General features: G+C 45.6%; 1 protein-coding gene across 1 annotated transcript; it reads left to right on the top strand.

Moving 5' to 3' along the window:
* The first annotated feature begins 4,324 nt into the window (after positions 1–4,324).
* On the top strand, positions 4,325–22,455 carry VPS18 (VPS18 core subunit of CORVET and HOPS complexes). The gene is made up of 5 exons (XM_075030729.1): positions 4,325–4,489; positions 9,717–9,858; positions 10,051–10,142; positions 10,875–12,745; positions 13,478–22,455. The coding sequence occupies exons 1-5, from the start codon at positions 4,399–4,401 to the stop codon at positions 14,204–14,206; spliced, it is 2,925 nt and encodes a 974-aa protein (XP_074886830.1). The 5' UTR covers positions 4,325–4,398; the 3' UTR covers positions 14,207–22,455.
* Positions 22,456–60,948: the final 38,493 nt, after the last annotated feature.

Genomic DNA, 60,948 nt, shown 5'->3' with positions numbered 1-60,948 from the left:
GTGAGAATACAGCTCCCACTATCCTGGCCTCTGAACTGCTTTATTGCTCCTTGGAAATAAAAGCAATGCCGTGGGGGATGCACAGAGATGTTCTGGTTCTTCTGTTCACTGCCACTCTAGTTAAATGCGGAAGCAAAGAATTACAACAACAATATTATACTACATTTTAAAATTACAGAATAATAAATTTAAATGAAATTACAATGCCACTACCTTCAAAAATATTTTCTTAAATGTTCCAAGGAAAGATAAGCACCTATATTGTACTCAGCCTCTTTCTCGGAGACAAATTCATCTCCTATCTAAGTGGCACAGGAACGAGTCCTACCTGTCAGATGGTCTATAGATAATTTAGAAGTATGTTGCCATCTGCTGGAGAAAGTAAATCTTTTAATAAATCAACTGATAAAAGTGAAAAAGCGGGCAAGGTTTAAGGCACTCAAAGCCCTTTCTCTAAACCTGAAACAGAAACAGCAAGCTTCAGACTAAGGATAGGTTGGGAGACAATGCTCTGAGCTGAATTTAATTATGTCGATCAATTAGACACTTTACGGAAAAAGAGGAGTTAACACTTAACTAGAAGGGGTGAGGGAATTAGCAAGAGGAAGGCGGTAAGGTTCATATCCCCCATGTAAAAAAGGGAAAGGCAGGCAGTTAACACCAAATGGTGAGGGGCTGGGTTGAAGAAGGATGGCTACAAAACAATAAACTGCTGTAAGACCACTGTCTCTGCCAAGTTACCAGTTCCAGTTCTCAAGTTTATCATTTATAGACCTTCCGTGAGGTTCAGAACTGAGGGATTAGCCACAGGGTGCTGGTGATGGCAAAAAGGTTTTCTCACTGTAAAAGCATGTTTCTGTCCTTTCTCTTTGGTGCTTGTATGCTCATTCTAGGACTGACAGGTTACGCCCGTAGAGTTTCCATGAGGGCACTTGGTGTGCTTACTGAAGGGCAGCATGCTCTGGAGCGCACGTGTAGCATCAACAGTCCTTGGTAGTTCACTTGTGAGGAAACTTCTTAAGGTGTCAGACGAGCTGCAGTAAGCAGGTCTGTGATTGCTGCTCTGGCATAATATGGCTCCACCCAGCATTTGCTGGTCTGCAGGAAGTCTGCTTCTGACAATGAGCTTGGAGAGCTTGGGAGGTTGGTTAACGGTTAGGAGGTGGGCTCTGGCAAACTCAATTGATCTCTTCCAGTGTAAATTATAATTGTTGTATGGCTTCCCATGTAGGTTCCAGTTCAGGTTCTCATGGGTAACTGTGATACCCATGGGTACACAGCCACGGCGCTTTCTTTTACTGTAGTAAATTTGTACATAGAATTCAAGTGGTCACTCAAAGACACTGTCTGTGTCACTGGGGAAGTGTCACTCTTGGGAGAAAGTCTCTTGATTGGGTGGGGGACACAGGTATCTGCAGCAGTCTCAGGGGTGTCTGAGAGCCTGCCTGTATATTACATCTTTGTTGGTATCTTATGGAGGTTGTTGGGTTTGGGGACATACACCTATTTGCCTATGGCTTTTATGAATGCAGTGTATTTTTTATGTTGATCACAGTGAAGGAATATTCTATATACAGTGAGGTGGAGTGACGATCAGTACCACGACTGTAGTGGAAATCTGTGAGGAAGTCCAGGGTTTAATTCAAATTATAATCATGTCACTAGGTTATCTCAGGGGCAGTTCAAGTCATTTAAATCTGAGCTGCCTTTGTTCTGCCCTTACCTCTTCCCACAGCCACGTCTTCCTGCCCTCTCTTCTGCACCCGCACTCGTGTTTAGATTGCAGATCACACAGTCGTCTGCTGTGGGGCAATGAACTGGCTCACTCTGCAATCATACATGCGCTAATACTGGCACAAAGGGTGGGCTGGACAGGGCAGCCAGGAATGACGGAGGCAGTGTTGTGGGAGCCCAGATTTAGAGAGGCTTAATCTGCTGGGAATACAGACCTTGGATATAGTATATGTTTGCCAATGCCATTATCTGTTCCTCAAGGCAGCTGAAGAGATTAGCATGTCATACAGCATCTAGATGTTGATAGCTGTGTCCATAGCTTGGAGAAAATGTTAACTGTTTAAGCCAAAATTACTACAAGTGTGACCACAGCCATACAAGAACAAGACCAAAATTTAGGTTTCCAATCCAAACGTAACACCAAAATCGCTCACTTAGTTCTCTCTCACAAGTCTCTTTTACAGACTTACACCAGTACTACACACGAAATGTCATCATCTGATTCTCCATGCATTCCTGGTGAATCAAAGAGAAGAGCTGATAAATCTTTTGCCTGCAACTCTTGCTCTCCCCTTCTTTTCAGAATACCAAATCTGTGAATGCAGCACTGGGATATAATTATTGCACATGTTTGTAAATTAAATAATCACAGCAGATGACGGTGCAGATGGACGGAGCAGGCTTGTGGGCCTGCATTAGCTTTAGGCTGATGTTTCATTTCCAAATAAGGTGAGAATCTGGCTTCCAACTTAACCGCACTAAAACCAGACGCAGGTTTCTCATGAGTATCAGCCCTAACTGGCAATAATATCTGCCAGAATGAGAAAGAAAATCTCTTTGATTTGATTGCTATGATTGGTGATGATTTTTGCAAAGGAAATTAACGCACTAAAATGTCCTGTACACTAAAGGACAGTGTTTGAAAAAGAACAAAAGGATTTGGACTAGCCACAGCTTATGTTAGACTGGAAATCGGAGCTTGAAATCATGAGAGTAATCAGCATTTGGAACAGGTATGAGCCAGAGCAGTCAGGGGAAAAAATACCCACGCTTTCAGACAGAGCTTGATAGGAATAGAGAAAGGACTATATGATGTGGTATCTACAAGAGTGGGAGAATGGATCTGATAGTCCAAGAAGTCCCTTCCTTCCTCATTACCCTAAACCTAATGTAATTTGTGTGTACCTTTTGAGCTGAAAGAGAACAGTTGCTGTTTACGATGATCAGGACGATTGGAGAGCAAAGGAATGTGGTTTTGTTGTTTTGGCTCAGAGCTGCCACATGAAGAGGGTAAACAGCAGAGGCTGGGGCTGGGTCTCAGCTCCTGCCAGCGCTTGCAGGCAGGTTGAGTCAGGAAGAGCCATCTTATGTTTTTAGCAAAGCAGGCAGAGGTGACCCGCAGAGGCGTGCCATAGGAGCCTCCAGGAACCCAGCTAGCGTGGGACCTGCATGTCTGGCTCAGTGCTGGTGAGAGGCCCTGAGGCTGAGTGATGCAGACCAGAGCCCTAATTTATGGGGGTGAGGTGTCCAGTAAAAGGGCAGAGAAAAAGGACATGTAACTTTGTTTGTGCAAGGCCAACCACACGCCGCTGCTACTGGTGGTGCCTCACTGCCACCTGAGGTGCAAGCTAAGTTTGGGAAGACCTCCTCTATCTTGTAATGGATCCCTCTGTGTTGCAAACTGTCCTGTACCCTGTGGGACAATATTTCTCTGCTCCTTTCAGAAAGTGTTGTGAAGATATAACATACAGTGTACGTATAGTGTAGTATATACCACATACCTGTACATCTGTATACATTTTATCTATGATGAAACCCAAAAGCGTTGTATAAGAGATTAGTCTTTTTGTTAATGCCGTTGTTTTAAGTTCTGCTAGTTTAAGCTAGTGGGTAGATTGTTGGCGTATCAGAACAAAAGAAAACCCCAGGTTTTAAGTACTATTTAGTGATACAGAAGCTGGGTCCAACACACGTCGTCCAGAAAGCTGGGATAAACCTGCAGAGCTGATCTAGCACAATTCAAGGACAGCCTTATGCTGGATCCCCATATGCTGTGCCACAACCATTATTTTAGCCATAAAGCCAAGATTTCACCACTCAGTGCTACAGAAGAGTCACAGCACAGCAGTTTTACAGGAGCATTTACGAACAGCCAATTCCTGGTTGCCATCATTAAAACCACTAGAAAATACTGTGTTTGCAGCACCACACAACTCAGTGGCCCCGGTAAAGCACACTGATGCGCTCATAAGGTGATTTATCATGCCCATGGCTGCACAGCACAGGATGGCAGTGAGGAGAAGCCGCGGGCACCACACGGATGCACAGGGCCTGTAAGCCTTGCTGTGTCTGCACGCACCCCAGGACCTGGAAGCAAGGACATAGGCCGATTCTGAAGACTAATCTTCAGAGTATTATTAGGGACATGAAGGTCCGGGCTGCGACTACAGGCATAACTAAGAGCCGCGCAGCCGAGAGCAGCCGCCCTCCCGCCGCCATTTTGAGAGGGGACAACCCCTTCCCTCACGGAGCCTCCCGCCCCGCGCGCCGGGGGAGAGGGGCGGGGCCCAGGCGCAGGCGCCGTGCGGCCACGTGACGCGGGTCAGCTGAGCGTTGGCGGAAGTGGCCGGCGGGGGCCTGGGGTGCCGGTGACCGTGGGCGGCCATGGCCTCCATTCTGGACGAGTACGAAGATTCCCTGTACCGCTCCGCCTCCGTGCAGCAGAGCCGCGCCAGCGTGGGCATCCCGCACTCCGGTAGGTGCGCGGCGGCGCCCACGCACCCCTCTGCCCGGGCCGGCCCCCGGGGGCAGCGCGGCGCTGTGGTTACAGCCAGGCCCTGAGCGTGGCGTGGCGTGGCGTGGCGTGGCGTGTCCGTCCCTCCCAGCCCCGTGTCCGCCCGGCTGGAGGCCTGCTCCCACCGTTAGCCCCTCGGCGGGGCCTCCCGCTGCGGGTTTTCCTGCTGAGAGGGGTAGGCGAGGTGTCAGCTCCTTAGCTGGGGGCGGGGTGGGGAGCAGGGCATGTCAGGCTGTGGAGAATGCTTCCACGAAAAAGTGTAGCGCTGTGTTCGTGGCATAACATTCAGCTGCGCTTTGGTTTTCTATTATTTGCTGTGTGAAATGTTTTGGCACGGGGGGATGCTTGGTTCGTGGTGAAGCTCAAGGGTGATGCAGGTCATCGTAGGAAAAGTGAGGTGCAGGTTGTCTGTGGGAGGGCTTCATAAGGCCATAGCCCCTGTGCTGTGAAGCAGTGTGTGGTGGAAACACGTGTGCATGAAGGGGCATGCCTTCGTAGTCACAAATTATAACTACACCTCGGCACCATTCAGTTCAGAGCTGTGGTAGTTGTCTGAGATCATCTCACCAGCTTGCTTCCTTGTCGTTTTTTTGTTTCCTCCTCTCTGAGGAACCCAGCTGTTACAGTATTCTGGCTGTGTGCTCAGCTGTACCTGCATGGGGTAGTTGCCTAACCCAGGGGCAGTTTACCAAAGACTTCATTTTTTAGAGTGGTTCCCTTAGGCTGACTACATGATGGCAAGGTTACTGCTGAAGAAGATTACCAAGAAAGCAATCTGTATCACAGTTAAACTTTTCTGTCAAGGTCTGTGACGCTTTGGTATACTGTACTCTTCAGGGAGGTGTACAATCAATGCAAAGTAATGGTGTGATGACCAGTCAGTTGTTTCTTTCATTTGAAAGAAAGCAAACAAATGGCAGATACATTCCATGATAAATGCAAGGTTTATTAGGTTCAATAACTGTTCCCTATTAGATGCCACTTCACAACATTGTATTGAGTGTGGCAGGGAAATGTAGGTTCTGAGAGGATCCTGTTCTTCCAAGTATTGTCAGGGTAATACCAGCTGCTATGCAGAGCTGGCATTTTTGAGTTGCAAGTTTGGAAATGCATGGACACATTCTTTCAAGTTTTTTCCTCAGATAGTGTTGCCCACCATTAACCTTTGGGGAAACCAGGTTCCGTGGTTTATATATGTGGTAAGAATTGATGAATTCTGTCATACTATGTTTATTATTGAGTATAAATACACAGACAGTGTGTATATACAGCCAGTATAAATACAGACAGAATTACTCTGAGTCTAGGTACTGAAGTAGGTATGTTCCCTGTGTTTGTTTTAACATGCACAGTTATTTTGTTGTGTAATGTTAGATAAAGAAGAAGTGTCCTGAATAGGTGTTGTGCAAAACAGTGTTGGGACAAGCTGTGTTACTGAAAATAAATTTTCAAGGACTCAGCTTTTCTTCTTGACTGCTGCAACACTGTCTCCAGTCATGGCTGTCTTACAGTTGAGAACTCTGTTTGCTGACAATTGATGTTGGCAAAAGAAGTTTGGGAAACTGCTTAATTGCAAAGGCACAGCCTAATCAGGATTTTAATTATTCTTATATCAGACCACACTGGTAATTTTGAACAAAACTTGGGCTGGTAGTTGTGGGAAATCTGAAGTTTAAGCAAATTGATTTTGGAAAAAAGATGCAAGTAAATAGTTAACTTCCTGAAAACAGTCCTTAAGGTTAGGTTGGAAATTTTGGAAGATATTAAAACTTAGTCCTCTGTTTCAGTTAGTTGTTCCCTATGCTTGTTAAACTGCAGGTACGGTTTCTCAAAGTTGTAGATAACCAAGCAGTGACTCTGTTGCCAACCTAAAGTACTGCTGCATTGTAAACTTCAAGTACTGCAGTTCCAGCGTGAAAAGACCTACTTTGACCCACTAGACTTGACTGATGTTGGTGAGCTTAGATCTTTGAACAGATTAAAAGCTCTAAGGAAAAATGCAGATTTGTCCAGAAATCTGGGTGGGAAATGCTGCAGTAGAATCTCGCCTGAAGGGAAGACAGACTTTGAGGTCACGTAGAAGATGGGACTGTTTGAAAGGAATGCTTGTTATAAAATAGACATCTCCTTTGTATAGAGAACTGTAAGTTAAAGACTTCATCCTTCTGTTAAGGACACTAGTTAAAATCCTCATGTTAGTGATGATGATCCTACAGTTGTTATAATTGTAATGGATACAGTCCTACAGAGTCTAGAATGCTGGAAGCCTGTCCAGTGGCTTGAACTATGACTGAATTAAAAAAAAACAAAACAAAAAAAACCCAACACAACCCCCCCTACCCCTGCATATAGTTGTGCTAGTTGTTCCCTCTCCTTACTGTGTTTGGGTTTCCTTGCTGTCTCAGCCAGCCTTGTTTTGCCTGGTGGCAATCTGAAAAAAATTCAAGATTGCCTGAATGAATGTAACTTGGTGGTCCATTGAATGTATGTGGGTTTTTCCCATCAGAGTTATCCTTCCTTTTAATATATATAAAAAAAATATGTATTTATATTTATTGGTTAGCTGTGATATCACATGAATCTGCAGCTTGGGAGCTTTGTCTGCATGTTTTGAACCACAGTTCATAACAGCAAATTTAAACTGTGGCATTGCAGCTCCCTAATCTGAAATGTAGAACATCTGTTTTGCTTAACTGAAAATAAAGGAATGTGCATTTGCATAAATGGGTAATGTTTAAGATGTGGATCAATGTGTAAGAAAAAAACATAATGTGCTGAGCAAAAGGCTGCCTACTCAGATTGTGGTTGCTTTGTCTATTCCTGCCTGTGCATCTTTCCTCTAAAACAAGAATCCTTTAAAGATCCTGCAGCTGGTCTAGTGGTGAGGCAGAGGCAAGGAGAAGGCATTGATGGAATAGGCAATTAAAGGATTTGTAGTGTTAGCAGGCTACTTTTCACTACTACACTGGCTTTTTCAACAGCAACAGGGCTGAAATTAGAGTTTTTCAGGATAATTGGAGGGAGGTTATAGGTATTGAGTGTGCTTCAAAGTGGTGCTGTTAGTCCCAGTCTAAAGAGCGTAGGCTTATGCTCTTTAGGATGGAAGCAGTCTGTTTCCTCTGAGATACAATCCCAGGTTTCTTTTTTCTTTAAGTTTACATTTTCCTAGTTAGCTACTTTGGCCATGAATGGCCTTAATTTGCTATAGCTCTTTGTGGTTTTAATCTTCCTGTCCAGGCTAACTGCTGCATGGATCTCCTTGTTTTAGAAATCCTTCACTCACACATGGAGCGAAGCAAATGGGTTAACCTAGCAATGTATCAATCTGTCTTGCTTTCTAGCTTGAGGTAGGGTGGTTAGACTGAGGTCCTCTGCTGTTTTATTTGTCAGAGGGTTATGCAAGGCTTTGTGCGTATGGGAAATTCAGTCACTGGGAAAATTTGTCTCATGGGATTGATATGGATCAAACTTTGTGATAAGATCTGTTTGTGGATGCACATACGTTCCAGGATTTTACTAATGAGTATCATCACTTGGTTTTGGTTTTATATGAACGCGTTCTTATTTTGAAGTTCACTGGCATATCTGAGCTCTTTTATAGTTTTTTGCTTCCTCACAGGAAGACCATAGAGTGCTGTCCTCATTTAGAAATAGAATGGCATGGTCTCTGCACGTCCAATGTTTTTGGGTGCAGAGGTCTACTCGTCTTCAGTGAAAACTAAATCTGTCATGCTGCTTCTCTGTGTTGCCATGTGGTGTTACAGGTTCACCTGTTTAAAAGTTTTAGTTTGTTGACTGCTTGCCTATGGCTGGGCTTTTGCGTTTGTCATAGTCAAAGGAATGAGTTTGAACTGCATCTTGTGCTTTGCCCATCTGCACTGGAGATCTTAAGAGGTTTTTTTAAGCAATAGATTTCTAGGTTTTATTTATTTATTAACATATTTCTCCAGAACTATGTCACTTCCCTCAGGTTAGATCTTACTTCTTCATTCTCTGCCTTTCCCACCTAGATCTCCTTTGTAAATAATCCCTCAACATGCCTTCCTATGGATGCCACGTTTCCCAAGCTGGTTGGGACTAAACCGACTAGCTGAGTACTTAATTAGTTGCATGAGCTAACTTGCTCTGGTTGTACACACTCCCCTTTTTCAGTTTATTGATTTGTCAGGTTTGCTTGGTTGGGCTTAAAATGCAACATGTGTCCCGTAAGGTGGCCTTGTCTTGTCAAACTTCAACCCTTAACTCTAACCTCAACCTAATTGGGCAGTTCTTAGAATTCAGGCAGGGTTTTTGAAAGGATCTGAGGATTAGGTTTCCGTCTTGGGATTTGCCATGAAGCAGTAAACCAGTCTGAAGGAGTTTTTGCTCAGGAGGCAATTTATGCCAAGTTTGGAGCATTGATGCAGCAATCACCAGGTCTTTGTTACTGTTTTGACTCTAGTAAGTAGTTCGCGTGCCTTCCAGCAACAACTGGAAAGTTGCAATTAGGATAGTGTTCTGGTTGGTAAAACAGGGTTATGGTAAAAGCATCATTGTGACGTCCAGCTGTGTTCCCTGCAGCAAATAATTCAACAGACATCTCTCGATGATGAAGTCTGCTGCGTGGATACAAAAAAGCCCAACATGACTTTAAAAATAGCTTTAGCTTGTGAATGATGGGTGTCAAGTGTGGTAGCTCATTCAACTCCAACATGGAATAAGAGAGAAATATATTTCAGTTAATGCCACAGTGGTCTCTTGGGTAGCTTGTATGGGAGCGTCAAACCAGAGCCCTCTTTGTGTCTTATGTAATACCAGCCATTCTTTCCTGCCTTGAAGAAATAAACTGTCAGACAAGGAAAACAAATTACTTTGTGATTCTACTCTCATTTTCAGCTTTTTATGGAGTTTATGTGACAGTTTTGTGGCTTCCCCTAGAATTCTACGTGCTCTCAAATTAATGCTTGTGACAAGTTTGCAGTTCTGTGACAAGACAGTAAAGCGTATTACTACTTTTCTTTCCTGTTATATATACAACCACTTGAGTGCTGCTTTCAGTGTTCATGCTCCATGGAGCACACTCCCTTTTCAGTAAAACTCAGAGCAGGCAATGATCCTTCTAGTCTTTTAGGTTAGATTTTGATATACTGTGGGGCTGTTGTGGGTGTTTGTCTTGTTTTGTTTTTAAGTGTTCATGTTCTTTCTCCAGGATATGTGAATGCACGACTGGAGAAGGAAACACCAATATTTAACAAGCAAAGGATTGATTTTGCTCCTCCAGAGAAAATTAACAGCTTAGTGGTCTCCTCTAACCAGCTCTGTATGAGCCTTGGCAAAGACACCCTTCTCAGGTAATGCTGCCAGAGACCTGAAGTTATTGCTTGTTTTCCCCGCCTTTTTTTTTTTTTTTTTTTCCTTAAGTTGTGAGAGAACTTACAATTACAAACTGGATAAGAAGCCATGAACCCAATATGGAAAACAGTAGGCAATTATGCCTGCGTGAACTTTTGTTGGAAGCGTGCTTTCTTGGTTTCTCTTTGCAGGATTGATCTTGGGAAGCCAGATGAACCTAATCAGGTAGAGCTGGGACGCAAAGATGAAGCCAAAGTCTACAAGATGTTTTTGGACCACACAGGTGAGGTGATGGGCTATGTATATTTACAGACAGTGGTTGGCAGCAGATGCAATTGCATGTGCATAACAAGCACTGGTGAAGGAGTTCTCTTTCTGTTCTGTAAATAAGGAGAACAGGTGGTTCTTCTGTGGGCAGGACTCCATTGCCCAGGGGCCCTGCCTACTGATTTGCCCCTGTGCTATTAGAAAAACACTGATTTGTTGTGTGTATATTGTTGCTTTTGAACTCTTTGAAATGAACGCATGCAATTAGGCTGTTCTGAGCAAGGCTGCTAAAACCAATAAAAGGAGATCTTTGCTGTCATGCTGTGCTGTATGTGTGTGTATAAGAATTTTTAAAAAGGACTGTAAAACATATGCAGCTCACTGTAGCCTTGACTGATTTTAACAAACAAAACAAAAATTTGGAAAGAGGTGCTCCTCTTTGTCACCAGCTGCCAGGGATAGGAGAGAACTTTGGGAACTGTTTATCCTTAGAACACTTACTGAAACAGAAGAATACCTTCTCGCTGAAGCATCTGGGACTAGTAATTTAAGTTTGCAACATAAGGACTGGCATTCTGATCCAGCATGGAAATCCCCCACGTTCCTATGAATGCCTGGGAAAGTCTTGGATTAAGTATGTTGATATTGGAGCTTATCAAATATGAGGATTAGAAGCCTCAGGAATTTGGCTTGCTTAGGCATGGTCTTAATTTGTTTTCTTCTTCCCATACCCCTCTCCTGTTGGCAGGCTCTCATCTCCTGATTGCTCTGAACACCGGTGAATGCCTTTACCTGAACAGAAGTGTTCAGAAAGTGCGAGCACTCTCCCGCTGGAAAGGCCACTTGATTGAAAGCGTGGGCTGGAACAAATTTCTTGGTTCAGAGACCAACACTGGGCCTATCTTGGTGGGGACAGCCCAGGGGCAGATCTATGAGGCTGAAATCTCTGTCAGCGAGGGAAGCCTTTTCAGCACTAACCCTGACCAGTACTTCCGACAGGTCTACACTCTGGAGGAGGAATCGGGACCTGCCCCGGTCTGCTGCTTGGAGATTGAACGTGGAATAGAAGGGAAATTTTTTATTATAGCCACTACTCGGAAGAGACTCTTCCAGTTTGTTGGTAAAGTGCCTGAAGGGACAGAGCAGCAAGGCTTCAGCTCCATATTTGCTATGCATGCTGACCATTTGCCCAGCTTCCGGGAGTTTCCAGCCAACTTTGGTTTCAGTGAGATAGCTTTTTACACCCCAAAACTGCGCTCCAACCCACGCTCCTTTGCCTGGATGATGGGAAATGGTGTTTTATATGGTACGTTGGATTATAGCCGTCCTGATTCAATTTTGAGTGATGAACGGGTCTGGGTTTATCCTTCTGATATTGACATAACTGTGAACAAGCCAATATCCATTGTACTTACCCAGTTCCACTTCTTGTTGCTGCTGCCTGATCGGGTGAAGGCTGTATGCACTCTGAATGGGCAGGTTGTTTTTCAAGATCTGTTCCTGGAGAAGTTTGGCTTACTGACACGCATGATCAAAGATCCCACAGTCCAGCAGATATGGATCCACACTGAGAAAGTAGTGTTCCGCTACCATGTCCAGCGAGAATCTAGAGATGTGTGGAAGATGTATATGAATATGAACAAATTTGATTTAGCCAAAGAGTATTGTAAAGACCGTCCAGAGTGCCTGGATATTGTGCTGGCAAAAGAGGCAGAGCACTGCTTCCAAAACAAGAGGTATCTAGACAGTGCCAAATGTTATGCGCTGACCCAGAACTACTTTGAGGAAATTGCCCTTAAGTTCATTGAAGCCAAGCAAGAAGAGGCCCTGATGGAGTTTCTGATTAAGAAGCTAAGTAACCTAAAGCCTTCTGAGAAGACACAGACCACTCTGCTGACCACATGGTTAACGGAGCTGTACCTGAACTGGCTAGGTATATTGGAAGGAGATCCCTCACAGCGAAATCTCTATTTGGATATCCGCGAGAAGTTTCGCACTTTCCTGAGCAGTCCTAAAAACAAAGACTGTCTATTTAATAACCGGGCATCTATTTATGAGCTGTTGGCCAGCCATGGGGACACAGAGCACATGGTCTACTTTGCAGTTATCATGCAGGACTACGAGCGTGTAGTAGCTCACCACTGCCAGCATGATGAGTATGATGAAGCTCTAAATGTGCTGTCCAGGCACAGAGATGAGAAGCTGTTCTACAAGTTCTCTCCAGTCCTCATCCAGCATATTCCCAAGAAGGTAGTTGATGCTTGGATTTCTATGGGTTCTAGACTGGATGCTAGGAACCTCATTCCAGCCCTTGTTAACTATAGCCAGAGTGCCAGCACCCAGCAGATCAATGAAGCCATTAGATATATGGAGTTCTGTGTCTATCAGTTGGAGGAAACCCAGCAAGCCATTCACAACTACCTGTTGTCTCTTTATGCTTTGTGTCGGCCCGACTCATTGCTATCATACCTGGAGCAAGCAGGAACCAACCCAAACAGGATCCACTATGACCTGAAGTATGCATTGCGCCTGTGTGCAGAGCATGGGCACCACCATGCATGTGTCCATATTTACAAAGTGATGGAATTATATGAGGAGGCTGTGGATCTTGCCTTACAGGTATGTGTGTGTCTGTGCATGCATGCTGTGATATATAGAAATGTAGCTTGTTCAGGTTATCTTGAACAACCGAGCATTGAGAGGAACTGGATAGACTCATCAGTATAGGAGTTGTGCAGCTAAGTCTAAGAAGAAAAACCTGTCTCTGTTAACATACTTCTGTGCTTTCACAATCATTCTAAGTAGACAGCTGTCTGTGACAAGCCATAACTGAGGGTAGGTGCATGGAAAGTACAAGGGGAAGTACTGTCTGTCTTAAGCTCAGTCTCTAACATAAAATACCTTTAACATATCTACATTTATGCAAGACTTGTATAGCTATAGTTCAGGATTCTAATTACTTCCTATTCCTAGCTGTGATAATTATCACAGAAGAATGCCTTTGTCAGCTTAGTCTGACCTTCAGGGAGATGTTGGATTTTTTTCTGTTGGCATTGCTGTGTCTTTGCTGAAATATGTGGCTAGCAGAGATAGTGTAACATGGATTTGCCCTTATTGTAGTGCTGGGCTTTGTTGTTCTCTGCTGAGTAGCAAGCAAATCTTCAGGGAGGAATACTGGTGGAGAGGAGAGATGTTTGACGTGTAAACAGGGAGCAGGCCAGTAGTGCAGCCCTAGGTAATGATAGCAATAGAAGTTTTCTATTAATGTAATGGACAGCAGGCTTTGAAGTTGAATGGTGGATAAACAGAGTGAGAAGCTTAACTCGGTTTCCTTGTCTGTCCAACTTCTAGGTGGATGTTGATCTTGCCAAGTCCTGTGCAGATCTCCCTGAAGATGATGAGGAACTCCGGAAGAAGCTCTGGTTGAAGATTGCTCGCCATGTTGTTCAGGAAGAGAAGGATGTCAAGAAAGCAATGGCCTGCCTCTCCAGCTGTGCCCTACTGAAGATTGAAGATGTCCTGCCATTCTTTCCAGACTTTGTCACTATTGACCATTTCAAGGAGGCAATCTGTAACTCCCTGGAGGACTACAACAAGCACATTGAGGAGCTGAAAAGGGAGATGGAGGAAGCCACACAGAGTGCCAAGAGAATCCGAGAGGACATTCAGGAAATGAGAAATAAGTATGGCTCTGTGGAGCCTCAGGAAAAATGTGCTGCTTGTGACTTTCCACTTCTAAACCGCCCTTTTTACCTTTTCCTGTGTGGTCACATGTTTCATTATGACTGTCTCCTCCAAGCTGTTTTCCCAAACCTTCCTGCCTATAAGCAGGCAAAACTCGAAGATCTTCAGAAGAAGCTGGCAGCTACCAGTCAGCCTTCCAAGAGCCACCATCGTCCCAAAGACGCAGATACCATTAGCTTGGGGAAAGGGCAGCAGAGCCGGGAACAGATCAAAGCTGACATTGATGATATTGTGGCAGCCGAATGTGTGTACTGTGGTGAGCTGATGATCCGGTCTATTGACAAGCCTTTTATTGATCCCCAAAAGTATGAAGAGGAGATGCAAAGCTGGCTGTAGTTTTCCAAATCTGTAACTGTCAATGCACCAAGGTGGTTTTGTTCACAACTTGTGAAGCTTCTGTGGTGGGAATATAACCTCCAGAAGCAGGAACACAGTGGCTTCTGTGGAACTCTAAGGAAAGAGTAGTGGGGTCTTGTTATCAGGATTACAGTGAACTAGTCTTGAAAAATGGGGAGATACAGCTATGGCTGTCTAAGAACTTGAACAATAGTTAGAGCTAACTTACTGGAATATATTTAGCAGATGTTTGCTGCTTGCAGTTCTTCTGAGGTTCTCAGTGTGAAGCTAATGGAGTGCCTTGTTATCCAGAAGGAATTGGGAACAGCCTATGATTTGTCTTCCCTGTTGTGTGGTATTTGTTTTGGTAAAGACAAGCTTAAAGGGAAAAATAGTGAAGAACACTAAGCAGTGTAGTCTTCATTCATCACTTTCAAAGCTAGAATTGCCTTCTGTTTCCTTTTTGCTGAGAGTCTATAACCACATTGATGAAAAGAACATGAAAGGACAAATGCTCTTGCATATATATTTTGTAAACATCACGCTACACAAATACATGTTTCTATACAATGTAATATAAGAATGTGTATAATTCTCAAGCAGGAGTGTCTCATAATACACTTAAGTCATTTGCCTGCAATTCAAGGTGTATAATTCTCTTTCCCACAAGCTTTATGGACAAGCCCATACATCTGAATTTTCTGTAGGTGCTGTTTTTGGCAATACTTCCCAGGCTGTTCGCCCCTTCCTCCCTCTCCCCATCCTATTTCTACTATGACTGTCTTTGCATAGTGGGTCTTGGTTTTGTCTTCACCCGAGACCAAAACTGATATATGCAGTAGTAAGGTTTCAACTGATACTCTGCAAGCAGGAATGCAGCCTGTTTGTATTGTCCTGCCGTGGTCCTCTTCAGGCTGCACTTGAGCACTAGACTAGAGATCTAGTCATAGGTTCCCTCAAGGGTAGACTACAGAAAGGTTCTGTTGGTGTGAAATTTGCTTTGCCATTTGAAGCCGGTACCTTGTGACCAGGTAGTCTTTTGCCTTCCTGACTGTATTTGATACTCACTGGAGGTGGCCGCAGGTCGATGCTCCCGTCTATTGCTCTGACTTGGAAAATTCTTCCCAGAAGGTGGCGATCACTGCACTGTGGGTGAGGGAACAAAAAGTGTTCTTTAGTGATTTAGCAAGGGTTCTGTGTTCTATTTTTGAAGAAACTAAAATTTTTATGAAGTTCTGCTGTTTGGGTCTGAATCACAAAGATAGTAATTGGCAGAAGAATGGAATGATCTAAATGAAAAATGGTGATTCTTGTAATTAAACAACAGAAAATACTGTCTTCTGAAAAACCTCTTCAGTTCTTCCACATGAATGTATGAGCTTGTCTTGAGTACCTCTCTCAGTCTGCTAGTCACTTACCCTCTTTGTAACATTGTAGAAATGGGTCTTCACATCACTGAAAGGGAATATAAATTGGTTTCCTCAAGGAGCTGACCTAAGAATTTTGATAACCATTCAGAGCTCCAGAAGAACATCCATGCTTTTGTTGGGACCTTCAGCCTGGAATGAATAAATTTTATCTGTGTAAAATGACACGAGTAATAAAAAACAGAGCTGACAGCAGGAAGACCTGAGGTTTTGAAATCCTCTTTTCATTGTTGGAGCTGTGGGATAGGCAGTCTTATTACCACCTGGTAGTGTTTGTTGCTGGCTTATCAGAAACCACTGTTTCAGTGGTTCCATTAAGTAGTGGTTCCGAAACCCCACATGCTGTAGTTTTCTTTGGCTCCGGATAGCCTTTTGCCTTGAATAAGTCAATGGGTCTGCCAGAAGAATTTGTGATGGAAACTAAATGTGATGTCTTTTGAAGTTCAGCATTAAACCTGTTATAACTGGCCACTCCTGAATCATCATCTTTTCTTGTAAGCAGTGTGATATTTAAGGTGGTATGTGTCATTATAAAGCAACAGTAGCCCGCCACCCAAACCAGTTTCTGGTCAAAGGCAAGTGGCTGGTTTTCTGCCCTTCAGCAGAAACATGAGTAGCAGCTCATTCTCACGCAGGGAGTAATTTCAAGTTACTTATTTTCTTTGCGATGTTCTTAATACTTGTTCCATCTCTTTACTTTTGGGTTTTTACAGGATGCTTCCTGGTATATTAGAATTATTATAGTCCTCCATTCTTTTCCTATTAGTGCTACAGAAGAGTCACATCGCTAAATGTTTCTGTTGTGCTCTGAAGATTAGCAATAGTATTTGCTTATAGATCATTCCAAGGAGATCTGCTAGTCCATAATATTGGAAGAAGCTTGTGTCTCTGTGAACTGAGGCATTGCAAGTAAATAAAAAACCTCAAGTCTTTGCGCGAGATGGAGTGGTAGGGGAGGGCACCTCAAGAACCTACTGATTCCAATCTTGGGTATTAATATGTCTCAGTTAACAAAACTAGAACTAGGTGTTTTGTTTTGTTCTGTTTTTTTAATGACTAGTATGCAACATTCTCTGAGGGCTGTAGGCTTGTGCGCCAGATACATATACCACAAATCTCATGCTTCCTCACCATTGTTAACTGAAAAATCTTTTAGGTCATTTGCTGTCAAGGCTGTGGGGAGTGTAAATGCCTGCAAAGACTCCAGCAGCAATTTAAATGGCTAGTGCCAGTAGTACAGGAAGCTACATAAAGATATCTTCTGAACTTTCCCATGCTTCAAAAGTTTCAATAACCCCTCACCTGTGCTTCTTGGCAATTTTGCAGTATCACTTGGTGAAAAAGGTAAGAGGGGTTTTTGCGGGGGTGGAGGGAAGTGAACTGCTTACTGTTCTCCCATAAATCTAATCTGCAAGATCTCTTCCTCTTTGCCTTCAGAATAGCACTTTTATCTTTTCTCCTTGTAATTTCAGCAAGCTACATTTTAGAAATCATGGTGCTTTGTATGTGTTTGGGTTTTTTAGCTGTGAATGAACTATGTACCAGCTGTTACAAATGATGTGGCCTTGGGCCTTGTCCTTGTCTGTGTGAATAACCTCTACCATTTACTTTAATGCAGCTAGAGAACAGCATAACCAAAAGAGTGGGTGGGAGTCCTATCCCTATGTAACCAGAACAAATATCTGCAGCCAGATTTATGCGGAAGAAATTTAGTTGGGCAGGCAAGGCCTAAAGCAAACTTTTGCCTACCACCTCACCTCTCCTAGACTTCAAGCAAGGGATTGGGGAAATGCTGCAAGCTGGGAGAGACAACAGTGAATGTGTGTCGTGGAAGAATTTGTAGAGAATTTCGGATGCGCTTGCTGTTGGTCTACGTAGTTGGAAGCAGCTGAAATGCTGAGAGCTGTGTGTTTTGTCTCCTTTCTAAAAATAAATGACTGGGCTGGAAATTTAGGAAGGCAAATTCCTAGCAAGCCACTAGATGTCATTGCTGTCCATTTGAATAATGAGGTTTGCTGCAGAGAAGCTAAAGGTGTTCTGTAGCAGAAGAAAGAATGGTACAAAACAGTGAGGAACTGAAGCAGGTTCCCAGTGCTTTGGGGGCGGGGGAAGGTGGAGACAAACCTGTAAGGTAGTTATTGGAGGCAAAGATGCTAAAAAAATTGTCTCTAACTAAAAGGCAATTTCAGTTAACAGATGACTGTTTTTCAGGTTTGTATATCAAAAGCTGGATTTGCTCTGTTAACAAATTAGTATCAGTCCTCTTTTGTTTAACTGCATTCTAGTGTAAGCTCCTACAGACCCACCTGATTTAGTAAACTGTAGAGACATCCTCCCTGGGCTTGGAGTTGCAATATCTGGTGGCTTTGGGTCTGGCCGTTTTTGCTCGCTTCCTCTTTACCCTGTCCTGGCAGCAGAGATGGTAGAAGTGAATGTGAGCCAGCTCCTTAGCTGCCTGGGTTCACATCTACTGTGTTTTGTTGAAAGCACCAAAACCGGGTTTGTAATACGATATTGGACACAGACTTGCATAAACGGAGAAGTTAACGTGTTTGCTTTTGCCTCTGAGTTGTGGGGTCATAATCCTAATAAAGGGGTAAGTGGGAGTAGGAACATCTTGTACTCCATCAAAATTACATGTAGTAGTTTGACTCAGACTGTAGTCATGTATTAGCGTGTAGTTCTTGGAATGGGTAGTTCCCATTCACTACTGCCCTGTCAGCGTATAGACTGTTTACAAGTGCAAACAACTTCTAGTGGGAATTCATGGTAAGTCTGTTGTTCCTTGCATCACTTCATCCAACAACCCTGTACTGAGCTGTGGGAAGACAGACTGAAAACGGGCCTCCTTCTTGCAACAAGTGTGCTGAGCTGAAATCGGAGGTTTGAAATATATAAGACTTACGGAATTTTTGATTTTTAAATTATTTTTATTCAGATAGATTAAGTCTTTTTCTCCAGAATAGGTGGAGTACGATGTGATTCACTGTGGTATGTGTAGTGTTTATGAGAGAATCTTATGACGTCCTCAGAGCAGAGAGAGGCTGTCCAGGATCTCCTTTTTGTACACGGAGGAAGGGATGCCCTAGAAAGGAGAGGGAGTGGTGGTTTCTATAAAGTAATTTGGCCAAACTTTATGTATCTGACTTCAGAGAAGCTTCCCCAGTGGAAGTGTGATACTGATAGATCTGTACTTTTCACACTGAGGTGCTGAAGAAGAAAAAGCTCATTTCCTTTAGAATAGGAATTTTGGTTAAATTGAGAGCTTGCAGCTTGAAAGTGGAACATTACAGGAGTGCCTTAAATTTGCAGTGGGTTGTGTATGGGTTCAGCTCCTAAACTATCTGCTGTCTCTGATCATGCCCAGTCCAGACTTTACAGCTTATGAGCTCTCTGGGATTTGAGCTTCATGCCGCTGTGATTTTGGAGAATCGTGATACTTCCCCCTCAACTCAGTGTTTGGGTTTTTTCACTCCCACATCTCATCGAAAGGCATCAGGCTACTTACCTGGGGTATGAGCTTTAAAGCAACCTGGCCTGCAGCTGCTTTCAGGTGGAAGGAGGGGAAAAAGATTAAACAAACTTGTTAGATCTACCTGTTGAAACTGGTCGAGGTGGAGAGAAAAAGGGGCTCAGGCATTTCCTCTCTGTAATGGCCAGAGGTATTGGAGGCAGCTTGTTTAAGTAAGATGGGTTGCTTAGGAACAAGGAAGCTACAGGAGCACTCTAAGGTTACAAGTACAGCTATAACTGATCCTACAGACTCTCTGTCATTGTGGGGCAGCTCAGCAGAGGACAGTTTCCAACTTGCAGCAAGTCAGTATTGGGTTCAGGTACGGGTAGTAGAAAATTGTTGGTCTTTTGCTAGAACCATGTTAATTAGCCAAATAGCTGTTGTCCAATTTTTCTCGTAGTAGCTATAAAGATAATATGTATAGCTGATCTAAATAAAATAATATGCCACGTGTAGCTGAACCATGTGTCACCATCCTTGATAACAGGGCCATAAACTTAGATCAGCTCATGCTGTTTGAAAGAACTGAGCAGAATGTTGCTGGCTGAGGAGGAAACAGTAGAGGCTTACTCTCCGAGATGTCCCAATTCTTTGTTTAATGCTTGCCAGTGTGACACAGCATGACTGTCTCAGAGCGACATCTGCATTTGTGTTACAGTGGTACATTCTGCTGAGCAGCCTTTTTGGGAGAAAAGCACTTCCTTATGTTCTGCAGTCTGTTTCAAACACTTGCCTGCTTGCCCAGTTAATGAGATTGGAATAACTAGGACCATGTCATCTTTCTGCTGTGTTCTTCTGAAGGGTTGCTTATGGTAATCCTCAGTATGTGCTTCAAAGACTTTTGCAGTGGCAGGGTTTCCAAAGCAAAAAATATTTTAGTACAGGAAGGAACATACAAAAACCCATTCCATAATAATCCAGAGGTTTTTTTCTTTCTGTTGAAAATTCTCAGTGAGAAGGTAAGTGTAAACTGTAAAGTAACATTTTTTTTTTTCTTTTGGCTCAGACTTCTCAAGGAACATATGAAGGACAGAAATGTCCTCTTCTGTGAGCTTGAGTGGGTGCAAATCAGTTAATGTGGACTTTTCTGTTTATAAGAAGGCTGTTGATTGAGAAATGTCTTGTGATCGTTGATCTACCTAATATTTGTACACACGGCCAGTTTTAGGAGACTCAGAAGTGGAACAATGTATAGCAGTATTCAGCAGTCAGCAAGCCTAGACTCTGGCAATAGTTTCTTTGCTGGTGTAGAATCAGAGTTTGCTCCCTGAAAGCTGTTTTTCTCTGCAGCGTGGTTACAGAAGCAGTAGGGATTTTTCAGAATAATCTTGAGTGGCCCTTGTATCCTTATGGAGAGGTACCTATAAAGTGGTAAATTTGTGGAATTGAGTGATTCAGTACTGTGTTTCAGCAGCTTTGAGTTACAGCTAGTTGCTTACTTGATGCTGTGGCACCTGAGCCAAAAGTAAAGGTGTGGATTATTTGCCCACCAGGCATCTCGTCCTGCCCCTAGTTATGCTCTGAAGAAAATCAACAACTTGGGAAGTTCAGGCTGAACTTAGGTTGAAATGAGGAAGTAGGAAGAATTTCTGCACACAACATAGGTATTACTGGCAGTCCTTCAGCACATCTGCATAATGCTAGGCCAGACCAAGCTTGCTGGATGCTTTCCAAAAGTCAGCTAAAATCTGTAGGTAGGGCCTTGGGCAGAAGTTCAAAGTGCTGTCTTCTTATCCCTTTCTTCAGAAGTCAGAACACTTCTGGAGCTGACTGCCTCCTTATGAGACCTTGAATCAACAGTGATGGTGGGGCCATTTCTTTGTGATGCCTGACATGTTGTGAACCTTTTTTTATGCATTATTCTGTCGCTGGTACCAGCTCAGCAGCCACCTCTGTCTCCCACTCACTTCTTTCACCTTCTCTGCTCACTGCTGTAGCAAAGAACTTTTTGATTCTGACATCGATACTGAATATAGGAAGGGTTAATAGGGGGTGAACAGTGAAACTCCCTGCCGCTAAGCTTGAAAACTAATGAAGAAAGGAAGAGAATTATGTGGAGAGGGTAACAAGAGGCTCACTAGCTTCCACGTTTCAGAAGGATGAAACATGGGAGACGGACCGAAGCTGTGCCAGGGTAGTATGATGAATGTAGCTTGCAGTCTTTATTCCAATACAGCAGAATTAGTACAGGCTGTGAAAATAGTTGCTTCTGTCCAATCTTTCTTTCCTGAAGGGTGTACTGCTTTTCCCTGAGTCACAGGCAGAAGCATCAAGAGAAGGTTGTAAGGGAAAGGGTGTCTCAGATTTTATCATTTGCAACAGACGCAGAGGATGACCTACAAACCTCCTATATTGGTGGAACAAGGAGGAGTTAGAGTAGGACAGAGCATACTTTGGACTCAAGAGGGTTACTGATGTATAAACAGCTCTTCCAGATGCTGCTGAGTGTCATACCTGGCTTTTAGGTGCTTTTATTTCCTAAACTACCTTGTCTGTATGTTGAAATACTCAGGATCCTGAAAATGCTCTTAGATGCTTACACAACTGAGACACTACTAAGGTGTCAGCAGGACAATTGTCATGTCTTTGAACTAATGCCATCTCTCACTTGCCCAATATAGTTGTTCAGAGCTGTCTAAGCAGGGAAGCAACAGGATGGCTGTTTTAACAAAGTTTGAGATTAAAATCTAAAGAGATTGCCCACAGGAGCATGGTCATGTTGAAGAACTGAGTCTGGATTTTTTGTATTTTTTTCACTGCTTTTCCAGTGCCACAAATGACATCTGAAGAGGATTTGGCTTTTCACTGTGCCCCCTTCTTTCTAATACCATTAGTAAGTATGGGAGGCTCAAGATGGCTGGAGAAAGTATTCCTTCCATTGACAAACAGCGACCTGATCTTGCACAGAAGAGACCGAGGTCTTCCCCCTTTCCAGATGGGGATCACACAATATCCCCATTTCAAAACAAAAAACAAAACCCCCAAAAGCAGTGTGGCAAATCTCTCTCTACCACCTCTATTTCTGTTCCCTCTCTGAAAGTTTTAAGTTCTCTAATTTAGGTCACAAACTATACAGAACCCTTGTTTTTTGGTAGCAGTCCAGGTTGGTAGCCTACAAAAAGTTATTGTGTCCAGATGCCTCCTGTCTTTGGGGATGTAAATGCAACTGAACCAGCATGTTGCAGGCTGCAGCTGTTAGATGGAGATTGCAATAATGTCCCTGAAATGCTGAATTAAAAAATAAATAAATAAATAAAAAATTAAAAAAATTGTTGGATTTTAATAAATGGGGGTCTTGCTCTCTGCCCTGATGTAATCCAATACGTATCGAAGTCACCCCTTTCCTTTAATAGCAGGAAGGAAATAAGATCTGTATCTCTTGGGAACATGCTTCTAAAACCAATTTTCAGTTGCATTCCTCCGTCTCCTTTTAGTCCCTTTGAATAGTAAAGATTCACGTTCTCGCTTTTTTAGTCACAACAGCCTGGATATTAGATCACTTGAGGATGTTGTTTTTCTGTCACAGTCTCATTAACATCTTAGCTTGGGTGTTGGTGCTCCTCTCCCCTGTTCAGGTGCTTAGTAAGGATTCTTATCGCCCCAAAACAGTTACTTTGGATCCCAGCCCAGCATGCGTGGGCATTGGCAGCATTTGGATATTTATAGGGATTTCTACTTCCTTCTTTTCTTTGGGCCACTTTCTTTCTTACTACAAGAATTCCTTGTTCCTTCCAAGCTCCAATGAATGCAACACTCCCAGGGTGGTATCTGGGTAGTAGATGTTATGTATGTACCTTCCCAGCCGCTGGGGCCAGTGCAAGCAGGTAGAACACAGCAGTGGCCTGCAAGGCACGGTAAAAAAAAAAAAAAAAAAAAAAAAAAAAAAAAAAAAAAAAAATGCACTGCCTCTTTCACCCCCTTCCACCTAGTTTTGGGAGATTACTTAGCCTTTTTGATTTATTGTGGTGTTAAACTCAGATATCTTGACATCTAGAGCACCATTATAATGTGACTACAGAGGGTCAAATGCTCTGAACATTTTTCTGGTTGAAATTGTCCTGAGTCTATGTAGTGTGGCAGAAGGGCAGACAGCAAGGATTGGATCTTTCAAACAGTACAATACTGGTTTTATTTTGATTCATTCTTTGAAAGGTGAGTCAATATAGTCTGATTCTTACAGAGGTCTTTACAATTACCACTTAAACTTCTGCCTCTTACTTTCTAGGTACCCATGGTGGAGCAGGACAGCAGCAGTGGTAGTCACTTGACAGCTCCATGTGTGCAGAGTAGCTCAAAGCATTTGCTGACCAACCAGCCAGCTGACGACGGGAATGTGGAGCGGCAAATTCCCTTTTGCTTTCCTTTAGTGGAGGTGCTGGCTGGGTTTCTCTGTTCCACCCAGCTGCTGTTTCCCTCAAAACTTGTAGGAATCTGGCAACTTTGAGACTCTGCCTCATTCTGAAATTCAGTTGTAATCTGTCAGTATGTCTCTGTTGGGAGCTCGGCACCAGTAAGTGTGATTTAAGAAGCTTTGTTTCTTTTGGAAGACAGAGGAATAATGCAAATATTATATCTGAGCTGCTGTAATCAAGACTTGGAAGGACTATGTGAAATGGAGCAGGACCCTGAATGCACAGCTGGAGAAGGAAAACCTGCAGGGGCCATATTTTGAGCATTTCTTATCAGAAGGCACTAAGAGACTAGATTAGGAGCCGTTACTTGAAAGAGTCCGTAGCATCCTCTATGTCTCATTAACAGATGGTTCTAAAAGGCAACTGTGGAAATGCAAACTCATGCGTGTTTGTGCTTACTCTGCTCTGTGCCTTTCCTGGCAGCACTCGCTGGCATAATCTGTTGGAAATTAACCTTTTCCTTGAGGTATCATTGCAGAGGCTGGTATAATTCATCCCATTGCCTGTGACAAACCTGTCTCTCGCCCCCTCCACACTCTTCCCAACAAGAAGGAATTCTGTCAGAAAGGTAGAGAAACGCTGGGTATAGGATCTCACACTTGTGACAGGCAAACTTTCTTCTCCTGCTGTAAGTTTTTCTGTGCTTTCATTGCCAGGATTGTCCGCACAATCCTCTACCCCAATTACCCATTGATTAGGGCTCCTCTGGTAATCTGCCAGATGCAGGTTTGTTACCAACAGATGGCAGAAAGCATTTGAGGTAATGAGAGAAAGGATAACGATTGCTGATCTGCATAATAATCAGCTTGTGAACAGGTTTCATGATTTTTTTTTCTCTTTCCACTGGCTCAAAGATTGCACTGTTGGACAACCAGGCACCTTCTCTTGGGTTAATGAAATAGTAATGGAAGAACCCATTTCTTCTAGCCACTGTTAAGATTTCTGGAGATGTATGTAGTCTCCACCACTGACAGATTAAAATTTTATCCAGAGAGTTAGAGATTGTACCCAGGGTGCTAGGAATGAACATTCAATCCTCTTGTGATCAAGACTTCTAACCAACCAATGTGGCCAGAAATACTTTCCCTTCTCTCTTTTCTGAGGCAACTTTCCTCAGCTCTACCACAAGGCAGGAAGATCCCTGACCCCCTTGGACCAGCATCACCTTTGCACTGTCCAATGCTTAGTCTGAAGCAATGACTTTCCACTTCCATGTGGTTTGGAGTTCTTCAACCCAATTCTGCTGCTTAGCATGTTGAGACAGCCACACCATTGCCACCTACAAGTCTACATCTAAACTATTCTGGAGTCCTTGCAAGAAGTTGTCTTCTCTGATGTACTCCAGAGCAGTGTTACTGGAGTAACATACCTCATAACTCACTGGTTTCCTCTGCTGTGCAAGACCTGTAGTATGGATTTTACTGTTTGAAATCTATACGCATTTAGACTGTTTCCATTAGTAACTGTCACTATGTGAAACAAGCCATGTAACACTCACCCAAAAATCATCTTGCTGCCATTCACTGTGAATTTTGGCAAAGGATTTGGGTCGAAGAACTCTCTCAAAAAGTAGCCTTACGCTTGTGCGGTAGGTGCTAATGCTGGGCTGTTTTCCATTTATTCCCCAGGTGGGCTGGCAGACATGGTAGACAAGTTTCCATCAAACCCCTTTACTTTGTGAAATCCTTTTCTTCTTTCAAGATCTAGGAGTTTTTTGAAATTTGGACTTGATTCCACAGAATAGCAAATGCAGATGATTTCACTGAGAATCCTTTCTTTTTACCCTGGGTGCTGATAATACAGCAGCCCCCTGCCAATTCTCTGGAAGGATGATGTTTATCACAATCTCATTTGTATCATGCGCAGCCATGCACTTGTCGCTAGTAATTTTAGCATCTGAACCTTACAAGGCAATCACTGTCTACTCCTGTCAGTGTGTTGCAGCTGTATAATCTGGAGGAAAGGGATGATTTTTATTTTTGAGCTTATACTCTAAGGCATGAGGCTTTGCTATTAAATCTTGATGCTCTACTACAGACATTGCTGTTGGTTACAGGATTTTCCTGTCCTTAGCCTGGTTTCTAAGGAAACGACGCCTGGGCATCTGAGCTCATGCACATTTGTTATATCCTTTCTTTTTTTTTTTTTTCTGTGTCTATGTTTTCCCTCTACAAGTTCTGAATCTATTTGCCAAGTGCAATTTTATTGGACACATATATTGTAAAGATACTGACTTCCTGTAAGTTCCCTGAAAATAGGTGATGGGGAGTGGCTCTTATTTGTCCATAGGCAACACCCATAGTGTATGCTCAAAGTTTGAGATACTAGAGAATCCATGTGAAAGAAAAAACGGAGAGGCTGTGGCCAGAGGAAAATCTTCATCTGATGCTGGGGCTTGTTAGACACCTGCGAGTCCAAATACTAATTCATGTAACAGCCATCTTCTCTAATTTGACTTCTGCAACTGTTTGTGAAAACTAGTCACTGTAGTTACTGTGGGGGCAAAATACCAAGTACCTTGTATTTTTCGGAGACTACCTACGACTGTCCTAATTTAGCACCACCGCAACATTACAGGCTATCCTTGTAGGTGCCTGGGAGACACTTATAACGTGTTCTGTTTATTTTCTGGGAAGAGAATGGCTGAACCATTTCCTGTGTTAGAGACCAATGTTTCTAAAGAGAGATGGGAGCTTTTAGCCATTCTGTTGAACAGGTGACCCCTCTGTTGAACAGGATTAAGTTGGGTCTTGCCCAGAAGCCTTGCAGGGAGGGAGAAGAGCCTGAGGCAGAGATTTCATGTGCTTCTGAGCTGGCATTCATTTCTTCTGGCTTGTGGATGACACCAGTGGGCAGTAATACCTGACAAGGTATGTGTAGAGGGAGGGAAGGGGTGGGAAAAGGGAGAAGGACTTTAATCTCTTGGTGATGGTGAGCTATTTAGTTTACTGTATCTCAGGCTGCTGAGAGTTTGGATATGTAAAGATAACATGTATTCCTAAGGCAGGATCTCTCTTGGTGGGAACAATAATCATGACAAATGGGAGTCAACTGCGAGACTGTGTGTATCCTGACAGCAGCATGCTGGGTGAAAAACAGACTTCTTGGAACTGATCAGAGTGTAAGTAAAAACAAGTGTGCGGGGGGGTTGTTTTTGTTTTTTACGTTTCTCCCAGAGAGCACTGTCTGTTAATACTTCTTCTTTCTTTGCTGTTACTCAGAGACCTGCCTGGTGTTAACTGATTTCAGGGTAATCGGCAGACTTCAAGGTGCAGTATTGCTGCAGGGTTAACGATTCTCTGCCATGGGAAATTGGGGCACACTGTGGCAGGACTGCTCCCTTGAGTCTGCGCGGGCCACTTGGGAGATGGTAACAGCACAGGCTGCTGGTAAAGGGCAGAGCTCTTTGTTGGGCAGCAGAGACTGGGGAGAGATGCTCCTGGTTCTCAAAGGGAACTTCTTTAGCTGGATTAGGGGTACGTGTGCGTGGGGAAGGGAAGCATTTCGGGAGAAGAACTGGGGTCTGGACTGTGTCCATCTGCCTCCACCCCATTAGTCTTTCCAAAAGACAGTTACATTTGTTAGCTGGTAGAGCTGAGTTACTTGACTGCTGGCAGAGGGTAATGCTGCTGAGCTTGGTTCCTCCTGAGGGAGGTTGAGCAGGACTGCTCCTGCCACTGAATTCCCAGTGACCACATGTAGATTGAGGCTGTCACACTAATTACAATGCTTCACAAGACGTACTGGAGCTTCTATATCAACTGTCTAAGTCAAGGAATGGAGAGTGAGGGTTTATTTAGTGGACAAATAGAAGTGCCTCTAGACTACAGAAACAAAAGCAGAGGGGCTTTAATGTTTTTAAGAGCATCCCTCTCTGTAAGTTTCCTTGAAAGTGTTCTCAAGGCTGCTGTGCAGTGTAATGTCACTCCAAGCCCATACAAGAGCAAAAATGCTGCTCTTTAGCAGGTGAAACAGATGCTCAGATGAATGAGGCTGCGTTGCTTAAGGCAGTGCGTTCAATGAAGCAGTATCCAGAACGTTTCCTGCTGGCAAAAGTGAGGCTAAGCTTAGAAGCCACTGAGCTGCTGTTAATAGCTTATCACAGTTATTTTCTCTCTGCTGTTACCCTGGCTTTGGTCCACCTGGTAGTACTGTGCACCTCCTGTAAATGATGTAACCTGTGCAGTCTTTTTTTAGACAGCAGAGAGGTGCAGGGTTTTATGTTCAAAAGCAGTTGATTTGTTATTGATTACAGTATACCTAAATGCTTTCTCTGGCCTTAGTCTCTTGCAACTGAACATAACCAAAAGGAGTGAGAGGGATTATAGAGAATAGGTAACTCACATTTCTACATGTCTCTGATCCTTATTTGCACGTGTTTATCCAGGGTGCTGCTGAATGCTGGTGTTTGCTGCTGCTGAAATCGTTGCTCAGCACTCTTCAGAAATAAATTGCAGGGGTTTTATTCTTTATCCAATATGCCTGCTTCCACTTTCTTCCCTCCTTCTATGGAAACCCTCAGCAGCGCCACTTTTAAGGCTTCAGAGAGTCAAACTACAGCAAAAGCATTGCCAGTGACTTCACAGAAAATAGTGGCTGGCACATGGCATCTCTAATTCCTTGTAGTGCTTAACTAGTCTGAGAATGCTGAGCTATTCATTAGCACACATAACAACAGTACTGTGTGGTACTTCAAAGAGGGAATTTAAACTCAACAGTCCTACTGAGATATTTTATTGCCTGCGGCTTGAGGCCCTTTCTTCACAGTGAAGATGTCTGGCTTCATAGGTGCGGATTGCTTTATTTAGAGATGTCACACTTTTAATTTATCTTTTAAAGGCACCCTTTCATAGCAGCCCCAGCTCTACAGTGAATCTGAGTGTGTTTTTTGTGTGATGTGGTGGGTAATTCTGAGAGGGGACTGGATACTTGTAGAGGCTGATCTTTCTCTTTAAAAAGAGCTAGGAAGCGTTGCAAACACAAATGGTGTAAGTTTTTTGGGTCCCTCACAAAGCGTTCCGTTCTGCTGTACATCCTGAGTCCTGGACAGGCCATGGTGAGGCAGGACACTTCATAAGCATCTCAGTGCTCAGCAGCTCTACGTAAGCGCTAAGAGCTGCAGAATAGGGATGATGCAGCTAGTGTATAGGCAGCAGATTAAGCTGAGATGGCTGAACTGATTAGGATCCCCAGTTTTTCTGTCCCTCTCCAAAGTTGTTGCCTTGCAGTGGCGTTGGCTGGGGAGGATCTGAGTAGATGAGGAAAATCAATGCTCAAACTCTTGGAGAACAACTTTTAATCTCTTCTTGAGCCAGCCTGAACAGCTCTGCTAATCAGGAGTCTGGTGGTGAGGAGCATCTTACCTCGATAGTTTACAGGAGATACCAAAAAAACACACCATGAAGTTAACTTTGATACATGATGGTGGTAGAGAAGCAGCTTTGGCTCTTTACCAGCTGATCCTGCAATGGGGATGGTGCTCCCCACTTGAGGGAGACATGGTGGATGGCTGCAGGAAGAGGAGGGGGATTGCTTCATAACTATCACAGTTTAATCTGCCAGCACATATAAGAAATGCCACAATTCTAGTTTTTGTTCAGCAGGGCTCTGTTTCCTGCTCTCAGTTACTGGGCTGACCAAAAGGAAAGGTTGGGAGTCTATTTTGAACTGAGTAGAGTATTGATGACTGCCACCCCCCCCCCCTTTTTTTTTTTTTTTAGTATGATAGAGTGAAGGACTCTTCATGCAGTCAACACCTTTTTCTCAAAACTGATGCAAACCAGAACCAAATAAAATAGCTCATGATAAGTTGCTATTTGCTTAATGCTTTTATTCTTTGAAGGTGTGAAAAACTTAGTACATATTCCTGGCTCTGATACTTGCCTACTCTGTGGCCTTGGAGTCGCGTAATGATATAATAAAATGGGAAGAATGATACCTGTGGCAGATGGCTGTGTGGCTATTTAAGGCTCTCAGAGGAAACAGGATTATAAGACAGGCTTATTTCTGAGTCGGAAAAGGCTTCATCGCCATGTGTATGAAGGGGACGGGGAGAGGAAGGCTCCCAAAGAAAGTGTGTTGAAGGTTTTCTGTCCTCTGCCTGGATTGCTGCCAGAGCTGGTGATGGAATGAGCACTGTGACAGATTAAAATTACACTAATCCAGATCATCCAGAAATGTAAGACCCCCAATCATGCCTGGGGAGGCCAGAAAATTAGACTGTTGCCATTCTAAAAAGAGAAAATACTCTTTCCTAATGTTCCACTGGGACTATCATATTGCAATCCAGTGACCTCACTGTGACCTCACTTAGTAAGGTCTTGGTGGTTTCTTGCTGCTCTTGCTTCATGTCTTCATTCCTCAGGAACCGAGGAGTACTTTAAAGGCTGCAATGTGGGGGCAACTCGCCTATTCAGTGTTTAATAGGTTAATGCTGCTGCTCCCTTAGATGTCTGGTGTGTTTGCACTTTGATCAAGATGTGCTCAAGTCTTTGAAAAATATTATTTATAAAAGCAGCACCTGCAGTGATTATCTAACTGCCCTAAGCTACAGGCTTGGGAGTTCAGGGTGGAGATATGTTGCTTGAGCATTATCAAACAATTACTATCGTACAATCTCAGCGGGGCCTGGACCTACACAGTGTGTCTGAGGAAGGCAGAGCATCCCCGGACAGCCTTGTTTCATCGTTTAAAATGTGCCGTGACTGAAATAATGCTGGTCTGTACTGGAATGCGACACCAGCTAGGCTTCCTTTCCATGACCACAACACAAGCTTGTGGTCAGTTTTTCCTCCTTCTCTCTTCATTTGATCTTATGCTTATCCTTTTCTTGGGGTATTTTTCTGTATTACAGTAGGGCATCATCTCGGCATATTCTGATACATCTCATGGCTGCCTTTTTTGGGTCTTTTAATCTGCCCAGTAGAACTGTTCTCTTTAGCACATGGAACAGTTTGAGCTTCAATCTGGGCTCATGCTACAGGTGAAATGCAATTGTAGTGAGTCAAAATACAGGAAGGGGGATTCTGCTCCGAGGATTGAGCATTCTGGGTCTGAACAACTTTGCACGTATACAAGAAATAGCACTGAGTGCTTCACTTGCAGTCGTGCCGGTTTCTTTGGCAGTCTGCTCCTGGTTTCCCTTGTTATTAAAAATAGCAAATGCACTTCCACCAAAAATCTGTGCACAGGTGGTTGACTTTCAGTTGTCTCTTAGGTACAAACAAGAGCAACATCACTGTGGGCATAGCTTATAGATTTTCCTTTTGCAAAAAGACAGCCTTCACAGAGAGGTAGGCTATGCATCTCTCTTGTTAGTTTTTATAAAATAGGAGTAAGAGCAAAAATTGTAGGAGAGCAATGAAAGAACGTGGTGTTCCTGCATGCGTGTTTAGATGTTGCAGCTATGAAAGGCATCTCCTGAGGCAGAAGGCCTCAAGGACTTCAAGCAATCTTGCCACTCGGAGAGTAGGCCTCCAAGGCCATGAGACCAAGAAATCTTGACACTTAAAAATGAGGTTCTTTTGCTTCTGTTTTGGGCCTCCAGCATTTGTTATGCTTTCTTTTATAGCAGAGAAGGACAGAAGCTAACTTTGAAAATACAAGTGTTTCATCGTGATCTGCTTTCAGAGTCTGGGCTTTAAAAAAAAAAAAAAAAAAAGTGAAAAGAAAGATGCGAGGGATGGTGGCTGTGACCGTTCATCTTGCTTTATCAAGCTCTTCTGTACAACGGCCACGTGAGGAGACGCAGCTCTGACCTACAAGTGGAGTCGTACTGCACAGCCACAGCTTCTCCTGCGGCGTGACTGCACGTGCAATACGCGGTGATGCCACGTGGCTCTCAAAGTCCCTCAGGCTTGACCGCGGAGGCCCTGTCCTCGTGACTTCATGCCTGTTTCTGCGTAAGCGATATCCCCTGCCTTCTGCAAGAAGAAAAGTTAATGCCATTCCTTGACTAAAGCGGTGCTGGCTTTTACCCCTAATGAGCCCCTGCCAAATGCTGTATCTGAAAAGAATCTTTATTGTGTGCAAATTTTCCTCTGCCGCTTACAAGCTGATTGATCCCCTGTGGGACAAGGGGAGAGTGCCAGGAAAGTGAAGAATTCGCTTCTGCCTTTTCAGGACTAATCCTGAAACGCAAGTGATCGCATGCTGGAAAGCGTTTCTGTACGTTTCTGAGAATTATGAATATAATCCAATACAGCTGTTGCGTTAGCATGTCCCTTCCTCTCCTCCGGCACCAGATCAGGCCCTTGGATTTTGAAGGCCTGTATAGGAAACCTCCACACCTGGTTGTACAAAATGTTTCTGCTTGCAATGGAACTTGGCAGGACCCAATACTCTGCATTAGTATTATTGCCTCTTGTGCTCCAGAGGGTCCTGTTAAAACTCTGGCCAAGTGAAGGGCGCTCAGTTTGGCTTCCCCTGAGCAGCAGCAAAGCAGCAAAGCAGCTTAGAAAACGGAGCTTCACTGTTGTTTTGTTGGCAGCACTGTAGCTCCTCGGTTTTTGTCTGGTGTCGGGACAGTGCTAGAATCGAGTGTTGTTCTGTCTGCTGTAGACTCTGTCCTGAATGAGATTGATTTGCAAAAAGCGATGAGGGTGGGGGAAGAGAGGGGAAAATATAATCTGTGTGCTATTGCGCCAGGATGTATTTGCCACAGTACTGTGGGAATTTCTTCTTCCTTTCCTAAAAGAGAGGAAAGGGGGGAAATATCCACCGTTTTCCTCTAATTTAGCCATGTTTTTTAAATTAAAAGAGAGATTTGGAAAGTCTTAACTGCTTTTGCAACCCCCACTATAACAATTCAAGCTGCTCCCAAAGCTTACAGGCTCCTCTACCTCTCCAGTGCTGTTTTTCCAGCGATGGAGAAATCTATAGTTCTGGCCCTGTGGCATTTTTTACAGGCAGTAGAGATGTTAATGCCAGAATCTTGGCGGCTTTCCAACCAGAGTAATTACATTCTGCCGACCTGAAATTCTTCCTGCTTCTACACAAGGTCACTTTAGGCACCGACAGAGCCGGGGCTGCAGCCCGGTGCCCTGCTTTGCCCTCCCCTCCATCCCCTTGGTCTATCCTCCAGTCACCTTCTCCTCAAAGGAACAGAGGGCTTCTTGCTCGCTCTAAGGTACCCAGTGCCCCGTAAAAATTGAGCTAAGGAAATGGGTCTGAGCAAATCCCCTGAACTGCTGTCATTAGGTTTTGAAGTGTGACCCGATATCCCGCTTCCTTTGATAAGTCAGGGGCTGGTATTTTTAACAGACAGTGGCTCTTTTCTTGTTCTCCCTTCGACCCCTTTTGGAGCCAGTGTGGCACAGCTAATTCATGGAGGAAATTACATTTATTACTTTTCCTAGCAAATGCGCCCTCTCTGCAATGCTGTTTCGTGCAGTGTAGGGCAGATGCAAGTCAGCCGGCCCATTTTCCTAATTTCATTTGGAAGGATCAAGAGACACCATGCTGGTCTTGCAGGCTGGGGGCTCAGTCTAGAAAGAAAAGGCGCAGCAGGCTCCCGCATTGATGGAATCTATGGCATCGCCCCAAATGTTGGTTGTCCAACAAAAAAAAAATCTCAAGGACAAAGTGTATCCTTCAATAAACAAAACAAACTGCCCCAACAAAACCAAACCAGCCTTTGCGACAGCCCTGGCTGAGAGGAAGGAATCTGGTGTTGGGGCAGTAACTCAGCCATTGTTTCAGCGTAGATCTGCTTGTGCTGCCTTTGCCTTCCCGTTCTGCAAGGCAGAGCTGACAAAACCCTTGACCAGGAAACTCTGATATTCAAGGCAAATCTTTTTGCATGCCATGTCTGCACGGTCTTCTCTGTGACTGTGCACGGACCTAAATCTCCAGCCACTAATCCCACAGGTCTTTGTGTATTAATTCTTTACAGTGCCTCTGTGCTTGCTTTCCTCTTATGCCTAGCCTCTCTTTGATGTCCCAGCTTGCAGGTTTTTAAAATGACAGAACCTAGGAAGGATTTGGAGGGGATGGGGGGAGGGGGGATAAAACGTGTAGGAGAGACATGCTGGCCAGCTTTGGGACTGTTTTTGTTGTAAGAACGCTTTTAGTCAAAATTGGAGACTTCTCCCCATCTACGCTCTCTGTTTTCCTTTTACCCTCCTTTATCTCTAATCTTTGTCTGTTTTTCTTAGGGAGGAGGTGCTAGAAAGAGGCATGGTAATCCTACCTGATATAATTATACAAAGGTGGTTTGGCCAGACATCAGGATGGTCTTTCAAGCTTTCTGAATTCAGCAGTGTTGTCAAAACAAAAGTTACAGGACTTGGACTCAAATTTGCCATTCTTGTTTGAAAGTGGTAAAAAGTGAACAATCATTCAGAACAAACATCCACAGCACCTCCACCCCAGACTGAATTTAACACTTGCATGGATTTAAAAAACTTATGTGAAGAGTCAGGAAAAGAAAGTGTAATTGCATTCCTACTTTAATCAGACCTAATTCTGTCCTCTGTGAAGGTTTAATCGTTGCAGTGGATGAGGCTAGACTTGATGCTGTCTCTTGAAACTCATAAGATAGAAGTGCTGGGACAAAGTCAGGTCTGCAGATAGCTGTGAAATCACATAGCATATAGCTAAATAGCATAGCTAAAGGTTAAAAAGACTGATCTAATAGGGAAAGCAGATGACCGCCTAATATTAAAGCTGTTTTTTAAAATGTATTAACCCAATTTTTAACCTTGCAGTCAGCTGCCTTTGGCTTAGAGCCAAAGCATCGCTATGCTACACGGAATTACAATAACCTATAAATAGACAAATTGAGAAAACAAAAGAAAAATAGAAATCAGCATATTTGACACCCCTGTTTGTGATCTCTTGCTATTGCGTTCGTATCATCAGTATGCAATGGAGTCCGCCGTGAGCCAAGGCAGAGACAAGTGGCTTGTCGTGTGCTCGGGGTGTGTGGTGCTGGGGCTTTCAGGTGTGCCCAGCTGTGGCACTGGGCTGTCGGTCGGAGGTGGGACGTGGATGGGCTTCAGCACCTCATGCTGTCTAGTCACTGCAATGTTTGGTCCTCCCAGCTCTTTCCCTGATGGCACCAGGCTTCAGCAGCGAATTTGCTTGATTAAAAAGCGCCAGTTTAGGAAGTGGCGGGGAGACTGCAAGACTGGCTAGGTAAAGAGAGGGCATGTTTGCTGGCAGGCAAGAAAGCAAGGCAAGGAAAAGGGTGAAGCCTGCAGATGGGAGAATTAGTGCCTGCTGTTTGTGGGGCAAGGGCAGAAGGAGCCGCCTGCCAGAAATCTGGTGCTGGCAGAGGGATACATACGCACACGCGCGCACACGGAAGGAAGCGTGTGTGTATTCATGGGTGCATATGGCTGAGTCCATGTGCTTAGACATGTGGCATGTTTATGCAGATTCTCTATATGTATAAACATACGAGGAAGAGGTCTGCCTTTTCAGGAGTGATTCACAGTTTGAGGTGAGCTAACACGTTGCTTCCATGCAGCTTGCTTTGTCAGGAAGAGTTGAGTTCCTTCTGCCCTGCAATCGCAACCCTCCGAGGAGTAAACAGCAGTTACCTCGGAAAAATGTTTGGTCTGACGTATCCGCGGATGGGAGCAGGGCGCAGAGCCTGCAGCCCTGCTCAGCGCGCGTCCGGGGAAGCCAGGCTCCTGAGAGATGCAACGCTAAAGCTGACGCTGTCGCTGCATCGACGCTGAATTTTAAGAGCAGCCTCAAGGCTGGGCCTGAGGCCAAATTCGCCGACTGTCCACACGCGGGACTGGGTTGAGGGCGAACCAGCGAGCGTATTCAGGGAAAAGCGCCTTGAATGAGCTCTGTGTATTTACTTGCCGCGCAGGCAGGTCCCTGCGTGCTGCGCCTGCCCCATCTGCTCTTGTGGCGATGGCACATGACTGACAGGCACACAAAATACCCCAGGCTCTGCCTCAGTCGTCACCTGCCACAGGGGCAGCTGGGACTACAGCTCCGCTGCAGCTCAAGGCTCGTCCAGCTTCAATCCCCTCCCCGGTTTGGTCCGCGCAGGTGCGCGTTTTTGCGGCCGTGTCGTGTCAGGAAATGCCTTTACCCCTTTCGTAGATCATTCATCCCTCCTAAGCCGGGTTCCTACTAACTACCCGCTACTGCTGGGACCTTTGAGGTTCTCAGGTGGAGGACCTGGGTGGGACGCAGCTTTGTGTCCGGTACCGTTGTACCGAGCTGCACCTAGACACACGTGCGATGCAGTACGTGAAGGGCAGTATGCACTGTGCATACGGAAAATCACTGTTCAGACATGGTATAAAGTTTTTCAGTGACCCAGTAGAAAAGTTTCTTGTATTGACCTAAGCATAGAAGCATAAATAAAAGATAATTTACCCATAAGATGCATGAACTGGAAAATTTTCATGTCAGCCAGCTCTTCACTGGCATAAGCTTGATGTACTGCATCAGCATATTGCGAAATGAGGTATTTTTTTCTCTAAAATTCAGTTTACTTTGAAAAAATAGACAACATACATCTGGCTACGATTACATTATTAAGAGAGCAACAAAATAGAGACTTGGATTTTTGTTTTAGTTGTTTAGTCTCAGATATGATCACTTGCTTAGGTTCCCCACTCTTTTTTTTTTTTTTTTTTTTAATCTTTGATGTTCTAAATGCCATAGAAGCAGGCAAAACCTGCAAAGCTATCGGACAGTGTTCATATTAAAATGGCATGATGCAGTGTTACACTGGACAAGGATCTGTCCAGAAACAGTTTACTATACTATGATTTATGGCCCCACTTCAACACAAGCACTTGAAGTACTTTGGGGAATTGGGGCTGAGTTTAGTTTCAAGTACTTGTCCTACAGGTGTCTCCAGTCTTTTCTTATTGATGGATTTGCCATGAGAAAAGGGAAACCTTGGAGGCAAACATAGAACATAGGCAATGAGGGCAGGTTAAAAACCACAGACCTGAGCAACACAGAGCTTAAAAGAACTACGTCAGCAGTTAAGCACCTGTAAAGCAGATGCAGGTGGGGGTGGCATAAGAGTATCTGAAATATCCCTTTCCAGCCCTGGGATGCACCTTCATCCTTTTCTCATGCCTAAACTGAAGCTTTGTCACTTGTCAAGGATCCAAGGAATTCCTCTGCGCTGCAGACAGTTATCTTGAACGTGCACCAGGGCAGCTGCAAAACCTTCCTCTTGCTGCTGCACAGAGTGCTCATTTAAAAACACCACCACCACTGGAGTTTCAAGCTGCTTTCTGGGTTGTGAGCAAAACTTGAGACTGCAAACTCTGCTTGCTTGTCAACAGGGAGAATGCAGCAGCAGTTTCCTGGCTCTGAAGGGGTGCTAGCTGAGCTGGGCAGCCCTGAGCTGTCTTAGCATGTGTCTTGGGTGGTTGCTGGCTCGTGATATCCCATTCCTAAAGAGTGACCCAACAGCCAACTGATGCTAGTGAAGGGCTTGTCCGCTAGTGAATGTAGGATTCGGTACTGCCTGATGCATGGAGTGCAGAAGGATCATCCTCCAGCTTTTTCGTCTTATTTATGCACATTGTAAAGCCTGTCCTCCCCAGAATCTGAGAAGGCAATGGCCCCATCTTTCTCTGAGGACAAAAGCTACAAAGGGTCACAGGGTGGGTGATCAGCACCAGGGTGTTCCTGTGATGTTAGAAAGGCTGAAGGAATTCTGTCTGTCCTTGTTTTGGGGAGAACTCGCTTCTTTGCCTGAGCCTTGGTTAGAAATTAATGCCACTGTTTTTGGTTTGAATAGGTTCAGCTATAATAGGACTTGGCCATATTTGTTGTTCTGGGCACAGATTTTCTGAAGGACTGCAAATGAGGGGGTGCAACAGAAAGAATTACAGACGTTAGGATACGTCTCCTTTAACACTATGTGAAGTCCCTAGTGTCATTTGAAAATCTAGAATTAAGGTCTTTCTGTTTCCTGTGCCAAGCCTTGGTTAAATTTGCCAGCAAGGCCCTCTGCTTTCTGTATCATTATAGTGCAAAGGACTAAAGATGTTAAAGCAGCATCTGGGTGATACAGCAGACTTGGAGGAATTTCTACAGAATTGCAATTTGGAAGTGCTGTAGAAATTGTAAGGAATATTGCCACCCACCAGGCAGCGCATGGAGTCCAGTTGCTGTTTCTGGCACCTGGCAAATCAAGACACATGCTCTTTGGACAAGCCAGGTCCTTCTCCAAACTTTTCTCAGGCTGCCTGCAGCCTCCAGCAAGCAACTCTACAGACTCAGTGCATTTTGTGGCAGGCCTGCTTCCCAGCAAAGAACAGATTAGGTGATCAGAGCTTAGGAGGTGCACCAAATAGTGCCACTGTGGGTTGGGCAGGTTCTTCCCTTGAATACATAGGCATTAAAAACCAATTTGTGGTAAGAAGGAAAAAAAAAAGAACAGGAAAAATCTTAAACTGTTACAAAACAACTACCAGAAAAACATCTTGCCTGTATTTAAACAGGGAGAAGAGGCCAGACACTAGGCTGGCAGAGGAAGATATCAAACATGCAGGAAGCAGTGGGAGGCTTAGCAAACTTACATGGCCAGTGGGTTGGAGACAACAGCGAGCTGAGGGAGTGCTTCCAGCCTCCCTGGGGAAAGGGGCTTTCACAGAGCAGTGCAGCCTTCCCTGTGAATGGCACCGTGGGCCGAATTTAAGGAGAGAGGGGGCAGAATGGACCATTGCTGGCATCGTTCGTTCTTGCCTTTGAGTACATCAGAGGAAAACCGTCCGAATCAGTCCCCTTCTCACTGATCACCCTCAAGGCAGGGCTGCAATGAGATGTTTTGGCACCCAAGGTATGTGTCACATGCATCCTCCCATCAATGCTCCCTCCTCTTTCACTAGGCTCCTTCCAGCTGCTGCCACTTACTTCTAGTCCCCCTACGCAAACCTCTTCTGGGACCAGCAGGTATGCCAAGAGCAGCTGATGGGTTTGAGCATATATGCTCCACCCGGCAGTCCTTGCTTGAACTGGCCCCCAGTGGAGGGTGGGATGCAGAGCTGAGAACTTCCACATCACTGAAAAATGAGACACTTCCATTCTGTGTAATTCATCTTATGTCAAACCAGAGGAATGAAGGGAAATTTTAATACATATGCCAAACACAGAAAATCCACAAGTCTTTGCATGACACCCTCCCTCCCACCACAACACACACACAAACTATTTCCAGATTGCAAATATAGCTGTTTAACCGTGTTCGTTATTTGTTTGGGCTAAGTAAAGAATTAGGTGTCTGAACAGGGAGTTTGGCAGAAGCTGAGTTCAGATTATGAACGCAGAAATTCCCGCTCTCCTTTCCCACTTAGCTGAAATCCACCCTTTTTTTCTTTCCCTTAAAAAAACCACACCATGCCCAGAAAAAGCTTTGTTTTGATTGTGCTGAACAACTTAGTACCTGCCTTGCTCAGAGCTCACCTAACCCAGTCCCAGGTGTGTATTTGCTGGAGAAGAGACACAGGATGCTGGGGAGTAGTTTTGATGACTCCTGTTAAAAAAGTTTTGCTGTGTGGGAAAGAACCCGATACCCGTTGAGCCAGCAGATGAGTGCAAGAGGGAACCTGTCTCCGTGTCCCCTCGGGAGCCCAGACCCCCTTCTCTCTGAGCTGCCTTCCTTGGTGGGAAGGGAACCCTGGACTCCCTTCTGCGTGCTGGGCATCAGGGAGTTAGATGTGGCTGTGCTGCACCGAGTCCCTTAGCCTCCTTCAGACAGGGTTAAAACCCATTACACCTGGTGCTGAGTATACCCTGGTAGCACCTCAGCTCTGTTCTCAATAGTATACAGGTAATAATAAAGTCCGAATAGTCCCTCGTCCGTCTTTTCCTAACCTCCTGATGCACAGGACCCCTCACCTTTCTTTTGGCTTTGTCAGCTTCCTCGCTCTGTCTCCCTAATAAAACCCTTCTTCCCTTTGCAGCGCTTTGTGATGAGAGTTGCTCAGCTCTCCTGAACTCTTTCCTTGGAGTCTTGCAAGAGTATTGGCAGTGTTTGTAGGGACTTTCTCATTTTGTGATGTATCTTGCTGGAGCCACCAGGCCTCCCTCTGATCCCATAGTAGTCTAACCCTGAATATTTCATCTCATCTTCAACCAGGCATCCAACTCCATCAGATGAATTTGTACTTTATAAATGTCAGTTTCTGGTATTTGCCCATCGTGGAGCTGAGCAGGACCAGCTCAGACACTGGCCATGTCTGGAGCAGGCTGAATCTGTCCCAGAGCGCTGTGCCATAAGGAGAGCCCAGGTACAGCTCTGCACACCTTTTCACTTCCCCTGGGGGAATCTGCCTTATCTCGTCCCTTGTGGCTTAGCTGTGTCCCGAGTCATTTTGCTAGAGCCTTGTTTTATGCTTATCTGGTCTATAATGTGCTTTTGTGGCACAGCAGCGTCGCTGTGTGCACACCCGGTGGGTTTGGGGCTGCCACTGTGTTTGAGAGCACAGACCCAAGCAATTCAAAGCAACGGGAGATCATCAAGACCACTTTGGCTAAAGTAATTCAGACTGCCAGAGCCAGGTTGCACAGATCGGTACTGCTGGATTTCATGGGAACCACTGTGTTCAAAAATTGAAAAAAACTGAGGAGAAAAATATATGCGATGATACTAAGGCCAGAAGGATGTAGCTCAATCCAAGGTGAAACCTGGAGGAAGGAAATACAGTACTGATGGAATACAAGAAGTAATTTTAAATTCTTGCAAACAAAGATACCTTTTGTGACCATGGCCCTTCCTTCTGCTATATCAGCACTTTAGCGGTAACAGCTTGGGAGTCTGAAATCAGTTTCTAAACCCTTGACCTCTTAGTGTGAAAAAGCAGCAGCAGGAGGAGGTGGATTTGCTGGGGATAAAGCTCTTATCCACAAACTGTTTATCATTTAATATCAATCTAGGGACAAAGATAGCCATAAATCCATGGGAAGCACCTATATTCTGTGTCTATTCTAACACCAAATGGGATGTGTGCCAGGCAAGTGGACTGTGGGGTGTCTGGGCTCTTACTCTGTGAAGAGAAGTTTGCCATAAAATTGGGTTAATTACAATTAGACAAAAATTAGATTATTCAAGCAGGTAGTATTACATTTGTGTTTATCTGGATCAATATGGCTCCTTCTTAAATCTAAAATATTGCATCAATTGTTTGAAGTTAGTTTTTATTCCCCAAATTGGTACAAAAAAGGTGAAGAAAGCATAAAGTGAAATTAAATGTTTTGATAGATGTGATTTTTCCTGCCTTTTTTCCTACTTTCCCCCTTCTGTCTGTCTGAGATGTCCTATTTGCAAATACAGCTAGAATAGACTTTCTTTCTGAGTTTGAAAAGATAGAGACAGGACGGAGAACTGGCAAGTTCAACAGCATTAAGAGATGACTTTTCTATCCAGTGCTGAATAATGACTTGCTTAACAGTGTTCACCCTCACCCATGTGGCATCCTAAAATGTGTCCCAAGGTAGGCATCTGGTGCATTTTTCTTTATGGGCTGCCCACAGAAACTGTTCTGGGGGTTGCAAACCCAGGTCTGATCATCTTCTCAAAAATCCCGATCCCCCATTTCTTGGAGATCAATAGCTAACTGCACTATATCCACCACTAGCTTTCAAAGGCTGTTCTTTCTCCTGGGAGACCTGGGTATCTGTTTCTGGTAGTTTTTCTAGCAATATCAACTACTCCACAGTTCTGAGTCCTGTAACAAGAAATCCTGGAGAACTGGTCAGTCTCGTGGCTGTATGCCCGTGCTTGATGGGAAGTTACGTGCCAGAGAGCGGAGACTTTGCACTCCTGCTTAGGGGGTGGTGTGCTTATGGCATTGCAACACGAATGTATTGCTGCTCCGAGGCTCTGCTTTCCTTAAGGGACTTAGAGACTCAGAAGAATGGGAGTAAATGTTTTTAAATATCAGTAGTTGACAGCTGACTGTAGCAAGGGCTCCAGGAATCACCTGCTTCGATGCACAAAAGCGACAAGTTCAGTAGCAGTCTCTAGCCTGTTCCCTGTCCAAAGCTCTGTGACAGCGACCACCCTAGGTTTGGCGGCAAGACATCTGAGCCTTGGGTGCTCCTTGCAGCCTGGTCTTGCCTTCCCCAGTCATCTTTTTTCCATTTCTTTTTTCCCTAGGGTATTTCAGTGTGTTACAGGGGAAATCTGCTAAGCAAAGTGGGTATCAATGATGTTCCATGCCAGGGCAGGGTCATTACTGCCTCTGATGACTTTGGTGCTGGGCAGAAAGATGCCATGGCAGCATGGATATCTGCTCTGACCTGGTCTCTTGACACTTGTTCCAGGGCATTTCTCTGCCTCTATAGAGTATGCAGAGACAAAGAGCTGGTCTCACAGTGCCCCATTGCTGAAAAGCTGCCCTAAACTGTAGAGAAGGACAAGATGGCCATCTGAGGAGAGTTCACGACTTCCTCCTACTGATGCCTGCCACCTCAAGTGACAAAAGCCCTCCAAATCTTCCATGACACTGCAGCAGAACAGTCACCTGCCAACTTCTCAGTGGCCCATGCTGCACTCCTCTAATGGCATTTCACCAGCCCGCCGTGCGCTGCTACCATATATGCCCCTTCGCCAAATACGCCGTGAGAACTGCGATCTGCCTAGGGCTGTGTATATCTAGCTCTCCATGGGCCCTGCAGGCTTTTGTCTCACTTTGGCTTCTCCAAGCAGCAGCAGGGGTTCTTCAATCTTAGGTTGCCCTAGCTGTTGCTCTTTCTCGTCCCAGGCTCGCCCCTTCCCTCCAGGACTTCACATGACCCCAGACATCTGGAGCATCTGGCGTACCCATGTCAGCACGAGAGGACAATCCTGGGCTCTCCAGGGTGAGCATGTTCCTGACTTCTCGCTGCTTAGGAAGCATGGGGCTGGGCTGCCGAATGGCTTGTTGTCTGCAATGCAAGCAGCATCTCCCCCTCCCCACCCCCAGACAGACCCAGATGCCAGGGTCGGCAAGCGAGGGCACCACGAGGGGACCTGCCAGCTCTGCCACTGCAGCTGCTCCCTCTGTTGCTGGCAGCTGGGCTTGAATATTCATGGCAACAAAAGATTAGCACTGTGTGTGCTTGGCACTGGAGGCAGATAAACTTTCTTGAGGTGACGGTGGCTCTGTTCTCATCCCATTCACAGGGCTCGCTCCCTCTCCCCCGCTCCACTTGTCTGCTTCATCGACCAGCTGATTCTCTTGCTGTATAAATGGCCTCTGTTGGGAGAGGGAGGCGAGCAGCTTGATTAAGCATTCAGCAAAGTGGTTCGGAGTCCAGACAAACTAGCGTGGATCTTGCCAACACTTGCACTCAATTGGCACCGAGGAAAGCCAGAAAAAAGCTCATTTATAAATGGGTGAAATTTTGCAAGGCATCGGAGTGGACTTACGAGCTGCTCTGCCCTGCTCAAGTGATTTAGACATTTAAGACCATCTTTACCTTGCACTGAGATTTGGGGGTTTGAGTGTCTAAGGAACATTCAAGAAGGAGACTTAGACCTTTCAGTTACTTAGAAACTTTTCAGTTTCACCTCACAACATCACTGATGGGTTTAAAATACTGTCTTCCCCTTCTCCCTCCCTGCTCTGAACTGGCCTGGAAATGAAAAAAAAAAAGAAAAAAAATCAAATTAAGGATTTTTATCAAATTATTGATGCTGGTCAGAAGTGGAAGAGGAGAACTCTGTTGCTCTCCTACTTTTGCCATTAGGTTATTACTTGTGAAGGGAGCCTGGAGTTGTGGCAAGATTTTAACGCTGGTGAAGTTGACAGCCCAGGACAGCTGGCAGCTTTGAAAACTGCCTCGGATGAAGGGATCACCAACCTGGGCAGACAGAGAATGTGAGCTGGGAGTGATGTGAAGTCCTCCTGTGACAATCTAGGAGATGGTCTTCCTTACCTTACATTTCAACCACTCTTTGTCCCTGTCTCAGCATAAATTTTCAGTCCTCCATGGGCTGGCAGGGCTAGGTCACATTTAGCCCAGAGCAGGTGGGTTGCTCATGCTTGGAAGGGAAACCTGCAAGGGTAAGAGGCAAACAGTGGCTGGAGGTTGAAGAAGGATTGGTTACAAATGACCAAGCAAAACCATCAGTGTGACAGCAGTAGCTTTTCAAAAGCATTCAGAAAGTAGGCAGAAGCATCTGGGCTATCCTGCTCTCTCACCCAGTACATCTTCCTTTTCCCACCCAGGCAAGGCTGGTGGCAGCTGGTGGCAGGCTGAGAATTGTGACCAGATGAGCCGCTCCGTTGCTTCAGTGACCCTGCTCAGGCTGTGGTGCTGCAGCTTTCCCTTGGGAAGCGTGTTGCTCTCCCCACGTGCTGTCCTGGGAGTCAAGGTGCCCAACCCAGGCTTCTCAGCTTCCCCCAGGACTTTGCATTAAAAGTTAGACTTTATGACTCCCGGATGAGTGCTTTGTCAGAGTTAGTCCTTGGTAGACAGAGCAAACTTATCCCCCCACATTTAAGAGAAGGTATCTTTTCAATCAGTGGAGGGAAAGCAAATCATCTGAGCCATTCCAGCTCTCTGCTTTAGGGTGAGATGAACTATACCTTAGAAGTGCCTGCATCTTTTCAGTTGTTAGAGGGGAGTCTAGACATCTAGATCAAATGTAGGCATCTGTGCTGTGGATAGATAAAGTGGCTGAACTGATCTCCACCAGAGCAGCAAGGGATAGCAGCACCCCAAGGAACATCAAGATCTCCAAAACTGTCTGAAGCCAGAGGGATGAACCATATTCATGCTCTGAAGAACTGTGGGTGCAATGGCTCGGCACCACGTAACACAGTCTTGTGTTGACAGTGGAGAGAGAGAGGAGTTTTCTAGATCTTCCCCAGGATGTCATATAATGAGGCTTTGGTGGCCCAGCAGTAAGCGAATACCACAAAAGGCTACCTGATGGGGTCTGCTCAAAGTAGCCAAATAATTATCTTGCTTTGGCAAACCACACAGGTCTTCAAGTCAGGATAGTATTAATAGTTTATTATTTGCTGCTGTGTGGGAAATGGGAATAATTTTGAGTTTTCAATAATTTGCTAGGAAATTAACTTCTGATGCCAAAAGCAAGGCTGCTGCATTGCTAACCATTCTCCAAGGATGACAGTGGGGGAAGAAAAGAGCTTAGGGACATGGCCACCTGCTCCTTCTCCATCTGACACCACCATAGTCACAATCTGCCCAGATTTGGCTTGACATGTCTCTTGTGAGGACAATTGAAACAACCTCATTAGAAAAGATTAGTAAAACTGTTCAGAAATGAAAGGTAAAATTCGCTTCTGCCAGTTTCATGAGTCTATTGGGAAACAGGATCCTCGCTGTGCGTGAAGTCGCATTGTAAGGCCAGTGCTGTCTAGGAGTCTGCAAGTCTTTCTACGAGGCAAAATGGCCAACATCCTTAGTTGGACAGGTCTGTTCAAAGCTAATGCTTTCCTCTCATGCCCTCACAAATGAATTCCTGATGATCACCCCTTGGGCTGTTAAGTGGCTGCCATGGGCTGGGAGGCCAGATCAGGCTTCTCAGCTACGTATTGCTCTCTTGCCTTGAGAATTCACTTGAGGAGATGTAACACAACATTGTGCTGGTTCATTTCCAAGTACCAGCAGGACTTTTCTCATCTTTTCAATAGTCTTCTTTTTTTCTCTCGAGCCCCAGTTAGGATCTCAAGAGTTTTCCTTCAGCAGATTGTCATTTCCTTCTTTCACTGGTTTTAACAGAGCTCTCCATTCCCCATTTGCAGATAGGGAGCATTTACCACCCCGTGCATTAGCTGGTGCTTTCCCTAGCCCATGTTACTACACAGTGCAGCATTTGTCACTGTCATATTCTGGGTCATGGAAATGCTGCTCATCTTCTCATCCATGCTGTGTGTCACAAGCAGCTCTGACTCCTTCACTCCCCTCACAGAGGGAAAGGAAAGCCATCACTCAGCACAACAATTTTTATCGGATCCAGCCACATGGAGACACAAGCTGGAATTGACACTTTCTCATGCAAACACAGAGCAGACTGCCACTTCTTCAGGTCTTTAAGCCTCTCTTGAGCTGTCTGTCTCTTTGGGGTCATTGTATTGACATGCCTAGACAACACTGCCTCTGCTGATACCAAAGCCATGAGCGTTCCCAAGCTGTTTGTTGTAGCATCTCAGGTGATAAACTGTGTCATCTGGTTGTGCACTGCAACTTATTCACTGCCAGTTTCACTGGAAGAACAGAATGGCAGCACTGGGATGCTGCAGCTTTTCCCCAAAGAGCAGCCTCTGGGGCAGCCCTGCCTCATTCCTAGGCATAACCACAACAGCAAGTGTGTGATTCATGTGGAGAGCAAAGCCAACTCAACCTGACTCATCTTGCATGAAGAACTGGCCCAGGGTATTAGGCCTTCACCTGCTGTTCTTACTTTAAATAAAAAAACAACCAAATAGCAGAGATATCCTTTCCTAATATAGACTGAGTGTCTGGGAAGGTCCTTAATTATTCATCAGCATCAGAAGTGTCTACGTACCCAGGTGCATCTTAAAGTGTGAAATACATCTGATGGCTTCAGAGAAATGGGCACAGGGCAGAGCCAAGATTCGGGACTCCCCCCTCAGAACGCTACCCTGGGAGGCTCCTTCCTAAGAGCAAGCCCTGCTGCTGCTCGCTTTACTGCCATTTACAATCCAGATAATCCAAGATATCGATGCTTCATAGCTATTGCAATCAGTGGGGCATCACGGAGGCCCCAAACCTAGGTGTCCTTAGAGATACTACCTACTTCTCGCTAAATTTAGCATCTGGAGTTTGACCCAGGGAGCTCGTGCTGTTGCTCGGGGTGACTTCTCCTGGCTAAAAGTTGTACTGGCAGCTACAGCCAGTGCTCTTACCCCATTGCTGGCAGCTGGCTGGGCTGCCACTGGAGAAGTACCAGCATAGCCTTGCAACAAAAGGATACTTGTACCTCGGGACAGACACGGCAGCAACCTTTATCCACTGCCAGAGTAGAACTCAGTAAGAAAGATTTATTGATACAATCGCATTTGTAAAAGCTTCTCTTTCATACAGCTTCTATGCAAAGATGCACAAGTGCAGAGGTAAGGAGACATTGGAAATTAAGGAGCATCTGGGAAATGAGGCCTTTGTTTTACATTACCTTTGAATTTGACAGACTTTCAGTGAAGCTGAGAAATACAGTGAGGCTCTTGCAGTTGAGAACAGCTACAAGAAAATGAGGCTGTTATTTCCTAAGCACAAGTGTGATTTAGAGGGCCAGAGATGAGAGCTGTACTAGAAAATCAAAAGACAAAAGGAACCAAAGAGAGGTGGAGAGACACACTTGCCAGATCCCTAGGCATCTCTCTGGGGGATTTTTAAAGAACTTTTTAAAGGACTTTTAAATAAGGCAACCTGGCAGTGTTCATTTTGTAGAAATCGCAGAGGCAGAGATTAATTTGGAACCTGCAAACTAAACAAATCTACCTAATGAATTTTCTGAGAAAGTGCACCCCCTCAGTCAGCAACAGAGAGACTGCTTAGTCCATAGAAATGGCCGGGTTGTAAAAAACAAACAAACAAAAAATCCCCTTGCAGTTTGCATGAAGATTGCAGAGATAAGGCTCTCTGAGAGTACAACAGGAAGCTCTGAGCTGGCAGCAAACCTTCTCCTATAAGGAATCTTGGAAGAGCTTTAAAGAGGCAGAGTGTTGGGACAGGGAGGGGAAATGAGTAACAAACAGGAACCCTGCACAAAAACAACTGAATTCTGCAGCCTGTGACACCAGCTTTTCTCAGGCAGCGTGGAGAGGCAAGGATGCTTCATTCTTCAACTTTCACCTTTGACGACAGCAGGCCAAGCGTCAGTGTTACGTAGCAAACCGTTGTGTTTTGCAGCAGTTCTCTCCTGTTATCCTTTCTGTTTCTTTTCCGTGAATTAATTATTATTTGTGAATTGATATTACTGGGAAAGAGCTGATGGTTTTCCTACTAGATATGTGTGTGTGCGCGTGTACGCGCATGTGTGTACGCACATACTTGCAGATTATGGGACTCCGTTTTCTTTGGGGTAAGCACAGAGCTTTCCTGGTGACACTGGCAGACACAAGTGCTTATGTCCCATTAGGACAGAGACCCCAAGGAACGTATATTGAATGTGATGTAAGTTTAGGTCTTGCCTCTATAATTGGAATATGATTGGTTGGGATGAAGAAAAAATACCTGCTTGCCTGGTAAGGGAAGTAAATTGCACATAGGAGTAGAGATGGGAAGGAGAAAACCTGGGTACACCATGTAGTCACATGGATCAGCACTTGTTTGTTAGCCACAGGTTTCTCATTTAATAATGGAATGCCTTGATGAAAAATGTGACCATCCGTTGCAACGAGGCATTGTAGAGGGCTAGGGACACACACTTGGAGTTTTGGCCTGCACTGCTCTTTGTAGACGATGCTGTTTCAACTGCAAAGCATGTCCTTCCTTGTGAGCTGGCTGCCCAGCACTGGGTAAGCTGCCGTAGCAGTGACTCTCTGACACAACTCAGATTTCAGCTGGAGGACGCAAGTTCTGCAGCACTGAGGAAATGAATTTGGTCCAAAAAATGAGTCTCTGTGTCTTTCACTAGAAATAATGGGAAAATGTCTTCCAGCCTGTCACCTTGATTATACAGCTAGTTACTCATGTTCTGAGGAGAGGAGGGAACTATAGCGAACAGTGGGTAAGGTACGGATATAAAAAAAAGAACGGGCAGCTTCATCTGCCTTGTATCCTCCCATAAAGTGCTTTGCTACTGGCATTTCTCATGCCTTTAACAGAGACAATAAATGACACCATTCTGCACAGCCACCAACTGCTGATTCAAAGGTTTGACAATCAGACTTATGAATGACTTCCAGCTGCCTGCCCTGCTCCCGTGCTAGAAGTTACCATCCCCACACCATTACACGTACCTGCTACCGCACCGAGAAACGTTGCATCTTAGCTTAACCCGCACACCGACAGCCGGGGGAGCTGGAGAGGAGTTATGGCACTGTGTTAAGCACTGGGGTCTGCAGCAGAGGAATCAGGGAGTAAGGCTTGGCTGTAACTCCATGCCATGCACCAGGCTCAATCATAAAACCTATGTTTATTCCTGAAGCTGAAGCTTAAGGAGAGGAAAATCCAGATGTAGTCTTTCCTGGCTTTCTAATGGCAACAGTAATGATTAAGCCTGAAAGAATGTCTAAAAATATGTAGAAGTAATGACTTTACATGGTGCAGTTTAGTGCTGTGCATGCTTCTGGCTGAAAATTGACAAAAAAACCCACCCAGGTGTTACTGTCTGTTTCATCCCATATCAGTTTTAAGCAGCTTGACATGAAGGTTCTCAGGAACAAAGCTGTGGAGCACAGAGAGCAGGCCTTGCAGAGGAGAACATGGGGGTCCAATCAACAAACTCCCCAATTTTTCTAGGCTAACGCTTTTAAAAAATACTTATCCAAATTACCTGACTCTTTCCAGTGAAAGAAAACGGTGATTTTGCCTTACAGTTTCTTTCCTGACCAGTATAAATCAGCATCTTTCACTGACTGCACTAAGGGGCAATATTTTATGCCAGCCAGTCACTTGGGTTTCCAGGGTTGTTGATGCAGGGTCATGAATTGTCATCTTCTTAGCACTGATGAATGTTTTGTAGCCACAGGAGCATTTCCGAGTTAACTAAGTGACTAAAGACTGAATGAATGGAAGCAGTTTGGGTCAAATGAATTCTTCATTAGTATCTCAGAGGAGAGCCAGTCATTTTAGGACCTCAGAGGAGCAGGATATGGGGCGTGTGTGTATACTGCTCGTCGAACTGTCAGCGCAGCACGCTAACAAATTCATAAGAGCTGCCCTTAAATGAACCATTAGGAGGCCAAGTGATTAATAGGTTGATCTGTTGAAACTGTTAGTTTCCTAAAAGCATGACTGAGTGGACTCATTGCTTACGGTACAAGGAGCCGTTATTAACATTCCAATAGCTGTTTTTCGTTAAAGACATCTGTGACTTAGAACTGTGAAAGCCTGTTTGGTTTTGTATTTGTGTCTTAAATAAACGAAACACTGCATTTGTATACCCAGCACATGTTTCCTTTAAGGAGTTTGCTTTCAAAGCAGTCAAAGCAAAATACATTGCCTTGTGGCAAACACAGCTGATGGGGTACCACTTTGCAGCTCGTGGGCTTTCATCTCCCGTGAGGACAATGTGATCTGGGGAGACTTTGGGTTCCTTCATGCAACGTTCCTTTTCCATGCCAAGATGCTACTCTGCTTTTACACAACATGTGGACCCCAGGCATTTGGGAACCAGCTTTTTGGCAGCCATATTTCTAATGTACAAATACTGCAGAAGAATTTCTTCCTCCCCACCCACAATGCCACACATGTGCTTCATGCTTGTACCTCTTTCTCCAGCTGTTGGAGAAACCAAATCAGAACTGTAATTACCAGTAAATTCTGCCTCAACAAAAGAATTTATTTTTTTAAACTGTCAGCAGCCTAGGAAAGTTTATGAAATAACAAATGGGGCAAGGAAACAGGATAGTGCAGTGGTTAAAGACCTGTTTACCCTGAGCAACTTGAGTTTGGCAAACTGGTGAGCAGCCTAGGCTTGGGTCTACAAAAGGACTTGGGCCTCAAGGCTGAATCGTGTGCTGTTAAAACCCTCTCAGCTGATGTTGTAGCCATGTCACCGATGTCCTGTGGGCACTATGCGTTCTGATGTATTTGTAAAATACGCAGTTGTCATACAAGGAGCAGAAAGTGCTCAAGGATCAGAGTCTGAAACCATCCATCCCTCTTTCCACCCAAGAGCACTAACCATGGGGCTGCAGCCAAGGCCCCCTGTTGCCTGGTCTCTCTAGAGCTTAGTGATGCGGTCAGCAGAACCAGCTGGAGGAGGTTCTCTCTCCTGAACCTGCATCTCTCAGGCAAACGCCCCACCTCCTGTATGATGGAGTTTGGAGAGAAAGGGAGCTCTTAAACTGTTAGGCTGAAGCTGTTCCCCTCGTGGGACTAGCCAGGGACGGTGATGAATAGCAGCATCACAATAACTTAGGTCCTCCTTCTTCAGAGGAATGGGGCTTGGAAGGGTTTGGCTGCTGAACCTCCTTCTCCCAGGAATTTGCAATCTTAGGCTGGACATACATGTGAGAGAGCAGAAAACCAACCCAAAGCAGCAGCAACAACACAACTTGGAACTCTACCAAAGGGGGAGGCCTCAGGACTCCACACCATGGTCACGAGAGCTGAGAGATCCTCACAGAGGTCTTTGGACAGGAGAGATGCCTCCCACTCGGTTTGAAAGAGTGAAACACACTCAGTGTGCTCACAGAGGAGTCCTCGCAGCCTGATTCTGAGTGGGGAGGAGAGCCTTGGGGGGCACTATTTGTGGTTGAGAAAGGACTTGCACTTTACAAGAAATTGTGTCACCCTCCGCTGTGTTCAGGGAAACTCTTGTTTAGGATAGGAGGTTGGGACGCTCCAGGCTTTGTTATATCAGGGCCTCTATGTACACACTTTGAGAGTATACAAACTGCACAGACGTATGTTGATCCATCGCTTGGGTCAAAAGGGGAAGAGCAGTAGCAGACAGAAAAAATTTCTTGCAGCACCGGGACAGGACATGGATGGGAAGCTGTTATCCTGGTATGGGAAGATGATTTTACTGAAATAGATGAGACTGCTTTGAATTTTCAATTACCAGCAAACTGGATGATTTCCTCAGCAGATGGGATGTCTCACTTCATGCTCATTTTTGTTACGTCAATATTCAGACCCCACTTAGTGCTCTTTTGGTGAATCATGTTTGTAAACTGAATGGTGCAGCTATTCAGATATTGGGCAAGGTCCTGACAGTTTCTGCATGCTGGAAGCCTGGAAGCTGTTAAAAAAATCTGAAATGTCCAAGAAGAGACTATTTTATAAACTGCAAACCCTACTAATATCTTCCAGGTTCACCTGCCATGATTCCTACTTCCTTGGGGACAGTCTTGGATCGTGGAGTAAGATGTTCCCAGTGACCAGTACAGACTGGGAGATACCACCTGTGCTAGCTAGAAGGTGCTGCAGCATGTTTTCAGGCTGTTATTCCAAGTCAGGAGATGTCTGTGCAGCTCTTGCCAAACACATGTGAGCTGCCTCTTTCCATGCTTTCACGGAAAACTGTGTAAATGTGATGAACATGAGATCAGGGCTGCCTGAGAGGACACCCTTAGCTCAGGTTTGGCAATCCTGTTCCACACTCATCACTGCACTAGCCAGATTCCCGCTCTTACCAACCACGTCAGGGAGTGAATAAAGAGAGTCTGCGGCTGCTCACAAAGGACCGCATCATGATGCTCTCATCCAACATCCTTCCCCTAGATCAACTCTGGCCCACGGGCTAGTTATGAAGCATGCACTCCACAAACTAAACAGCCACTGTTTAAAGTACGAGGGCCTGACTCTTTTCTTACTCACAGCAGATGGAGGAGAAAACACACCAGTCAAGGACTCAGCGTAAACGGAGCTGGCAGTGCTTTCCTGAGTCGGCAGACAGCTTGAAACAATGGCTCTGAGGAGCGCGTCCTGCCTTCATTCATCGCACTAGGAGACTTGCCACCGAGTCCCACGGAAACAATGTGAACGGCCATATTCAGGGTTTCACTGCTGATTATTTTAGCAGACAGGATGGGGACAGGGTAGGAATGAGACCCATATGGGAAGTGGGAATTGCATGGTAGGAAGTAGGGAGACAACACAGAAAAAAAATCAGGGAAGGGGGAAAGAAACAAAGACAGGAGGGGGTGAAAGAATAAACCCTCAAAGGCAGACATGATGGTGATAATAAGGTACTTGCTCTTTATCTCCGAGTGACACTGGACACAGCATGGCAGGAACAGAGCTAACAGGATGAAGATAACTGGGCCATTTCTTCCTCATTGCATGTTTCACTTGTCTGCTGTGTCCATAGCATTTGGGGAGAATTGTTCTCTGGCTGGAGGATGCAAACTGCCCTTTTGGCTTACCCGGGGCCATGAGCTGGGAGAAAACATCTCCTTTCAGCCAGGTTGAGATTAGGCACCCAGCGTGGGCCAGGTCACCCAGGCTCTGCCAGAGATGGGCACTGCCAGAGGGGGTTTATTGGTTGTTGGTGTCTTAGGATGGGAGGAACCATCTCCTGATGGTGTCTGTCCTTCTCCACCCTCTGCATGGAGCCAGATGCCCAGCTCTTCTCAGGGGAGGTGAATCCCTCCCCAAGGATAGGTAGAAAAGAGTGTGTGTGCTCCATGCTGGATGTGCCTGCACTCCTCAGTGGTGTGTCAGAGTCCCCTCTCTGCTAAACGTAATGGTGAGTCACCTTCCTTCCAGGTGTTAGATGCTTAGGACAGGGTCTGTTTCTTTCTTCCAAGAGGCAGCAAATTACAGCTTTGGGAAAGCCATACAGTATATCTGTACTAGTAAATTAAATGAACGTGGAGCTTTTCTGGGACACTGAGGCCAGCTAGCATTGAACCACTCATGTTCATACTGGTTGTGCTAATTCCTGTACCATGCCTGGAGCTGTGTGCCAGCTGGCTCAGGACAAAACTCTGCAAGAGACACTTCTATTTGACAGGGTAAGCAGTATATCCATTGCCTGGCAATATTCAATTTACTAGTATAGAGGAGCCTAGATTCTGGATTACCCCATGGACATCGCTTTCTTACAGGAGCCTCACAGGTACTGCCCTGCCCTGCCATTCCCAAAGCAGCTCTGGCTGCTGCCCCAGCTACTGACCCTGGAGCAAAGCAAAGAGTGGAAACGTTTTGGCACAACCCAAGGGGATTCAGCAGCTTTTCTTCACCCGGCCCTCGCTTGTGTCTCATGAGCTGTGAAAGCAGAAGAGATTGCTAAGTTCTGCAGGGTGAGTTGACTGTGGTTGTTCCTGTCAAGAGAAAGAAAGGAGAACTTCAGGTTCATGTCAGAAACAGTTGGGATTGACAGCCGCCTGCTATCGCACAATGGGGAAGCGTCCTTGGCACTGCGAGCAGGCAGGATGTTTACCACCGGGGATTCACAGAAACTATCAGAAAGGGTTGTGATAAGTGGATCTGATACATTTTACAACCCTTGAGGGCCTTTTCCTAATTTGCCATGTGACTTATCAACCTGTTATTGTCCTCTAGTGCTTTCCACATATTGACGGCACTGACCTTGAAAAGCCCGTGGCCTAATATGTTGAATGATATTACTGTGTGTAGAAAGACAACAGAGACTGGAGAGGGACGTGTGAATGTGGAGACTGAACAAGCTGGAGATTATTTCCAACCGCCAGTTTGTGCAGGCCAAGTTCTCAGAGGGATTCATGAAGTGATACTCAGGCCCTGGCACTGCTGTCACCACAAGCCAAGAAAAGCAACTGATTTGCCTTCTCTTCTGATCCATGCAAGGCCAAGCTGCTGCCGAATCCTGCAGCGCAACACAAGCTGTATCTAGTTAAGTCACAGTGGGGTCTTGCAAAACACGGTATTATTGTCCCTGATTTACAGAGAGGGAAATGGGAAGGATGCTTAATAAAGTTGTGTAAGATTGCAGAGCATACCAATCGCAGAAGGAAACACACCAAGCCCCTGCCCTTGCCATTTCAGGTGGGGTTCTCAAAACTGGGAGATTTGAAAGAGGTTCCCACCGTACCAGAGGCATTGTCCTGGGATCATCTCCCTCCTTATGGGAGGTTGGTTTCTTTCACCATTGCAATAAACACTGACCCAAGAGGTCACTTCCCCTCCTGCTCACAGTCAATGCAACTGAAGATGTCTTCATACAGGAGACTTTGACTTGAAAGTGTTTAATGCGCCAATGCAGCTGCAGCTGCTGGGTGAAATGCAAGCAAGGGTCAGGTCAGCAGGCAGCTCTCCATGCGCTTCCAACAGGACATCCAGTTTACGCATCCTTCAAATTAAGGCTAAATATGGATTGGATTCATCAAATCCAGAAGCTGTTAGGTAGAGAGGAATTCACCATGGGCTCCTGCAACTAGAAAAATCCCCTTCAGAACTGAGGAACCAGTAGCTGGTTTATATCGCCTAAGCACGGGGGATGTTGAACCTGCGATTCCTAACAGGTCAGAAATTCAGGTAAGACTTGGCTCTGGTCTTTGCTCCAAACAAAATGCAAAGTAAACCCTGCCCCAATCCCAGTTTCAGAGAAGTCCAGTTCCACCACAGCTGCACAAATCTACTTTCTCCTTGTCATTAGAGGGGCTCCAGGCTGACTGCATTGGAGGGGTTTCCTGACTGCATTTCTGATCTTTTTTCAACCACAGAACGAGAAGTGTGGAAGATCTGTTTTTCTTGCTCCTTGGTTGAAGGTTTGCTGAAAAAGCAAACACTAATGAGAATCAAGAGGTGGTCAATGAGTGTTAGTGTGGAGACTGACCTAGGAACCAACCTTGCGCAAGGAGGTGGGTTCTCCCTTGCAGAAAACAGAGCAGTAGCTCCAGCAGCATGGCTTTTGCAAGCCCCTCCTGCACAGCCCCCAAAATGGCCAAGGAGAAGGGGATGGATGAAACTTCCCTGGGTGGAGAGGTCAGGGGCTGGCCCGTTTGGAAGAGTGGGTGGCCTAAACCAGGTTGAAACAGTCACTGGTCTCCTTTTTGCAAGAGACACCTGAGAGATGCAGCACTTTGTTCCTGCTTGGGAAGCTGGCAGGGTGGTATAGCATTCGAAGAGCTTGTGGGCAGGGAAAATGTCTGTGTAGTCCCAGAGCTGGGGTCAGCGGTGGGTATGCGGCTGTTACCACGTACTGCAGCGAAATCCAGGGTCCGCCACAAGTTCTGGTGTGACTGGGAAAGGTCTCTGCCAGCTAAATACAGCCCTTGCCCGCAGCCTGGGGCTCTTGTGGCAGAGCCCTGAGGTCTCCTCAGTGGATTTAAGTCCACTCAGACCTGGTGACAGCCTAACTAAGCTGCAGGGCACCGTGCCTGAACTAATGCTCCTTGGTCCAGCCAGGGGGTTGTTGTCTTGGGCTCCTGCAGGCGCAGGAGAGGAATCTGCCAGGGCTTCTCCAAGGGGGTTGATTGTGTTTCCAGTGGCTGGTGCATTGCTAGACGGTGCTTCTGCCGGTGGTCCCAGGCAGGAGCCCTCTTGCGGGCATCCCCCGCTGGGAGCGTGTTGTCCCCCTTCTGAAGGTGATCCAAAGTCTTGTCTTTGTCATCACAAGTTATACTCCACCTTCCTCTTCTTCGCTCTGCCCCGGACATCTATAGCCAGGTCCGGACTGGTTTTACCCAGCGTGGTATCCGTAGCCTGGAAGCAACATCTGAGATTTCCAAAGGTTTTTCAACACGGGCAGGAATTTCATTGGGGTTTGTCAAGAAGCGCTTCAGCTCCGACTAAAAATTCCTGACTCCTTTCAAGAACACCAGAGACAGCGCCGCCAACCAAAACCGTCGGCTGCCTTTCTCATTTTTAGGCACCCGTATGACTTCGGGCTGGAAAAACGCCTCCTCGAAATGTTCTTTCCTGGGTGGCGATGCCCTTCGCCGCGGGACCAGCGGACCCACAACTCCAGTCCCCCCCACAGGCGAGGGCAGCGCTGACCCAGCTCGCAGCAGAAAAGAGGGCAGGCCCACACGGGGCGGACAGCGGCCGTGGCCGCCGTGACACGGGTGGGTCGGACGAAGCCCCAACTCCGGCGGCGGCCCCCAGGGCGGCCGGGTGGCCACTAGGTGGGTACCGAGGGCCGGGCCGGGCCGGGCCGGCGGAGCTCGGGAGTGGGGGGCTGCCCCTGCCCCGCTGCCCCAGCGATGTCCCCCCGGTCGGCGCGGAACCTCCCGGGCTGCCCCTTGAGGTGTTTTTGGGGTGCGGCGGGCGCAGCCAGAAGCGGCAGATGTGGGGGTGCTGGGGAAGAACGGGACCGAACGCGGCTGCGTGAGGCCGTCGGCCTTCGTTTCCTCAGGAAACGGCGGGAACCTGCGAGCTAAGCCCGCAGCTGAAACCTTCTTCAGATTTAAACCTTTCCCCTAGGAAACGGAGCCTGGGATTCCCTGGCACCTCCTCAGGGAAGGTGCTTCTGGGACTAATGTAGGTGGCCGGTGGATGGTGGTGCTCCGAGAGGCCGCTGGCCCGAGAGCCTGGCTCCTTGCAGGGATGGCGGCCGGTGCCAGGCGTGAGGCCCTCAGACCCAAAGAAGGACTCCGCTCCTCTCTCCTTCCCCCGCCTTCGCTTTCTGCCCTGCTGTGAGCTCGGCAGCCGCACAACGGTTCCCCTCGGTACCTGCGAGAGGATAAAAACGCCCGAGAAGAGGAGGTTTATCTGGAAGACCCCAGCGGCTGGAGGGGAGACGACCCCGTTCATTCCCTCCCGCAAAACAATCCTGCGGGCACTCCTGACTCTGACGTTCAGGGAGCACGGAGCAGAAGCTCTCCCAAAATGAAAACGTATGGGATGTCATCAGAAACCAGTGTAGTCAGTGCTTTCTTGCAAAACTTTAACCGCTGAAATGCTCTTCTGCCAAAGAGATCAAAGCTGATAAATCGGGAAATTTCCAGTTTGGCAAAGGCAATTTTGCTGAAGCCATGTATAACCTGATACTCCAGATCTGCTCTGTGGACAGCGCGTGTATCCCATACAGCATCCAGATGTACACACTTTGCAGGGTTTGACTTAAGGCAAGTGAACCAGAAGCCAGGCAGAACCCCCAAAAGTACCTTTCCTCAAGGTTTAGTGCCCACACATGGTCCCTGAGCTTTCTTTACACAGAGGCATGCTAATTCCATCTCTGTCAGGGGGCCACAAGCTTCCAGAAATCAATCTGAAGTAGCAGTCCCCAAAGAGAAGGGTCTATTTTTACAGTGGTGATGTGGAGGTGGTGATGCTGCTTTTTCTGGCAATGCTGGAGAAATTCCTCTCGCCGGCATCGTCCACCTGCGTGTGACAATAATAGCTGATGACTCAGGACGACGGGCTTTGCGACACTTCCATCTCTCTCACAGTTGAGTCACTGGCCGGGATGGGATGGGCCCAGCTGGGAAAGCAATGTGCAGGATGTGTCTCAAGTACACAGCCAAAGCAGACAGGTCCTTTTCATACGCCTGCCTGTGGGACCCGAAGGCAAATAAGGATGGTTGATGCAAGCCAGACTAATTGTAGGGCTGCAGAAGGGCTGTGTTTCCTCCCTCGGTCCCTCGTACCCCCAGCTGCAGGGAAGTGCAGGAGCATCTTCTGGCTTCTTGGGGAGAAGGAGAGCTGGGGAGCATAAACCAAGGAACAGGGCACAGCCGCAAGGGACCGTGTCTCCCCGTCCTCCTCCAGCCCTGGGCTGTGGCCTGTGGAGGGCAGAGGCACAGCACCTGCTGCACAGGCAGAGGACGGGTGCACTCAGGAGCACATTTACTGGTGCAAGGAAGGGTGATTGGGTTTGCCAACCCCACGATCATCCCACTGCCCTCCACTGGCTCCAGGAATAGCAGTAGTTAGAATAATGGTATTGGAGTGTTTGCAATTCATACTTACCTGAGACTCATTTTTCAGATAAAGTCCGAGAGTAAATTCATATTTGTTCACTTCTTTCTTAGTCTTTCCTGTTCAAACATTATTTTGGGCAACATTAAGGGTGTATACATGTCCTAAGGGTGTATTTCTTTATCATCATGCATTTGGAGTTCTTCTATGTTTTTTAACTTCAAAATTTTGGAGTTTCTAATGTGTTATGAGGGTATTTTTTGCAGTTGCCTCCTTTCATACCTATTTTTTTTTTAAGTTTGTCTTCTGTAACTTCACTCTAACCTTGCTTTTTCATCTAGAACTTATACAGTGGAAAAAAAATGCACTTCAGCATCATGTTATGCAAGTGTAACAATTAATTCAAACATTGCCTCCATGACTAAAACCAGAAATTCTTCTAAGCACGTAGAAATCAAGGGCTCAAGTCTGCTTTTACTTATCCTGACATCAGTCAGGAACGACACCAATGAGTTTCATCTGGGTGGAGTTAGCAGTGGAGAACAAGTCCTGGATTTTCACGTGCGTAAACATGCACTTTTCAAAGTATTGATCCTTCAGAATACGTCCTCAGATAACCCAGGCTCTAGGATAATGCTTGCAAAGTCAGCGGTGAGGGCAAGGAAGAGCTGGCAGAAAGAGGGCTGTGGGATGACACACACACACCCCCACCCCCCGGTACTATAACCCCATAGCAAGACAAGTATCTAGGAGTGGGTGCACACTGGAGCAACCCCAGGGATGCCACCATGCGATGCAGATCTGCCTGCAGTGGTGGGCTGGCTTAGCCAGCGGTAGCAGATGAGCCGGAGCAATGTGGAGCATAGCATGAGCTAAGCTCCCATGGGCTTTTCCAGCTTTTGAGCCAGCTTTTTCAGCCCACACCAAGCTCCACGCTGCTGCAGCTCGCTTGCTCTGGAAACCCACAATTTTGCAACTAACCCAAGAGGAGCTGTTGCCCTCATGGCTGCGACCTCGTTGCAGCCATACCTATAGGCAGCCTTGCGCAAGCCAAAGCAGCCCCCAGCCCACACTATGTTATACTGGCACAGGCCCTGGGGAGGATTTTGGTTAGGTAAAACTTCTCCGACTGTTAGCTCAGTTCTTACACTGAGTCCTGAATTGAGGACTTAGGGTTCAAATTTTGGGAATACTGTTGTGCTCATGCAGCTTCTTGGAAAAGGCGTCATCAGGGCCCAGCAACAGGAAGAGATGTGATAGTTGAGCATTTATGAGCTGCCCCAGCATGAAGTCCCCTCTGCCTCGCTCCATGGAGAATAAAAACCATCTCAATTTTTTAGATACAGGAAATGACGGAGAACCTCTTATGGTTCCTCAAGCAAATATGTGATTTTTCTGCCTTTTTTTCCCATTGTTTATGTGATTATTCTTTTAAACAAATGGTTTCTATTCTGGTTTAATTTGCATTTTAGGCTGCATTTTGAGATTGGTTTTTTATTTTATTTGGATCTGACACAAATCTCTGATTCCAAGTGGCCCTGGGGTTAACAACATGAGGCAGCTCTCATTTTATCTGAATGGATTGGGCTGAACTGAAATGTAAACTTTGGACAAGCCAGCTTACTTCCCAGATGTTTCTGTCCGTGGTTTTTCAGATGGTCCCACTTCCCAAAATCAACTGGGGGATGGTCTCAGTGTGGCAATGTGGCCAGGAATTTTGATATAATTCCTTGCATATAAAAAGGCAGGAGATGCCCTTCTGGCATTTTTTATCAACCATAACCCAGTCTCTGTGCAGTATCTATCCTAATTGCTCATAGCTAGCATACCACAAGCAAGGATCAACTCTTTGCTTACAGGATCAATGTGTTTATATTTCTTTTCATGGCTGCAGCAGGAGAGGCTGGCTGGCTATGCTACAACATTTCCTATCTCCACACTGTCAAATAGCTGCCTGCACTTCTCAGGACAATCCAAAGAAAAAGCCCCATTTTCTCAGTTTCTCCCAGAATTTTCCTTGAAATGAAAAGGGACGTATTTTGGGTTGTCCTACTGGCAGGGTTGTGCTTCAGCAGTGTGGGGCCCCAAGTAACAGTTAGAGGTAAGGTTTAAAACGTCTTTTCTAAAGCAAATTTCTTGTCTCTTTCCCCCTGCTCTGGCCCCATATGTGGGCAGTCTTGCAGATGCTTGTGCCCAGGGCCAGCTCAGCCCTCCATGCTCTTCCCAGGAGCAAATTACAGCCCAGGTCTCTGAATAGAGAGAGACTTACCAGCTGCCCCACAATTATGAACAGAAGAGAAGATGAATTTGGGGGGAGAAGTTTTCCTGCCCCATACTGCAGACAGAATAAAGGATACACCTTAAATCACAAGCTGAAAGCACTTTTCAGTGACCTGCTTTGCTGGAGTCATCTCTGGCTGACAGGGGAGACCAGGCATCAGGACTGCTGAGAGCCTTTTCCAGCTCCTTCACTGACCTGTGATGGGACTCTGGGCTTGTCTCGTGGTCTTTTTGATCTGTGTCTCCCAAAATAAAGAGGGAGGGAGGTGATACTTCCCTTCTCCCCACTGCTGTCTCTCTTGTTTATTCACCGAGCAGAGAGACCAAAGGCTTTGGGTGTAGGATACCAGGGCCAGCAGGGCATGTGATGCCTCTGTAACATGGTATTTTTATTGGAGGTGTCACAGAAGTCAGTGCAAAACTGGGGCTCCTTTCCCAGTTCACTGAGCTAAGGAAATGTTCCTGTTATGGTGTAAGGAGCATTTTCCAGACCCTAGGGATATTCTTCCTCCCCAACCTGTTTCCTGTCCCATCTAGCTCTACTGAGCCCACCACGGTGCTGGTACAGTCTCTCCACAGTATATTGCACTTTCTTTCTGCTAGCTCCGCAGGGGAATCCTCCTGACCGGGGGTTAAGGGGTGGAGGGGTGGGTGTGTGACAAATTTTCTTCTTTTATCAGCGGGGCAACTGAGAAACAATAGGAATGAGTGACTTGTCCAGTCTAGAAGGTTGCCACC

Source organism: Buteo buteo, chromosome 6 (genome assembly GCF_964188355.1).
Source record: "Buteo buteo chromosome 6, bButBut1.hap1.1, whole genome shotgun sequence".
Lineage (NCBI taxonomy): Eukaryota > Metazoa > Chordata > Aves > Accipitriformes > Accipitridae > Buteo > Buteo buteo.
Note: the sequence above shows the minus strand (reverse complement) of the source record. Positions and strands in the feature narration are given on the sequence as shown.

Excerpts from the sequence above, each read along its gene's own strand:
- VPS18 (XM_075030729.1), top strand. The coding sequence starts at position 4,399 with ATGGCCTCCATTCTGGACGAGTACGAAGATTCCCTGTACCGCTCCGCC. Across the intron at positions 4,490-9,716 it reads CGTGGGCATCCCGCACTCCG|GATATGTGAATGCACGACTG; the intron begins GTAGGTGCGCGG and ends TTCTTTCTCCAG. Across the intron at positions 12,746-13,477 it reads CTGTGGATCTTGCCTTACAG|GTGGATGTTGATCTTGCCAA; the intron begins GTATGTGTGTGT and ends TCCAACTTCTAG.